Raw genomic sequence first — 72089 nt, 5'->3', positions numbered from 1 at the left:
TCCAGACGGACCACACAACGACAGCTTAATTAGCCAATGTAAAAGTGCAACACAGATATCCACCAAATGTTAAGTGTAACTTGATTAGGTTAATTTCATACACAAGAGATCCATCTGTAGGTTGGGAGGTCTGAATGAGATGTTGACGCACCAACACACAACTAATCAGGCTCCCTAAACCTTCCATTCAGATTGTAGCCTTGTATCCACCCTCATGCTTTCTTTGTCTTGTTGCTCCATTCACCGCCCCCTCCCCTCGCAAAGTGTGTTTGTTGTTGTTTAAATGCACGGTACGTCTGCATTTGTGTGGGTGTGTATGAGAGACTGCACATGCTTTACCACGCATGTGTGACTTTACTATGCATCCAAGTGCGTGCGTGCGTGCGTGTGTTTGACTGTGCGTTTGGTTCCTGGCACTGCTCCAGGCCCATTGGAAGCTTAGCTCTCACCAGGATGTCCCCACAGGCCCCAGTCTTGGTAGGGTGCCTGGTCTTAGCCCTGCATGTGTCTTGGCTGAGTGCTGTCAGATTATACCCCACACTTGGAAGGCTGCCTGGAGGTGGAGCTATCCTCCCTTCACCCTGAACCTTCCCCTCCCATCCCCCACACTCCCCAAGGCCCCCACGCTCCACAGTCTTCTTGACCGACTAAGCCAGAGATCACCCCAAATTCTACCAGCATAACAGCGATATACAGTAACTCCTACTTTTACTTCCTGCACCTAATGTGTCCGACACTAACTGGTTTAGGCATGCACTCATCATGCATCGCATACCCAGAATCTGCACTGACATCCAAATCTATCTTTCATCATGGTGATAGCCATAGTAAAAGAAAAATCTACCTACAAACACTTGACACTGCTAAACACTGCTAAAACAATTATATGTATCTTGTATTCTTGACTATGCTACTTTTTGACACATGTAGCTGTAGAATATAGACACTGCAATATGAATATTCTGTTAAAACAACAATGAGCCTGCCTGATTTTACTGACTTGTTCAGAATTTGTTAATTCGTCCTTGATTTTTGTGCTTCTAACATGGTTAAGTAGGCTACATTAAATTGTTTCTTTTTTTGTCTGTTTTAATTGTTGACATACAATTGTGAGTCTGCACAGGGTGTTTTATTTTGAAAATTCTAAGGATTCTCTACGCTGTTCTGTGTCTGACTTCCTGCCCAGTTCATCTGCTCTGTGCTGCTTGACGCGGCCTCCATCAAGAATAGAGTTGCCGGCTATTCTCTCTTATAACACAGTGGGCCGTTCCCTGTGTTGAGTCTGTGGTTAGGATTAAGGGTTAACGATTATTTTAATTATTGAATAATCTGATCATTTTTATGGTTAATCAACTAATCAATTTCCCAGAGCCCAGGGTGACATCTTCATATATCTTGTTTTGTCCGACCAACTGTCCAAAACCCAAAGATATTCAATTCACAGTAATATAAAACAGAGAAAAACAACAAAACCTCACATTGGAGAAATCAAACCCAGAGAATGGTTAGCATCATCCCTGATTATAAAGTTGTAAACTGTCCCGCAACAAAACTAACAGGAGAGCCCAGGCGAAAGTCTGGATTTTTTTAAATCTTGTTGTGCACGATAAATATTCCATCCATCCATTGTCAACCGCTTATCCTGCGTACAGGGTCGCGGGGGGGCTGGAGCCAATCCCAGCTGACATCGGGCGCAAGGCGGGGTACACCCTGGACAGGTCGCCAGTCCATCGCAGGGACTGTGCTTAATAAAAGCATAAAATATTATTTTCCAGGACCTTGATGCCAACATAATACTCATAATAATGAAATATGAAGGCACATTAATGTTGTTTCCTGTTCCTATCACATTTCAAACTTTTCAAATTCCAGAGGAATGTAACAAACACACCTCTCACTATGAACAACAGAAAGACAGCACTATAAAAAAAATGCTGACTTTGTTTTTTTTAAGTCTGTTTTAACTTAACACGGTTGGGACTTGGTCTTGACTCAACTGCAAAATTGCTCGCAGGGCTGCAACGAACGATTATTTTCATTATCAATTAACATGCCTATTTTCTCAATCATTTTGTCTATAAAAAGTTAAAGAAAATAGCGATCAAATGCTCTTTGTAAAGTCTCAAAGCCCAAGGGGACGTCTTCAAATTTCATGTTTTGTGTGAACATTCAAATAATCTAACGCTATTCAGTTTACTGTCATGTATGACAAAGAAAGAAAAATGTGAAATTCTCACATTTAAGAAGCATGAAGCCAGCAAATGTTTGGCTTTTTTCCTAAAAATGACTAAAACAATTATTTTATTATCAAAACAGCTACCAATCAATGTTCTTTCTACTGAATAATCAATTAATTGACTACTTGTTCCCACTTTAATTACTCTGACTTGTCTGAAGTATTCCTGACTACAGCCCTAAAACAAACGATTTTGAAGACATCACCTTGGGGTCCGGGAAACTGAAAAATCAACAGTTCAAGTAATTATGAAAGTAATGACAAGCCCAGCTACTACAGAGTTTGATTCACGAATTCTTTTCACACCTGAACTTTGAGTCTACTGACCTCCACATTTTTCACCCAACTGTCAAACAATGAGAAATCTACCATCTCAGAGACAGAAGAGGCACTCATCTCTATCTTCAGCAACGTAACCTCTGCATCTGAGTAAGGGGCACAACTTTGACTTGTTTTGCTGGAAAAACTATGCTTGAAATCACAATAGGTTTCTCACTTCACTCAAACTTATCCTATCCTACTATTTTGTATATATTGAACACCACTGAATGATCATCAACTTAACACTTCCTCTTGTGAGTTAACCAAAGCTACAGCAGTAATTCAGAAAGTGTGTAGAGTGTAATTTCTGTAACAGCTTCTGGCAACCACAGACACATATTCACTACAAAACATCGCTACCAGACGGGGAGAGATCGTCATATCATGCCTGTCTACTCTTCACCCTGTAACAGCTTGTTACTAGACTCCACTGCCACTGTGACATCTTCATCCTGCTGCTGAATATCAAACAGGCCAACTTGAAATTGAGCGGCACTGAGACAGAAAATGAAGACACGATATCTTTCTAAAACACAAGGGGAGGCAGCAGGCTGGAGGTCAGAGGTCAGAGAAAATGTCTTGGGACTACTTCTGAATACCAGACCGGCTGTGAAACTGTGCGTTGAGAAAGTGAGTGAGTCTCTGAACCATTAGTGAAGAACCACATCCCTTCAGCAACCAGCTTGATTAGAGCTAAAACAAGTTGTTGATCTTTGGGTTTTAGACAACTGGTCTTAGAAAAGAAATTGTGATTGTAGACATCACCTTAGGCTTGAATACATAACCTTGAAAAATTATGATTTAACAAATATATGAAACAGAAAAAAAAAGCAACTTATCACATGTTGTTTGGCCTTTTTGCTTGATAAACTAATCGCCTTCATTGTTTCACCACTAACGTGAACACATCACTGTTATAGATTTAACTATGCCTGGTAAAACGAAATAATTCCCTGGACACATGAAAAAGGTAAATAAAACTGTCAATGTTACTAAAAACACTGATCAAAAACTTGTTTCATGCTCAAAACAGCGAACCGTAGAAATGTTGACGTTTAATTGCGGCCTTCAACGTTTGCCAGCTCTGAGGGACCATCAACAGAGACCCAAAATGCGTCATGACCATTTCAAAATGAAGCAGAGCCACATGTCGAGCCTTCAGTTTTGGTGTGGGGTTGTGTGTGAATCGCTGCCACACAGTAAGACACTTTCTTTTTTTGGAGTGGTTGGTGGCGGCACACTTCTCCCAGTACATTTAGAGTCACTGTGAAGGTGGGATATTGGGCAAAACTTGCCATCTTCCTCCTTTCCTGGCTCGGGAACTTAAGTTACCAAGAATGGAATCAGTTTTAAGTTCAACCCGTGTCCCCCTCCTGCCGCCCTCCAGAAAGACAAACCGAACATGGGAAGAAAACGGTTAGGAGTGGGTTGTTTGAGTGTTGCACCATGTGAGGAGCTGAAGCCTGGTAGAGCTGGAGGGGAACTCAAAATGAGAGCAACAGAGACAGAGAGACAGAGACACAGAGACAGAGAGAGAGAGACTGTAGGCATTGAGCAGCGTCACTCAGTCTCTCCATTTCCCATCAGCCCTCCTGCCTCCTCAATCCCGCGCACCCCACCCCCACCCCACTTGCAGTGTCAGCCAATCAACAGGCTCCGGCGCTGGTGATGTCACGGTGAAGTCGAATTTTGTGTGAGCCAATCAAGGCATGTTACTGAGCCCCAAAACAGACAGTCTGTTGGGCTGATTCAAAGCAGGCCAGAGAGACAGACAGAGGCTATGATGATGAGAGAGGGAAACATGACAAAAGTGATGGAGAGAGATACAAGGACAGAAAGAGACACTGGAGACACCTGAGACAGGCAAAGAAGAGCACAGCCCAGCAGAAATGTTAAATATGTGAATAAGTTAGTGAGACAATGAAAAAGCTTTGTTAAATGACACTGAGGTGGACGACTGAGGTGGTTAAGCACACACATCTTATTTGTAAAAACAGATCCAGTTTCTACGTTGGTTAGTTTGACATGATGTTATCTTGAATTGTAAACATAAAACGGCCATAAAACGGCAAAGAGAATAATTAACGATTTAGAAGTTGCTTTCAAAAAACTGACCGGCATAAATCCAGTATGCCAATTACTTGAAAACATCATTCAACATCAACACATCGTTTTTATGGTTTGGCATCTGAATGGAGAAGTATTATACTTTCTATGTCAACACTTCAAAGTTAAATTTTGATGGTCTGAATGATTGTTCTGTCGTTTAATAAGTTAAAAAGGTTGTCCCCGATATTTTTACAATTAAACTACAACCTAGTGCAATGATCAGGGCTGTTCCCCCCCCTTAAATTTCTGAAATCTCACCTTTTTTATAAATACTGCAGTTTTATCCCTTCAGGAATCTAAAAACTATTAAACGCCACTCCTTGTTTTAACTGCAGAGATTTGCAATAGACAGGTTGCGAGTAGACATTGCTTGTCTGTAAATGGTCACTAGCCAAAAATATTGGATACCAGTATTTTTTTTTTAAATTATATCTCTTATTGGTTGCTTCACTATCTACCAACATTTCGTGATCACCTGATAAGAGAATCAAGACAGTTCCTGTCCTGGAACTCCGTTTTAGCAGTATTCCCCGCCCTTGCTGTCACGCAATATACAGCATGCCAGCAGCAAAGCCTACTGGGAGTGAACCAGTTCTAGCAGGCATAAACACAAACTGGCAGCATCACTAGCAGAGTCCAACCAACTCACAAAGTACTAGAAATGTGTATGATCTGTTTGAAGTTTGAAGTTTTCCATGCGAGTGCCAATACAATAGCTGAGTTGTGTTACACAGATACAAAAAACTCTTGGCGATGGCTTATTTTGGTGATATAGGAACTTGTAACAAAAACCTCAACAAACTTCTCAGACGCTTCACTGTTTAAAGTCATCTTGATACAATCAAGCTGTACGGGAACTAAAAAACAATTCAAATCAGGTAAATGTGATCAAAGAAAAAAAGTACAGCATCAATCATCTAGTGCCAACATTATGTGCTCTAAAGTTTTTTGATACTCGATGCACGGACACAATTCATTTGGGAACCTCCATTCGCAGCCATAGAAAATACACTAGTGGTGCCTTTGTACAGTACACTACATACGACATTAATTCAAAGGGCTGGGCTAGCACTTGAAAGGGAGATTGGAGAAACAGGAAACGGAGAAACCAATCATCCTCCCACGTTTGTCTATGCACACATACCCCCACAACCCATCCAAGGCTTGCTTTCTCTCTCTCTCTCTCTCTCTCTCTCTCTCTCTCTCTCTCTCACACACACGTGTCGTTATGAGCAGCAACCATGGAAGAGATCATGGCTCATACTGTCATAGTATAGATGGAGGTTTCTATGGTAATGGCAGGTAATTTAATCTTCTGAATCAATCTCACACCTGGTTTTCACACTTCAATATCACTCATCACTAACTGGTATGATCAGCCTAGACACAGCTGCACACATCTTTTCAGTGGTAGGCCTAAGTAACCATGAATCCATCTATCCAACCAGGTCGTCTAGTCATTCATAGCTGAAGAAGATTAACTAATTTCAGACAATTGATAAACATCTTTTACTTACTCTTTTCACCTTGGAAATGTTTAACACCAGAGTGTTTAAAATATGAGGGATTTTGATCTCATGAACAGCGGCAGCAACTCAACTAGCATCACGTATCTGTGTTGCACTTTTGTTGCAGCCACCACTGCAGCTTGTTCTTATCCAATTGTGATTAATCAGCAAACGTGAGTAGATTTTACACAAAAAGGCTCTCTCTATTATTTTCGGGCTGATTAGATGACCAGAACTCGAATTCCAAATACCTGAGGTGCCGCAAAGTAGGGATAGTCACCGGGGGAGCAAACAGTTTTTTGACCATAGTGGAAAATGTTGATTTTGAAAGGCTAAATAAATGCTAACAAATATGGATTGAAGACTGTATAAAAACATGTTCTGAATTTTGGAAAATTATTACTGCCATCTTTTTACAATACATTTTTCCTTTTGGCGGAAAATAGACTAGGAGTTGTTGCAAAGTGAACGGCGACATGCACAGTAGCCTACACGTGTAGGCAGATAGGCCCTAAGTGTTATTTGCACGGTACAGAATATGTTAATAAAAATACCAAAACTAAAACTCTGTCAGTAGCATTGTGTTTCGGCTTTGCATGACTTATAAGACCCAATCAATCAGAGAGCCAAGCGTGAGCGTCTGCGTCATCGTTTCTAAAGTCCTCCATTTTGGCCCGTCTTCACTAAAACACCCTCCAGAGTTTCGAAACGCAAAACGGGTTCGGCAGCGTTTTCAAAATTCTCTGTTTTAGATCTTTGTTTTCGCCGTTTTAGTCTGGACGGGAGGTGCAAATGTAGCAAAAGGTCTCCATTTTAATTCGAAAACGCAGTAGTGTGGATGGGGCCCTAGTTTATTGTGAAGGATGTATGTGCAGTCTGGCCTCTACAGAAATGTGACGATGGGGACACTTTGTTGAATGAATCTAATAGCTGTCACGCATATCTCCAACTGACCGTGTTGAATTTGGCAGGATGGCAGCGAGCAAACCACAGAACTTTGATCTGCAAGTACACCCACCAGACCTGCCAGAGAGGCAACTGCCAGCATAGGAAATTAACACCAGCCAAACAAAGTGTGGGCACTGTTAACGTTAGTCACTTTGTAAATTAGTAAACAATACAATGCCTTTAAGCAGGTTCTGAATCATAACTGGCAGCAAGGAGAAAATCCTTAGCAGCCACCAGTCAAAAGAAACGTGGGCATCGACAACCAAGTTTGTCACTTTCTAAGTTAGTAAACACTACAACACATTTAGCACATTTTGTACAAGAGTTGTCACACTCCAACAACCTCAGTGTGAGTATTTATTTAAAAGGATAGCTTCACAAATTTTCAAGCCTGTCAAAAAACAATAGTCAGGTGCCCACATGAAGATTGAAACAGGTTGTGCTTGTGTGCTTGCTGTAATCCTTCCTTCTGTTCATACTGGTCATTAAGGGATCCTTTCCTAATGTGCTTCCAATGTAAATGATGTGGAACAAAACCCTGAGTCCTCCTAGAATGTTTATCTGAAGTTAATATTAGGTTTCAGCAGTTATACAAATCAAGTGTGTCTTTCTTTTTAGTACAAAAGTTCCTCTTTGTGTTACTGTTCCTCCAATGCAGCTCAGCACAGAAACACTGTTTGAGGAAACCGAGTTCTGGAAGATACTAAGAACACGTTCAGACAGACTTTAGCTCTGTTTGTTTGTGTGTGGGGGGGGGACCTGCTGTCCGGTGATGCAACAGAGGTGCCACCCATAAGTGCCACCAGAGAGGGCTCCAGCAAAAATGAAACAATAAAAAACACAAAGCAGTGTGGCATAGTCCAATAAGGTGCTGCATTGCCCAATAAAATACATGGAAGCACACATTCCTGCTGGATTACTTTATACTTGTAGAAACCTTTCTCAAAGTACTATAAAAGTCTGTGCTTTGGAGTCTGAGAAGCCTTAAATTTCACAGATCTGTTACTCAAACTGGACTTCCTGGATCATATGCGTATGCCCCCACCAATGCAGACCCCTGCATTGTTTTAATGCAGGGCTGATTTCGGTCAAAATAACAGCCAAGACTGTTAAAGCCTCAGATAAATTTAGGAATACATTTTAGCACAGACCGAGGACTGCGGCTTTTGTCCCCCATCACTTCCACTGGAAGTGGATTAGGGAAGGATGTTTTAATGGCCAGTGTGAACAGAATGAATGCTTGCAATAAATAAAACCTGTTTCACTGGTTATATGGGCACCTTCCTAATGTTAAGGCAGATTTGAAAAATTGTGAAGACATCCTTTAAAGCATTCAAATCAAAATTTGAACAAAACTTTTTATTTTCTCACTGTCTCATTAGAGAGTCATTTCTGAGCAGTATGTCTGCAGCAAGTCGTGTCGATTATTTTAAACTTCTGTGGCCAGTGCACAAAACCTAGCTTCTATCCCCTTCCCACCATTAAGATAAGACTTATGATATAGCCTATACTTAGTCACCAACACTTTCCTGCGTATGGGGGAAGCAAGACGCACTGCAGGGACAGGAAAAGTGGCGTGTGGCCTGCATGATAAAAAAAAGACGTCAGCCGGCTTTTGTCCACAGTTCATTCACAAGGGAAGTGATTGCTTTTCCAAGAAGATCCTGCATTGTCTTGCAAAGTAGCAGCCATCTTTCGTTCTGCTTTGTTCTGATGTTGGGTTAAATTGGTCTCAGGAGTAGCTCCAATCAATTATGAGGCTAGTTTTTGGCCTAAATTGTGCTTGTTTTTGATCTAAATTATTACGGTGACTGTGGAGGAATAATTTAATGTTATGCTTATTCAGTTATTAGATCTTTATGCTTTGTGGTTTGGTCAAACAACATTTATAGTTAAAATTATCAAAATGAACAACTTTATGGTATTAGTAAAGTCTTATTAGTTCAGGAACTTTCACTCAATACAACCATTACACACACACACACACACACACACTCTAATAAAAACAAATCACAAATTATGTTAGAAATATAAGGTAGTAAAGCTCTAAAGTCTCTCAGAGGAGTAAGTGTCTAACTTCGAGCTGTGTTGCAGCAGGTACACTGATGGCGTTGAGATGCCAGTGATGACCATCCAACCTTTTCATATAACTCACAGTGGTGGGTGTGATAACTATCTTGTGTGAGGGATTGAATGGCACTCTGGTAGACAGCTTCCAGTGGTTTAAGGGTAGTAGCAGAAGCATGAGCGTACAGAGTATCGCCATAATCCAATGTAGACAGCATGGTGGATTGTATAATTTTGCGCGGTCTTCAAAAGGAGAAACAAGCTCTGTTTCAGAATAAAAATCCAATTTCAATATTTAATATTTCAGCAACATGAGTTTTGAAGGACAATCTGCTGTCTAATTGTATTCGAAATGCTGTACTGGATCATTGAGATTTAGAGCATGCTTAGGATTGGCAATATCAATGGTTTACACTGGTCTTGTGAAATGCATGCATTTTGTCATTTGTGCCGAGTTAGAAAAAATGTATTTATGTACAGAGTAAATAGCAGTGGGACTAATATCCATCTTTGAGGGACACCTTTATCAGTACTTTGGGGACTTGAATTGAAAACAAAAGGTAACAGTTTGAACTCTAGGAGAGCGATATGATTCCAGCAAGTTGTAAGCAGAAACATTAAAATACACAGAAAGGAGAGTTAAAAAGCAGCACAGCATTGCTTTTTATCAAGTGAGCTAACAATGTCAACAATAACAGCAGTTGCAGCAGGTATTGCGCTATGACAAGGACCTGTTGTGAGGTGACTTTCTAGGATTTTGGACAGACGGGTCAGCTTGGATATAGGTCGATAGCTGTTTAGGTATTAATGTGAATAGATCAAGTGATTTTGATTCATTTAATTTCATTTTAAACTGTAGTGTGCTACAGTATAGGGGCTAAAATACAACATCTTAAGGCTACAAGGTAGGCAGACAGGCAGGCAAATAGTGTAAATCACTTCTTTTTTTAATTTAACCACATTTGGCTCATTAAGTGTCAGCTCTCCTCCCTACTATGGACATAATCCTGCTCTCTCTCTCTCTCTCTCAGGTAGGCCTTCTTTCATTTGACTATATAACAGGGCCATGACGTTCACTACAAGCTATTTTTGACACAGGTACCATGCCAAGGAGAGTCACAGCGTTCCTGTTTCACTAGACAATTGTCAGTAATTGTGTATAAACATATTTTCAGACAGTTATCACTCTCGCTTTGACATACACATGTTTGCATACAGTTAAAACAGAAGTATGCAATTTGGCTACCCAACCATAACAGGGAAAACATCAGACTACAATCAGAAACATGACTGAAAATATCTGCTTGATGGAAGTACAGACTGACTAGCTCACAATGGATATGGGAGCTGACATCTGAATAGCTACACCTTCCAACTACAATATACCCGTTAAGACACTTTTTTTCGAACATCTTACCAGCAACCTAATAAAATCTCATGTTAAGTCAAAATTCTGCACTAATAATATTTTTTAAAGCATCTGATTGTTGTTCTATCCTGTCCTTTCTTTTCTGATCCAGCCACTGATCCAAACAACCACTGCCTTATTTTTAACTATGGTATAGCTGCAGTAACTTGCATGTGCTTATTTCTACACAGTACCTACAGGAGGTGAATTACAGCAACATAGGCAGAAAATGAGTGGGAGGGGAAAACAGGAATCTTAATTAGGTATTAACTGGAGTTGGCTGTGCAAATTGAGAAAAAAATAACCCTGGTTAAATATGTGAAAATATATATTTAAGCATGTGATGAGATTTTTTATTCCAATTTTCCCAGATTAGCTTTTGTAATGAAGAGGTAACGTTATCCTTTAACTTTTTTTTAAATCCCAGTTCCTTTCTCTACACTTTTTTTCCCTGTAAAAGCATCTAGTTGCTGCTTCCTTGCTAGTCTTAAGGTGTTTCTGAAGGTCTGTGAATAACAAATCCTGTTAGTTATCATTATGAAAGTGTGGCCGCGCGATAGTTGAATGGCACGCAAAACTTTTACAATATGTTACCTTAAATGTATGGAAACACAATGTATGTTACTTTAGGTGCATCGGCACACTGGAGTAGTTGTTTGGGATCACCGCAAGTTACAACAAACACAAAAGAAACGAGGGAATCCAGCAGCAGTTCTGTAAGCGAACCACTACTCTTCATCACCATCCTCCTCTTCACACAGTCACCATCATCATCTGTGAAGCACACGGCTCTTTAGCTTTAGGGAAATAATACAAGGGAAGGGAAGACGGACCGCGTTCTGTACATACATAAAGATACCCGCGGCGAATCATGGCGAGTCCGCCATAAAAAAAAAAACATTATGGGGAAGGTTCTAAAATGTTCTCCCCCCACCTTACCTCCAACCCGGTACATGTTCGCTGCCATGACTGCCCCCGGTCCCTGGCTTCCTCTCCAGGTAGAGGGGTGGCTCTCTTCTCTCTCGCGCTGCCGGAGCTGTGTTAGCACTGCCGCCGCTGTGTGTTGGAAAATGGTGGATTGATCAATACGAAACAGACTAGCTGAGAGACCTTAAAGAGACAGTACACTTTATTTCGAAAACCCAAGTTTGGCGACAGTATTTAGCGACGAGTAGTGTAACTGATTACTGATTTAGGTACAAGTTTAAAATGTCTTACCGTTAGCTACTGGCATTTTCAAAATACAGCTAGGCAAGCTTTGCTGTTGCTCCACAAGTGAACGTCTACGTGACGTCACTGGCTCATCCAAGACCAACTGTTATCCGACTCCCTTTTAGTTACTTTAACGTTACCTGGGTAGTTAATTAGTTGGTTTTTCATGTAATTGCAAGTTTAGATGATAATTTGAGTACATATACCTGTTTCCGTGTGGAAAGTTGTCCGATTTCTAATAAACTGTCTTGATCTAGCACAGAAACTAGCTTAAAAGCAAGAGTAGTGTCATTACCATTAACTGTGTCCTTACCCTAGTTTTAACAATAAAATATCGCGATATTTCAAGGTGACACCCCAGTTCCCACCCCACTTGCAGAGAGTTAGCTAATAAAACAGTTGGTTTTAGCCACTACATCTCACACAGTGAATGAGACAGGAACATAACATTAACCTTATTATAATGTCGAAAATAAGCATCCCTGTCCCATCCTTAAAGCCAATGCTGTGATCTCAAATCCCTTATCTTAGAAATGTCAAAGGAGGTCCATGAACCAGTGGGGGGTCCCATTGGGTTACTGGCATAGACTACATTTAATTAATGTATGTAAGAATTAAAAACTAAACCCAAAGGTTTATCTTATCTGTGAGAGTTACATAACTACATAAATTATGTCTATGAAGATTCTCAGTCATCCAGGTCATAGTTATCCAACGAAGCTTAAAATCAAGGGCAACTGGACAATCTTCAACCAAGTCCAGTTGCCCTTGATTTTAACCTTCATTGGATACATAAATGATAAAGATTACACATAATGTCGGGTACCTGCCTTATTGTTAGGGTGGCACACTTTTGTGTAAATGTTTATGTAGTTAGTACCAAATGTATGTAAGATGGCTTATGTTATTGTATTATGTTTTTCATAGTATTTGCTTCTAGGCTATCTAGATCAGTGCTTATCAAACATTTCCACATCGAGGACCTCTAAACTGTCACAAATTAGACCACAGACCCCTATTTGATATGATTTATGCCTTTTGATTTTTTTATTACAGAAAGTGTATTAAACTAAAAGCACAAGTGTCATACGTCCTGTCATTTTGTTAATTTTGAACGGAATTATAGTGATAATGAATGATTCCCCTTTTTGCTGGGAATTCCCCTCAAGGACGACTGGGGTCCCCAGAACCACTGATCTAGAAATAATTTCATGTGGGATATTGATGTCCAATCAATGCATCATGATCTAATTATCCTGTCTTATCATTTCCTTTTGTTCACATGCAATGAATGGTATGGGAGATATCGAAGTTTCCAATCAGTTCATTATAATAATCAAGATGAGAAATATTCATTAACACTGTGTTCTATATAGAGCATATTTACACATATTTTAGCTCATATTTTGTCAGAATATGAAGCAAATAGTTGCACAACATTATACGCATGTGTCGTATTAAACGTATGGACCTGCATGCATGTGGGCAATAGAAAGTGGGCAGGATTTTATAGTTTGGTATAATCTGTCATAAAAAAATGGGATGTTTTGTGCTGCAACAAAGACTGGCAGCACTTTTTTCCTCTTAAACACCTACCACAAGCACAGTTATTATCCTTGGATTTATTAAGATTATATTGCAGTATATGATGATCAAAACATAATTGCTTCTAAAAAAAACCCAACATAGTAGGAGTACAGCTTTTGTTTTCAGTAAAAAGGGTGGAAGTGTCCAAATAAGTGAGACATGGTATGACACGAGAGATAATATACAGTATGGTCTTTTTGGAGATAGTTCTTTGATTAGCTCAGTTTTCATTGTGGATACAAGCGTAGAGACTCTGTGCTGGAGGAATGCTGTGGTGAAGGCTACATCTGATCTATACCATATGGAAGCCTCAATTACTGTTTTCTAACACAGGGGACTATGGTCTGAAGTCACATGATCACTATAAGCCAATCGGGTGTGCTTACAGTACGCACTCCTGCTCAAGTGTGCCGCCTCAATGTTGGAGCTGTGCTGCATTGCAAGGATCTTGTATTGTGTCCTGGGGCTCTTTCATGAAAGAAAAAGAATGAGAGACTGACAGTGTGTGTTTGTGTGTGTGTGTTTATGCATGAGTGTGTCATTCAGACTGAAATATAGAGAATTTGAGAATGATTTTCAATGACAACATGCATAGTGGGGTCATTACATTGGGTACATTATTTAGCAATTGATATGTTTGAATATTATATATTTATTGCCCACTATATTGTATTCTGCTCACTGAATGTGCAACATTGTGCCTCTATGTGATTGAATGTTGCTGCATGCTGTTTAGAACAGCTTACTATATTGCACTTAATTTCATATGCTTACCTTTAGCAATTGACTTTCCCTTGGAGCAATAAAAATGTAGCTTAGCGGCATATCCCTGAAAACTGTGTGTGTTATTTTTCATACAGTAACTGACACAACTGAGCTGTTTTTAAGCTGTTAACTAAACTGAGAAGAAAACGGTGCCAATGCTTAATATGGTCTTAATGAGGAAAATAGGTGGACAACAATGTAGCCTTGTATTTGGGAACTGTGACTACTTTCATTAGGAGTGTTTGCTTAGTTGGCTGCTTGCTGCTGTGCAGATGTTCTTTTTGAATCCACTTGCTCCTTCGGCAGATGTTCGAGCAGTCAGGAAGACATGCAGGCGGGCATGCAGGCAGAACACTGTACAGTACAGAGCAGTGCAGGTGTTCTCCCTGATGAGTCCCAGTCTGTAGAGATGGATTAGCTCAAGGCACAGCGCGTCTGCATAAACTCCCCTCGGTGTGGTTGCAGTCCCCGAGGATGACCTGTGATGGCCTGTCTTTCTTTCTGCTACTTTCTTGTCCTCTTTCTTTCCTCCATGTAGCAGATAAATTCACTGGAGAGACAAAGACACAGAGGAAATCAATTAGGCCTGTTTGCCTGCAGAAAGCAATACATATCTTTGATTGTGCTTCCTTATTTGTTCTCTCACTGGGGGTTGTGCTTTGATCCAGAGACGCAATGGGAGGTACAGCAATAAAGGGACTATTGTTAGAGTACTTTCTCCTCTACACCTAATTGTGCATAAGTGTCTAAACTGTCTATCTGTATTATTTGTGTGAAAACACTGGGATTATCATTTTTATTAATAACAACAATACTTGTGACCGTGTTCCCTTATGAAAGCTTGAACATTTTAAAGGGGTGGTGCCTCCACCCTACATAGTCACTGTCATCCAGCTTACCACAGTCTTTGTTTGGCAACGACAAGCCATACACGTCCCTCTGTGACTCATGCTGTAGGTATAAGGCATAGTGACGGTTAAATAAACATTACTCTTGCTTTTAGCTACAGTATACCAACATAAATTCAAAGACACCCCATATTCTTGGATCTACCAACTGCTCATCTGCACCTCTACCTGAAGAAGCATCACAACCACCTGGCAATTTCAAGAAAATACTAATAAAGGTATAGTCTATCAAGTCATGTAATTTCTTGAAAGTATATTTCTTGATTGTATACAAGTCCTGAACATGACAGTTCTCTGTTGCAGACTTCATTAGTGACTAACCATGATTTCACTGCTCTGGAAGCTTTGGCACAAGGCAGCGTTGACTCTCTCAATTGGGAATCTCTGCTGCAGGGGATCTGTCAGACAGATTTCACAGCTAGAAATATGTGAGGCGCTGAATAGATACAGTACCTCACAAGGAATCTTGCAAAGAACATACAGGTTGTATTTTCTAATATCTCACAACAGGGGGAGCAATTGCCTTGCTTTTGACAAAACGGCCAGTTGGAACAAAGGGTAACTGCTTTAAGGTCATGCCTAGTTAGGTATAATGCTATCCATAATCTTTTGCTCATGTAAAAAAAAAAATTCATTTAAGCTCCAAGACCATTAAGAAAACATCAAAGTTGCTTAGTGCTTAGGTCTCAGTGAAAAACAAGATGCTCCAAGTTGCATGTACCTCAGTCCATCCAGCAGGGGTCATCACTCACACTGCCTTTTCTACTTTCCTTGGTTGCTCTAAGCATTGATGTAGTGGGGGGGGGGAAGGTCACCGGTGAAGTCACCCCTAAAAGCGGAAATTACACTTGAATGAGTTATCATTAATTCTGGGACAACGTCAGAGAGCAGCACTAGGGTGACACACAAAAATTTCAAAACGTTGTCATTATGTCCTCGTTATTGTCTCTCTGGCAGAGTGCAGGAAAGCTGGTTTACAGTGTGGGATGTGTGTGTTGCTTTTGGAAATCATCTTTCAGTCTGTCATCTGTTACTGCAGACATGGCTAGGTTGGAAACACTCAGCCATACTTTCAAGGCCTCATAAGAAATCTTGGCCCTAATCCAAAGAGATTAACCATACTGCACTTGTGGGTTATTGATACCGTGACCTTCACAGAATGAAAGCAGAATAACTATGACACTGAGAAGAAAGACTGTTTCAGACACGGATGCAGACAGTTGAATATTTGGCACCCGAAAAGACGCCCTTTGTAGGTCCCTGACCCCACCTTGCAAGGGAATCCTGCCGCTAAGTGCCCACCCTCCACCACAGGATCATGTGCCAAAGTGCCAGGAGCAGCTAGACGAGAGCAACACATTTTTTTGTGAAACAGCTGGTGAACCGCCAAATGTGTCTCCATCTTCAGAGAGAGACGTACTGGCAGTCGGTGAGAGGATTGTGCCATGTGGGGAAAAACCCACCACATTCAAGACATGAAAAATGAATCACTGGAATGGCAAATGGCATCAGAAAGTCATGTATTGAATTTCTTTCCAGCAAGAATGCCTGTCATTTTATTGGTCGAGGCCAATAGCACCAGCTGATGTTAAGATACTTGAAGAACAAAGATTCAGCAACTTGTGATACATATGTCTTTATGTCTAACCAACAAAAATACACACATGCAGAAACACACACATACATGTTTATACAACCTAAACACAACCTTTTATGCACCAATGAGATCACTGAATGCTCAATTTTGGAGACAGGTGTGCCGCTTTATGTAACTAATAATTCAAGATACTAGGTGATACATTATCTTGATTTTAAAATGTGTTGTCTGTGAAATAAATTATGCATATCGTTAATGCTTTATGGTCTTCATCTGTGTGCAGGAAATAACCAGTTGTATATACCTCTTCTGTCTTACACAACACTCAAGACTGCTCTCAAGTGATGTATCTCTGTCGTTTTCAATCATGTATCATGTGCTTCTTTTGTCCAATGAAACACAAATTTTTCTGATCTCATTCTAATGAGCTAATTAGATATTTCACCTTATTTGGTTCCTGGTTTCGATGGAAACCCAATCTCTCTGGAGCCTCCACCATACTTGATTAGTGTGATTAGAGAGATAACTGAGTACAGTTGTTTACACTTCTGGTCGCATGTCAGTTTGAACAATGCTGGATAGACATGTACAGATAATTGCATGGCAATTGACTTGTAGGCTGTTTAAACTGAATATGGGCTGTTTACTATTAGTGTTTTGTCTTTTCAGACATCTGACAAAATCAACAATAAGTTGATTATTAGTATCTAATTAGTACTAATGCTTTGCTTAATTAGAGTCATCGTTAGCTCACTAAAAAGTCTAATAACTCTTTCTTCAGAATGTATGAGCAGCTTTGAATGTAGGAGCATGCTAACGTAGGCGCCAACAAGATCATTATTTCTTCATCAAGTCAGGTTGTTAATTATTGCTATAAATTAACATTTCTTCAGTGGATCCCCTGATGGCACAGTAAGATGTGACATAACTGGAAATTCTCTTCATCTATAATGTGCACATGCCTGGGAGATTGACAGATCCTGTAGTATGGTTGATTGATGTGAAAATCCATTAAACATGGGATATGCTTGTACCTTTTAATGAAGCCCTGTGCTCCATGCAGGACAAGAGAGGTGTTTCCAACCTATTTAATGTGACAGAAAATTGTGGGAGGTAAAAAAAAATCAAGGTTTATCTCTTAAAAGGCCCCTACAGGTGTCTTAAACAGGGTAAGATCTGGTAGAGCATGCTTTGTTTTCCATTGCAGCACCACCCATGCTCAGAGGGTCTAATTATACACCACAAGTGCTCACCTCAGTGTGCACAGCATGTTTCTTTACATCAACTGGAACAAAATGTTAGTTTGACTTGGACCAAAGCTGCGCAGGACAGCTACATCTGAAATGTCCCTGCCCGAGTAGAAGAAACAGACAGGCTTTGTTTAATGCTGAGGTAAAGAACATTTTCCAGTGGTGTTTTATATATATATATATATATATATATATATATATATATATATATATATATATATATTATGAAATTTGGGCTCAAGAGGGCCAAACTGGCAAGACCTTGTCACAGTGACTGACATTGTTTGCGGACAGACTTTGCAAGGCAGCAACTGTCAGTATGAGGACATGTGAAAGAGGAACTTAGACAGTTTCTCTTTGGTATTTTCCAGCCTTATTTCAAATACTTAGTAACTTAATAGCCTATAGCCTTGAAAGGGTAATGTCTGAAAAAATTAGCCCGAAATTATTGTCATTAGACTACCAAGAATAAATCTGATTTACCAGAAGTTGATGCAAAAAAATTATTCAGCATGAGTAACATTAGTGCCTTTCTTTTTGCCAAATGCGGTACCTAATTTTGAAGTCTAACGCTTCATGCAGCTCTGGCAGCACATTTCAAAAACACTGCATAAACGTTCGATGTTTAAAATCTTTTGTACTAAAATCTAAATGTATAGATAACAACTGTGTTGTTATGACCTTGGACTAAATAGAACCAAGCCAGCTGTTTCACCCTGTTTCCCGTCTTTAGGCTAATCAAAGCTAATTGTTTGTTAGCTGTATGTAGACATGACATGAGAGTGGTATCGTTCTTCTGATCTAACTCTCTGCAAGAAATGGTTGTCATTACTAAGAATCAAAATCGAATTCTTTAAACTAACAGCACATGTTAGAAGTTGATTCCAAAGCTATTATTTTGTACAAGCAGGTGCCATGTTTTTGCCAAATACTAATACTGTAGCTAATTTTAAAGCTTTGTGTGCATCTCTTCCTGAAAAATTCCAAAACAAAATTAAATACTTATTTGCTTTCTTACCATGAGCTAGATGAGAAGATGGATCACTATAATGCTAATGCATCTTAGCTTGTTCAAAGTCTGCTGGTTGTAGCTTCAAATTTAGTTTATAGACATATAGATAAATAGAGTGGTATTGATCTTTACATCTAATTCTTGTCAAGAAAGCCATTAAGTGTAATTTTCAAAAATGTCAAACTATTCCTGTAATGTCAAACGCTAACATGTTATACATCCAAACTACACGAGTGATACAATTGTCTTTGGCTGTTCTCAACAAATCCTCTGCTGATTGATGAAGGAAGCACATGCAGCACATTCGCCACTGATACAGAAGCTGAGTGAGATGGAGTTTTCAAGAGTAATGAATCACTGATCAGACGTATTGGTCATTGATCAGTTGCACTTCAAGAACATGCTGCTGCACAAACAGAAAAGCCCTGTTGAAAGCAAAATGTACCAGTAACATAATTATTGGTTTAAATAGCTTAGTCATAGTGGTTTCATCACCTTCAAATCACTTTCAAGTAGGTATTTGATCTGTTATTTAGCCTCCTAATGATAATATTTTAATGAAAAACTCAGAAGAACATAAGGACATGCAGGTTGTCTGTTTTTAAAGTCTAACTCCCACGCGCGTCACTTGAGAGATTCCCTCAGAAATCATTGGGAGCTCATTGAGAGGGAAGATCACAGGGCATGTAGATAGAGAGATCAAAACCTCCAAAAACTTCTGCCAGCTGCCTCTACCACACCCTCCCCTCCCAGGGGCCCTCATTTGGATTCAACATGAGTGCCACGCCTCTATTACAGCCTCTGAAAAAGCACAGCATGTATCCCCCAAACCCTTATTTTATGTTGTAAACAAACACACGGAAAATGAAATGAAAGATTTATAGAATATACAGTATGCACCGGCTAAAAATAGGTTTTTGGATTAGACAAGGGAACAGTGAAAGTGCATGCTTTGGAACCTCGACCAACAGTGTCCAGTGAAGATGGTTGCCAAGTAAAACAATACACCCACATCACTAAAAATGGCATTCAGTGGAATCTAAACCCCTCACAGTCCCAGTGGGAGGAAAATACTGTCCACGACTAAAGAAACCACTAAGAAATACAGTGATGGAGCCACAATCAGACTCTTGTTCTAACTGTAAAAGCTACCCAGTGCTGGGTCAAATGTCCAAGCGACTATATGATCAGAGTTAAAGAGGTTACTGAGACTGTGACTCAGAGGTCATAATGTGTAGGGAATAATTTACAAACAGGAGCACCCATTTAGTTGAATAGATGAGGAAAATCAAGGTAAATCATGTTGAAACAAAGGGGCCAATTTTGCTCCAAATGTATGCATCTTACCTAATTTTAATATGTGCAAGTAGCACTGGAGCACCGAAATGCTATTTGCTTGGCAGTGTAGTTAGTGGTGGATTTCATCTTTGTGCTTTGAGAATTACTCTTTTACTTTTGGTCTCATTTGTGCAGGTTCGGTGGCCGCAAAAGCGCAATCACTTTGTAAAATTCCCTTTAACTTTTGATACCCATTTGCATTGCTTACTGCTTAAGCTTCATATCAGCATGTGGTTTTTACACAGAATGAGGACTGTGGATTTTGTCACCCGTTACACACATTGAAATTGCTTTAGGAAGTTAAATCTCTTTGTGGCCAGTATGCACCAAAGGAATAATTACTGCGACCAAAAACAATTTAAAAATTTGAGCCTATCCCTTAATGAGAACTCAGTAATGATAGCACATGTACACAGTACACAGAGGGCAGTAGGTGCGGGGTCAGCAGGGGTCCAATAGCAAATATTTGTCCATAGTTCCCAAAGAGGTTAATGCAACCATAGTCTTAATGACAGATGCGTGACATCCGACAATCATTTTAATGTCTAGACTTATCAATACTGTTTTTACTAATTTTACAATTTTGAAAATGCATGCCTGATTTGTATTGTTTTTAGTGACATTATATACTTGAATTTTGGCTTGAAAGTGGCTTCTTCCTATGTTATTTGTAGTTGGTTTACAACCGTAGAAGCTTATTAGTGCTAAGTACATACATGTAGAATATGTTACCGGTGCCATCTAACACCTAAATCTTACTTGATGGAACTGAAAAACTATGACTATATACATGTAACTGACCAGCAGTGGGTGGGAATGCTGATTTATATTTGAATTATTTTTAATATGTAAGAGAATTAAAAGTTTATTGTCATTGTTGTGTGTCTTACACTGGTTATATGGTTATTATGTGTGTATTTTCTAGTAACTTGTTTGTATTATTGCCCAACAACAGGACAGCATCATATAAGGAGGCAAGTTACATCACATTTTGAGACCAAGAGAAAGGGCAGATAACACGGACCCTGTTGTCCTCTCAGTCTTATCCAAAAGATAGAGTATCTGTCTACTAAAATCTTGAACACTCAGTCTCCTAGAGTGTGTCTGTCACCCAACATATAGCTTATCATCTTTTGAGAATGTTTAATCTTATTCACTTGCAGTGCTAAACATAGGCTACTGTTTCTAAAATAATCGCCACTCTAGAGCGTCTGCTGTGGGAACATATCAATAATTAATTCAGTTTTTCTCTCTCTTCCTCAAAGATAAGCACATGTTCACTGAACAGATCACGTGTTGTCCATACAAACAGTCTCTTCTTGCATTTTCAGAAATTCCACAACTGCGGTCTTTTAAATGATGTGCTTGTCCACTCTAAATAGAGAACCCCTCAATCTGACCCAAATGATCTGGTTGACTCTTTCTTGCACTTGCACCCACTTGCTGGAAGAAGCAGCCTGCTGTGGTCTTGGGCTGGGCTCAGACTGGCCATTCTGCGGGCTCCTCAAAGTAAACTGCCGTGTCACATGTCTCATGTGGATTATGCCTGCAATTTGCATCTGTGGAGCATGAATGTGTTGGTTTGTGTGTGTGTGTTGGGAGGGGGGAATGAACAGGAATCAAAAAGGAAGGCAGACACTAGATTGTCACTGACTGAGGTCAAAGGCAGCTTTGGCACCTGTTTGGCCTTGAGGCACGGGGCTTGTATAATGTTTGTTGGGGTGAGTGGTGTTTAGGACAGGTGTGCGGCTACAATTCATAAACACCCTTCTGCTGCTGGAGTCACTGCTCAGAGCCCCCGTGGCCCTGTGTAGGGCAAAGGGTTGAGCACTTATACTGCAAGGGTGAGGGGTCTGTTTCCATAGGAGAAAACTCATAGAGTAACACTTCATCCCTCAGTTTATCAGAAAAAACTCAAATTCACCAAATCACCAAATTTGGAGATACATTTTTTCAGTGGACAGAGACGGTATGAAAAATTATAATCTAAAAAGTAACTAGTTACTAAAGCTGATAGAGAAATGTAGTGGAGTAAAAAGTTGCCACAACCGTTGCCTCTGAGATGTAATGGAGTACAAGGTTAAAGTTGCATGAAATGGAAATACTCTACCTCAAATTTGTACTTAAGTACAGTATTTGAGTAAATGCACTTTCATTGCACCACTGTTGCATGCATGCTATAGATAGTGTAATTAAAACCTTTTGTTTTTTAATGAGCTTTTTACCATGTCACTCGCCGGCTCAAAAACCCTGACATGAATAATCAAAATGCCACAACCCGCTGCAGCAAAGGTACCATTACTTTTATTTTACAATAACTCAAATGTCTAATTAACAAAACAAAACTAATTAAATAATGCAGTGGAGTATGGTAATCAGTGAATCAGTAGTGTCAGCATGTATGCATGGATGGAATGATGAGTGCGATGTAGTGTTAAGAAAGAAAGCAAAAAGAATAGGGAGCGAGGAGTAAAGTTAACTGCGTGCCTCTCCTCTCCATCTCCTAAGTGCCACAGATAGGATCTGCTTTTATATGGAGAACACCAGGCCCCAGGTGGCTCCACTACATGATGATGATGACCCCGCCTACTGACACTTACAACAGAACACATACATGAATATCCAACAGCCAAACAGAGATGAAGATCACCCTATTCGAGTGGTGGTTTTGATATTTTAAAATATGTAATTCTTCTTACACAAAGAAGCATTGTATTCAGCTGTTCTTACTTACGCTTTTTTGAATGATTTTGAATGAATGAGTGAATTTTTTAAGAAATTCAAATTCATATTACATTTATGTAACAGGTTTTCCTTTGTATGGGAATATTTAAAGTGGTACTCAAGCTGCTCACCCCCAGTTCATAAATTTAAAGACTCATGGTGAATTGAAAGATTCTGATGACATGATTGGGATTATTTTCTCAGACTTTTCCTCCACTGCCACATACATTATAAAGTGGAGTGTGCCTTTGACTAGTACAGTGGTACCTCTACCACCTATTTGCCCCTCTGTGCATCTACAAAAGTAAAATACTAACATGCTTTTAAGCCCTTAGGACCACCTCACCCTTCTCTCTCTGTCTATTCCTGTCTTTTCCCGTGGAGCTGGATGCTTGATCTGCTCTGCAGAAACAAACTGGAGTGTGGGTCTGAACCAAGCACCACATCAGAAACAAGTTAGAAGTATAGTGGCCTGGATATGTCCACTTCAGTCTCCCCAGGGTTACCCGCTCCTCAGAAGCATCAAATCACGCTGCCCCAGAGAACATGTCAGGAGCATCTGTTCCTTCACTTATCATTCATTTTTGCTCCATATCTCAGCCTTGAAAATTAAAAAAACATTATTTTTCTAAGGAATTTTGCTGATTGTTTATTCACTTTTTCAGCCTCACATAGATGTCTTATAGAACAGATAGTGGGAATAACATACCACTCCTTTAATCTTTTATTGCATGTGTTCAGTGAGCCCAGGATTTCAGACAACATTGGCACTTCAGTTTCAGTCTCCTGCCTCCTCTTTGTCTCCGTTTTGCTTTGTGGTATGTTTGACCTCCTCTAACCCTCAGCAGGTTTGAGTCTGATTATGCGCCGCAGCTGAACTGGCAACAAACCTGCAACCGCAGCAAACAACTGGAGGTGAACGGTAATGAACTCATGTCCACTGTGAAACACACACTTTGAGCGCTGAGGCAGGAAGACTCACTACTTCAACTCTGCACCCGGTAGGAAATGCTGTGAAACATCTGTTTTGGAATTTCTGCTGACCAGGATTGCCCAAAAGTTCCAGTGTGTACAGTTTTGCTGCCTTTAAGAGGCTGTTGATTCTCCACCTGACTTAATTTATTCTTTTTTTTTTAAAACAGTGAGCTCAGAGATAAGGAGGAACTGGTAACAGGCATGCTGACGGGTGCTAATCAGCCGGGACACAGATGTGGGAAATATCAGTCTGTTCCTGGACCAGGACCTGCACTGTGTCACTAGATAGACACACCAGACAGCACCGATGTGTGAAAGAGATGACCTCAGTCACTCTCAAGAGGCCCTGTGGAAAGATGGAGACACACTGCCGGAGGAACTGATAATGTTTTGTCAAAGAGTCCTTTAATTGGCCATCAGAAATGAATGCAACAATGACTTGTCATTCTTTAATTCAGAAGCTGTTTTTCTGCTCTGCCTGTCTGCCTCAGTAGGCCTAATTTGTCATGAAGCCAGCAGCTCTACTAAGAGAAAGCTGATTCACCCGAGCCACATTTCAGTGTCTTCCTTTGCCCCAAAAAATGTTCCTACAAGTCACTCACTCTTAATGAGAGCATTGTGTTTCAACCAAACACTACTCCTGCTCCTCTTGTGTGGTAAAGGGGGAAAAAGGAAATGGGTCTGAATGTAGCCTACCCCAGTGGACTGCCCCACCACTTGCCCAAAAGCTTTCCCACCTGGCCTGGGCTGGCTGCGACAAACCACTGCCTGGCCCATAGAGAAAGAAACGCTGCCTTCAAGTGCTGCTTGTAAAACCTACAACTTCAAATACAGCTGGAACCGGAGTATGCTAGAAACGATTCAATCACGTCTAAAGTTTAAAGTGTTTATAGTTGGTCCAAATGACCACACTTGAACACTACACAAATTAACACTTTTTTAACTCCATCCACCTGTCCAATCGCTCTGTAAAGCCGGATTGTCAGTTTCTGAAAGTTATAAAAGGTTTTGGATGCAGGCTCCCAATTCCAACGATGGAAAGGTTGGGGGAGGTGGTGTGGTTTCACACTGTTCAGTGACCTCCCAAAGACTTCAATTGTAGCTAATTTGACATGGCCCTGTTTTTAAGTGTGCATTAAACACAAACCCCAAAAGTTAAATAATATTTTTTGTGGCAATAAAGACTACCATTTGATGTTTCAGTCGCGGTGTGCTTGTTTTGGCCAACAGATTGGTCTGTTCGCTCTAGCAGCTTCATATCACTCATCTTGTTCTGTTACATAACTACTTGCTCGCACTAGTTTTAGTGAAAACTGCTGCTGAAAACTTGGCAAGGTCAAGGCAAGTGAATCAACAGCATCACCACAAACATCCTTTCAAGCCTGGTAGAGTGGAAAGGAAGGAGATGAGTAACATTAGTATTAAAATAGTGTAATAGTGTATTATTTGATTATGAATTGCAGCTGAGGTCCTGGTGGTCATCCCAAAATGCAACCAGGAAAACAAAGTCATGGCATTATCTGCCGTACCACAAATACCAAATTTGGAGGACTGAAAAGGCGGGAAGTGATTGGCTTAGGCTGTCCTGCCCGCATCATTCATAACACAGCCAGAACAGCTTTGATAGAGGAGATGGAGCAATGTCTAAAGAGAGTTTTCTGAAAACATCTCAATCATTCTTCACTTTGGCTGTGAACTAGTTGCAATCATGGGGAAAGCACAAGCATAATCTAAAAGATTTGCATTGTTTCCTTTTTAAAAAGCAACCTCAGAGTGAACCCAGAAGGCAGCAGCAACACTGCAGGCAAAATGCCCCAATGTGACCATCGATGAGGACGCATTGTTTGACGAGGTTACTGGCCTGCAAAAGTTCCTAAAGAGGGGGGGAACGCTTGAAGAATGGAAAACATCTGAGATACCTGTTAGTCAGAGATGGAGCATGATAGTTACCCACTTCAAAAAGAACGACAGGAGTTCATAGAAAAGATGGCCAAAGACAAAGCAATCCTGAAGACATGTATAAGAAATATACAGATTAGGTTGGTACATTATGTAGTTACCAGTCTCATCATCATCATATTTCCCTATCATGTTGTTTATTATGTACTTTACATATCCTTGGTTTTTATTTCAGAAATCTGTTATCTTATGTATCTTATGACTTGTAACTCATGTTGAAATAAAAGCAAAATAGACCCTGTCGTTGTTTTTTCATGGCACATGCTTATATACAAAAAGTTGCACCAAAGATTCAGAAAAGTGAGTTGTAGCTAAATATTTACTTTACTAATGTTTGCTACAGGGCTACTTTAACTTGGGTAGTTGCTACATTAAGGAAAAAGAATGAGAATGGAGATTTTTTATTTATTTTGCATTTCGAGAATAAAGTTGAAATGTTGAGAATAAAGTTGAAATGATAAGAATAAAGTCAAAATGACGAGAATTAAACTGAAGTACCAACATCATAGACACAGCTTTTGCTTTCAGTTGAGAATACAGTAGCACCTCTTCATAAACTCATCTTTACACTCCAGGGATATAGCCAGAGAGGTTTTATAGTCTAGGACTTTGATGTAGCCTAACCCATATGTCTGTGATGTAGCCTACATGGCAGCTGGCATGGCGGACAGTCACTCTAACGTTTTTTGATAAGGAGTTGACTATATTCTCGTCTTTTCAAGTTTAATCTCAACATTTCAACTTTATTCTCCTCGTTTCGACTTTATTCTCGAAATGGTACTCCAACTTTATTGTCATTATGCTCACTTTATTCAGGACATTTTGACTTAATTCTCAACATTTCTACTTTTATTCTGGAAATGCAAAACAAATATAAAATCTTCATCCTCAAGTTTTCCCCCCTAATACTCCATTTACTCCGTAGTTTACTAATAAAATGTGGTTTGGAGGCAGAATGAAGAGAAAATGGTGAAACAGGCATTCAACTGACGTTACATTATGGAAAGTCACCAAATTTCAGTCTTTCTTTTCTTTCTTCTTTTTGGTCTTCAAACAAGGCGTCAAGTTGTGAAATTTCCCACAACCCGTAAAGAAGGCACGAGGACTGTTGTGTTGGGGGGCGGGGCTATGCAAATGAGCAGCCGTTGACTGAATAGATGCTCCCAGCTTCTGTGTGCGGAGCGGGACACTTGCTGTGGAGAGAAGAGCAAGAGGACGAAGAGAAAGTGGACTTCAGACTTCGAACAAACAAAACAGATCACTTTCACTCGACCCCACAACAACCCGCAACATGTCTTCAAAGTGCCCCAAGTGTGACAAGACGGTGTACTTCGGTAAGCCCGCTTTATTTGATCCCACCTTTTTAAAAATTACTTAATAGGTCGTGATGGTGCTCTCGCTCGGTAGCCAAAACTACAGCGACAGGGGATCGATATTTTTGGGACATCTTGTTCCACAGTTTTGTTATGCTATAGTTCCTTAATTTACAAATGCCATTAAATCAGATGCAAAACAGTGAATGCTCATTCATTAAAAAAAATTATACGTGTCACAACTAGAATTAATCTATGTTGAGCTAACGTTACAGAACTGACCTTTCTAAAATGCCTACTTTTCAAATGAAGTTCTGAATGTAAACATACGATGTGGCTACTTATCTGGGTTTAGAGCTATATCTCAACATACAGTAAGGTATTAAAAGTATTTTTGTGGTGTATGTTTGACAGGGGACTAATATTTGTTCCACGAAGCTCAACATTGCTTTAGGCTTTTAGTTCAGTGGTGGGAAAAATGTAAACCCTTACTACACTTCCCAAAGGAATTTCTCACTTAAATTAAGTTCATAGCTATCCTTAGATTAGGCATTTTTTAGGGAAAGAGTTGGTGCCAATGTAAATGATTCACAGACAACTGGGAAAACAAAAAGCTGGTGCAATGTAAACAAAAGCACCAAAGTACAAATATTTTAACAAATTTATACTTTTCTAACATATACAATGCTTTTAACTTACAAGAGAGAGAAAAAATGCCCCGTCTGCGCTATATCTCCACAAATATGAATAAGTGATTTGTCTTATTTTGACTCTGATCTGTGCCATTTTTAATTTGTTGTGTTTGGTAAACATCCAAGCGTGGCAGTTGGCTTTGCAGCATTGCTGATGGAAGCCCATGCCAAGAGTGCAGAAATGCCATATGCTGAGATTGCCCACTCATGAAAGCCTGCAAACATGCATCTTTTGCATCCTTGTAAACAAAGATGGGGGTGACACAAAACACCCACTTGGACGAAGGGCTTTGAGCCACATCATCTTATATTTACTATAACAGATGTTTACAGGGAAAGAAATGCACACAGGCAAGACCAAAGCAGGGGATTAAAGGAGCTCAGGTCGTGAAGATAAATACAAATTTACATCGCTGCTTTGAATCTGGAGGCTGCACATAATATGCACCCTGCTCAGTTTATTTTCAGGGAACATGCTGCTGTCCTGTTGAACCCTGAGTAATGCTGTGTTTATCTTTGGCCGCATGCTGGGCACAAAAAAATTGTTCTTCGGTGCTGATCTTTTTTTGCACTTCGCAGCACACATCAGAGCTGCCACAGGGGTCAGAATCAATTATGTGAGTGGATGGAAGTCCTCTTACGTAACAGGAGTGGCAGCAAACATTTCAGCTGCTGCTCATGCTCAGCTACGGTTCCAGAGAATCTCTGGCATGGCATAATATGTGCGCAAAAATATGTATTTTCCTCAAATACAAAAGATTTAATGCACGTCTGAGCACTCATTTGTGTCGTAGCCTTAATTCGCTGAAGTGAGTGAGTCACAGCTTCTCTGTGAGATATGTTATTTTTTATGTAACATACTGAGATCCATCCTGACTTGAGTTATTTTTGGTTGGGGTGTGTCTTAATGGGCAGTGAGCGCCCCGGGCTGAGTCAACTGTAAGGATGGTGAGGATGATGAACGGCTACTAGGAACCTGGGTGGAATCGGCAGCACACGTCAAACAAGGGAGGATGGAGAAAGTGAGGAGGAGGGGAGGGGTGTTGATAACAAAATTAAAGTTTCAGTCATTGCAAAGGAGGCTATTAAACCTATGACAAGGCATGGGAAAGGTCAGGGTAGGGAAAAAGGTTTGGCCTGTGCTGCTGCCCACAGCCTGAGGAATTAACATTATGTCAGTGATGGATTTCAGATACTCTAGAATGAGCTCAGCAGCAGCTCCACCTACATATGTCCTCCTCTCAGGAAATTAACTCTCCAGAGACGCAAGAAATCCTTCAGGTCGGCTGAAGAGTTCAAGGAAACATGCATGAATGAGGGTGTAAAGCGGGGAAAAAATCCACTGCTTCTGATCTACACCAGGACACTTGTTATTGATAGAGAAAATTGTCTATTTCCCGTTCCTTTTTTTGTGGTGGTGGTTTGTGGTGTTCTATATAGAGCAATGATTGGCCCACCCTGCAGTTACCCACCTGGCTCTCCAGCTGGTGTTGCCCAATATTGGATTTAGCAGGCAAAGGCTTTTTTAACCCTTGACTCTCATCCTCTTTACTTCTGTAAAAGAAACGTCATTTCACATGTTTGCGGTGAGCCACAGTCTGGGATTTAAATTATTTTCATGGAAATGTTTTTTATTATTTTCCATTCGTTACTTTAATGGACAGCTGTTTCACAGCGGCGATGGTTCAATTTCACCGCCGCTAACTGCAGATTTTGACTGTTGCTGCCGTTCTCTTCACTTGTGAAGTTTCAACAAGGCCAAATGCAGGAAACTGCAGCTTGTTGCTGGTGTTAAAAGAATGTGAACGTCTTACTTTGTAATTGCAGGGTTGTTTGATTTCAAATTCTCTGCGTCCACATTGTGGCCTCACATCTGTTAGTTCCTGTGGTACAGAGATGCTTAGAATACGCCAGGGAGTATTGGCTGACATGTGACCGGTCCCAGTGGAAATACACTGTTAGCGTGTGATAGAGCCCATTCAGGACACAACACAGCATGGCTCGCTAAGTCTCCCGGCTCCAGACCCAAATTCCACTCTTGTACACAACAGATTGGAGCAATGCATCTTTGTGCAGATAAGTGAATAAACAAGAACTTAATGGGAACTAATGGAGCTCGGCTGTGAGTTTCTCTTTCTCTCTCTTTCATTCACCAACTCCTCTAACTCTGGCTCTTTTTCCTGTTCTTCAATCACTTGCCCTTGCCTCAGGCCGTGAATTCCTCTTCCCCTGATTTTTTTTTTTTAACCATGAGGGCTGGGGGAAATGGGGTTGAGATGTCTCGCCTTTATTTAAACGGAGACTCTCAAAGTGCCTCATGCATTATAATGAGAAACGACATCTCTATTCACACAAAGCTCTTTCTGTCTCTGCGCACGTTTTCCTTCCAACGAGGCAACATACCTCTGTCCTCTCAGCCTAACGATACATTTCCCACACACCTCCCTTTTTATCCAGCTTTTTACCCCAAACATCCACACAATACCCTTACCCCCCCCCCCCCCCCCCCCCCCCCCCCCCCCTTTTCTGTCAACGCTAGAGTACCCTGTTTTCCACTTGGCTGCCCAGCGGGTTGTGTGAATGCGCCTTGTCAGTTATGTAACATCATTTCTTGAGTTGTTGCCTCCTGCTCATTGCCATTGCATAACCTGCCAGCTTCTGTGCCCCAGTCAAAAGAGGTCCTTTTTCTTTGCCTTTTTGAGGAGCAAATATGATCCCCTAATGGAGATGGCATTAAGCTTGGTGCTGAAACAGTGACCTGTTGCATAACTGCAGAGGAATAGAGGAACATTGTCTATAGTTCCTCCAAATGACTCAGAGTTTAAAGGTATAATCCTAAAATTCACATCTTATATTTGATATTATTTATGGGAGGCATTTTTCCGCAGTAAACAGTCAATGTATTTGCATTCTGTTTTGCTGGTATAGTCTACTAAAGCCTCGAATATACTCGCATGTGTGGAACGTATCCGCCAAGCTGACTGCAGAAAATAGTATAAAAAGAAGTAGTCCGCGGGGTCCATAGCTGTCCGTGTCCGCATCCACTCCCGAATATATATGAGGCTTACTTCTGTTTATACTACTTTCTGCAGTCAGCTTGGCGGACACATTCCACACATGCGCAGTAGATTGGTTGGTGCCCTGGTAGCACTTGTCAACCTGGTGCAGACAGGTCACAAAAAACGGGAGGCACGTGGACGTGCGCACAGACCCTACGCGTACCCCCTCTGTTGGCGATTTTTTTCATCACCCGGACCCTAGCGGACCCGCGCGTACTCGCGGAGGCGGAAAGTATAATCCTTGCCTGAGCCTGTCCTCATACCAAATAGGCCGTTTGTGCAGCATGTTATTACGACCCATATTTAAGTTTATTGTGGAAGTGACTTCTAGTGGCCGTATGATGGTACCACAGGAGTAAGTAGCAAATAAATAGTATAAATATCATATAAATAGCAACAAAGTCTGTGTAAGGAAACTGGATGGATGAGTCCAAGACTTTCAGTGCAAGAGAACGCCGTTTGAGTCCCATGTGGAAAAAAGTTAAGGGTTCGGGTTAGGATTACTGACTTCACTCATGTGATTAACATGAGTTCTGTCACATGTGAAGTAATGTGATATACATCACGTGACTTGCGTAATGGACCCAAACCATGATGTTTTCATAACTAAATAGATAGTTTTGTTGCCTAAACCTAACCAAACTGCGACTGTTTCATAATGTTAACCACGTGTTTAATGTCATATGACTTGCGTTACGTGACTTACATAGTAACGTATGAGAAACGCTCATGTGTGTCGTTTTGGGAGGCATAGATAAACAACCTATTTTCTCCTTTTTAGGTTAGAGTATTTTTTGACATTTATAGGTGCACAGCTTTTGCCCTTAAAAGGTTTTTACTGGAAGCATATTGGACACAACACAACAAATGCAATAACGGATTACAAATCATTTAAAAAAAAAAATAATCAAGACAACTGAATTCATAAAAGCATAGACTAGCGCGTTCACACCAAAGCGCAAGAGCCAACAGTATGTGAGGTAGAGCGTAGACAGAGGAGCAGCTTATAGTCCTTATGCAGCTAGCTAGGATTCTAAGTATTAATTTTCTAACCTGGTTTTTTGCCGGATAATTCTGGCTATTCAGATATCGCATGTTAAGTCAATGTGTTTCACGTCCACTGTCTCTGTTTTTTTTCTTCAGTGGGAAAGGGTACAATCGGCATTCATTCCCTGGTCAAATGACTCTGCAGCTGTGCTTGGGGCTGCAGGGCTCCGGATGAACTTTTTCCACTAGTACCACTGGTTCTCCTGACTGAAAGCTTTAGGAGCAACTGCACAGAATTTATTTAGGAGCACTATTTAAATCGACATGCAACTTGCTGGGGCCCTAAGCAACATTCTGCAAAGGGGCACTCGTACCTGACCCATGAGCCATGTATACCATTTGCCTTTAAAAAACAGTCACACCTACAACTGTACCTTCTGTTAAACTGCTCCATTTGTCGGTCTAAGAATATGTAGACCTATAGAGAACAGAATGAGGCATAAACGGGATTTAAATAAGTCAGTCGCCTATTTTTACCAGACTTACCCACGTTTAAAAACCTTGCACATACGTGCTAAATTTGGTATAAAATAGTATAATGTTTCAGCCTGGATACAAATTGTGACAAAGATGCTTCAATGCAAGGTGAAAATATTTAACTTGAACATGAAATTTGTACTTGACCTCTGGCTTCGTGACTCCGTACAGAGACGTACAGTACATACAGAGACGTACAGTACATACAGAGATGTGAGGAAAAAGGAGAAAGATTAGCTGTCATATTTAACACATTTGCTGCGTACATTGCTAGCTTGCTTACAGTTATCCAATCGGCACATTGTGGCAAAAGTGATTACACTTCTTAACCTAACACTTTTAGAGGAAAGTACTCCACTTGACCATGTGCTTGTGTAGACACGATAGATATTATTACGCCTCTTTACAAGACTCAGATGATTTCACTCAAAGTAGTCTAAGTACGTCCACATTTTATGCCTCTGTCATATGATGTCTAACCCGTCAAGGGCTGATTATCCAATTAACAAAGCCTAGATCTGAAGGTGCCTTTCTACTGATACAGTCCTGCTTCCTTGTTTGAAGACACGGCCCACTACTCTGTAAGTTAGTCATGCAGACTAGATCTTTTTGAAGTCCCTGTAGCTGGGACACAGTGTCCTGACCGGTTAGGGATGAGGTGCATTGTGTCCCAGGAGGTTCAGGGAGGGTGAGCAAGTCACCGAGGCACGGACTGTGGAGCAGCGCTTTGCCTGCGGCTTCTCTGACCAGCGCAGACAGGATGTGAGTTAACTGCAGCCCATTTACGTCAGCCAGCAGAATTCACGAGGTGGGGGGGTGGGCCGGGAAGCCCAGGGAGGAAACCTCGCCTTGGCTGAGGCGACAGACGACCTCCAGAGCTAAGTTTTGCCATGGGGTTGCATCAGCCGCAGGGAGAGTCGGATCCAAATATGTGTTTCCTAGTGGCTCTTTAGCATCGCTCCCTACCCGGGCACAGTCAGTGACCGCACCACAGAGAGCTGCACGCATACACTGACCCTGAACGAATCAATTCTAATGTTTAACACACCATTGCTGGGTCAGATCAGTGAGGGACGATCTTTTAAAACTCTTCACAATTTCTTTGCCATTTTTAGAAAAAACATTTTTAAAAAGTAGAGATGGATTATTATTTGTTAATTAATTGTGTTGAATGTTACAGTTTACACAATGAATGTCGCCTAGTGCTGATATTATTGTCATCTGACAAAAATACCAATACTATACGATAGTTTCTTGCTTTCCCAGTGTGAACATTTGCCCATTTTTTTTGTTTTAAATCATTGTAAGTACTGTGTCTTGGCCGGACAAAAGAAGACATCTGAGTAAGTCCCTTAGATTCTGGGAAATCATAATGTACATTTTATAGACAAAACAATTACGTGATGAATCGATTAAATAATTGGTAGATGAATCAATATTAACAAGAAGTAGTTGCAACCCTCAAGAAATTTATCAAATTAAATAAAATGGCATCTTTATTGTAGTTGGTTTTCTCTAATGTGAGAATTTCCTGTTCATACATTTCATGTATCATCATAAATAAAATCTTACTGGATTTTTCTAACTCTAACAATAACTAGTGAGAGGACACTGGATTCTCTGGGAACTTGCCTTCAGTATTTGTACTTATTTTATGACATTTTATAGACTAAACAGTTAATTAAGCCAAGAAATAATCAATGAAAACAAACAATTGTTTATAGTTTTGTTTCTATGTTAGCCTTACAATTTGACATATTTGCCTGTAGACATCTAAAGTCATTGATGATGCCTCTTAAACTTGAAACTAGTTTAGATGTTAAGATCACAATAGCTAGCAAAGTAATTTAGATTATTATGTCAAACTGTTACTCAGACATTGTAGTAAAGGTCATGACCGTGTGAATTGAGTATTTTGAAATTGAGCACACATTGTCCACATACTCAGTGAAAGACACTGTTATAGGTAGAGTATGTGAGGAATGAGTTTGTTTAATGCACAACCTGAAAACTCCAAAGCCCCTTCCCTTGGTGAGGTTGAATGCCCCTGTGTGCCTCGAATGAATGGTGATTGTCTCTAAGTAAAAAGGTCCTTGAGGGTGTTTGTACTCCAGAGAACAAAATAGTTGGAGGATGCAGAGAAGGAAACACAGGCTGAGTTGTTTTTTCCTTTCTTACAACTCTCTCTAGAGATATAACCCGGGGTTTTTCCCTTACCAAATGTACCTCCCATGCTTGGGTCCTGCTTTGGCTTTTGGGCCTCCAGTCAGTCAGTCAGTCAGGTGTATGGTGTTTATTAGAACGTGCAGTTATGAGATATCACACTGCTGTGACAGAAAAACACCCGCGTGGACTCAGCTGTCACTGAGGGAAGGGAATGAGAAAGAGGATGGAGGGAGAGGTGTGTGTGTGTGTGTGTGTGTGTGTGTGTGTGTGTGTGTTTGTTTATGAGTTTTGGATGGGTTTATTGTAGGAAGAGCTGAACAGATGGGTCCACATTACCAGAGGGTTCACCAGAACAGAATCAAGTCAACTGTGATTTAGAGATATTTACAATAATATTGGTTACATCATGAACATTACGAAGAGACTTGTTCATAAGCTCGTGATTTAACCTCAGCCTCATCTGTGACAAACTGAGAATATAGTTTTTTTTTATACAGCAGTGAGGTCTTTAATATTAAGCATTTACCCTCGTGCATCACTAAAGTGTGTTACATCTATGTACACTTCTTCTTCAAGTGCTTAAACAACCAAAAACTGCAGCTTTTACAGTTGTTGCTAATTTTATCTCCTTCTGCAACAAGCCAAGCAGCGGACTTGGCATCGTCCTTTTTGTCAACCGCATTAGATTTCCCCCTGATGCATCCTGATTGAATTATTGAGTGATAAAAGAGCACCCATATGACATTTCAGAGCCAAACTCCATGGTGGTCATTCCTCCCCCCGTTGCATGCTGGGAGTTCAGCTGTATAAATGTTGTCTTATACTTGTACTGTTTGTCTGTTGCAACTTTTTAGGCTTTAAGTAAGACTGAAGAATGTCCTGCCGACCCCGGGGGTTGAATCTCAGTCCATCGTCAGCTCTAGTGTTTGGGCACTGTTGACAATCAAACAACCGTAATTAAGTCATTTGGAGAAATGGGCCGTTAATGCTTTCCTTCTGAAGACCCCCTTGTTAAAGTTCTGTTGCTTAATGTTCTGTCTAATTACAGTATGTTTGTAGACAATTTGTTCCCATGCTGCTCCTCTTACTGGCTGTCGCTACACAGAGCATAATTGGTTTCACTCTTAATATGAAATAAAGTGTAACTTAATCATGTAACAGGACAAACAAATTAAATTGAGTTATAGCCTGCTTGAAGTTTTCTGATGTATCTCTATCTTTGCAAGCAGAACAGCTACTATTACATGCTGGAATATCACGAGTCACTAATTTTCAAATATGCTGAATCTATTTGATTGTTTTTACCATTTGCATTAGATGTCTTATGACTCCAATTTACCAAGAATAAAGTTAGGCCCAGTTCAGGCTTTCTCTTCAGCAAATATCAAGACTGCCCCTATCTAATGCTTTTGTGTTGGCTCCTAATACTTCTTTGAGTTATGGGTTTTTATTAGGGCTAAACAATTTTGGGAAAAAATATATTGGCGATTTTTCTGGGAAATATTGCAATTACGATTCGATTCGCGATTTTTAAAAAAAGTTTAGCTAAAGTTCAATAAACACTGTGTAATAGATAAAACATGTCATGGAGCATTACAACATGAGACACGATTGGCACAAATTTCAAAATAAAACACCCTGTGCAGACTCCCGGTCATATACCAACAATAAACACAGTTAAAACAGACAAAAAATCTGAACAAGTCAGCCGGATGTGTAGCCATGCGAAGAAAGAAACAAAACTGGCTCACAGACAGCTGTTATCAGTAGTAGAAGCACACAAAATTACAAATTAACAGTAGTGTGAGTTGATGCCGGGCAGAGGACAGAAAAAATGCCTGTGTCGGTTTGCCTGGCGCCATTATCCCACACGTTTTCCTCTAGTTTTGTTTGTTGTTGTAAAATTTATACACCCTGTACCCGCTCTGATTGGTGAGTAGGACCGTAACGGGAGACTCATAGCACTGATTGGCTCGCAAGTCTGTCACACAAGGATGACAACGGATTCAATTTGTAACTGCATGACTATAGAAAACGGGTCACATGAGCTGTATAATTAACCTACATTTTTACCTACATTTAGCCCTAGCTACTATCATGGATAATTTATCATTAGAACATCAGAAAAAGCCTAATTTTCAAAATAAAATACAAACATAAGAGGACAAACTGTGTTTTCACATTAGTTATGGTCTTTTACAGATGTTCAATTGATGTCTGTAATGCATTAAGTGTGAATATGTGTGACCTTATTAAATCAGAAAGCCAATTGAAAGGCTTTTTCCATTTAGTGAGGTAAATCATCACTTACTCATGCCTTGAGTTTTGAATGGCAAAAAGTAGAGTGTTTGGATGAGATGTTGCCGCTTAATTTCATGCCAGCGGAAAGTCAGTGGAAGCGCTAACACTGTTGTAATGCTGTTTCTTGTTGGGCGTCAGGTACATGTTTTTTTGCACTTGAGCTTGTTTGGTAATTTCCTGGCTCCAAATCAACTGTGTGTGTGAGGTGGGTGGAGTGCCACAGCTGAAGTCATGTTCATGCACATCAGGTGGTGTAGTGCAGTTTCGGCACCCATCTCTACGTGAAAATGTGCTCATGTTTCTACGCATCTGATCACAAAAACGCAAGCTCTAATGGCGTTTTTTAGCGGCTGAAGTTGACTGACGTGCAAACACACAGAGCTCTTCAGAATCACAAAAACTCTTTCAAGTATGTTGAGCTTTGCCTCTTCTAATTTGATTTAATGTTCACTAACGTCAGTGAAAACAAGCGTTTGTACACATTGAGGCAAAATCAGTGAGATGAGGAGTCTGCAGCAAGCTGTCTCAGTGATTTAAACCATATTGACTGCAATCAGAGAAGCCAACCATAGACGGAAGAGCTTAGACCAGGAATTTACAAATGAAGTTAAGCAGCTTACAGTGGTGCAGGTATCGTACGGTTATGGTGGTAACCTCTGACCAGCACACTGATTCAGTTTTCCTCATACTTTCGCCTGAAGCTCAGTGTTCCTGCATTACCACCATCTGTCTGTCAGTGCTTAATGTAAATAATGAACGGTTATTTTTATTTTACTGACACAACGGGATTTTAGTAATGACATCAATGTGAATTGTCAACACAGGCCGAAATAATTTAGAATGAATGGGGGGGAAAAAAATAATTAAATTGCAGTAAAAAAACATTATGTTTGGAAAACCTCCCAACCACCACAAATGAAAGCAACACATGTAATAATAGCTTTATAATAATAATACATTTTATATGTAACACACTTTATATTTAAACAAATCCCAAATTGCTACAGATAAAAACAGGAAAGTGTAAAAAATAAAACACACAGTGCACAAAAATAAAAACAATAGGACAAAGAAAAGGAGTCGACCAAAAACTTTCCTAAAAAGGTGGGTTTTAAGGCGTCACCATGGATGCACTTATGGGTGAGGAGGGTGGCCTTGTGCTCATTCCTGAGTGAGACAGGAAGCCAGTGCAGTGATTTGAGGATGGGAGTCATGTGGTCGTGTTTGCGCACCCTCAGCAGGATCCTAGCAGCGCTGTTTTGAATGTACTGCAGCTTCTGGAGGCTTTTGCCAGGGATCCTGGTGAGGAGCGCATTGCAGTAGTCCAGCTTTGATATACATGTTCCCAAAATCTGTACTATTTAAATCTATTCAAAAATTTTACAAACACAAGGTGTGTGTGTGTGTGTGTGTGTGTGTGTGTGTATATATGTATGTGTATGTATGTGTATATATATATATATATATATATATATATATATATATATACACATATATATATATACACACATATATACACATATGTATATATATATATACACATATATACACATATGTATATATATATATACACATATATACACATATGTATATATATATATACACATATACATATATATATGTGTATATATATATATAAAATCTACCTCAATAAAACAAGCACTTCAGCCTATCACAGTCATCTGTTGTGGTTGCTGCTTGTTCAGGCCTTCACGCCTTTAACCAAATTTGGACATATTTGGCTCCATTGACTGCCAAGATGAAGTCCACCCAATTTGCAAGCTTCATAGCTTTGACACATACTGACATTTCACCTGCTTTCATCTCTTACACTTTGATAGACAGTCCAACTACTTGCAGTGCTAAAACACACAGACTGACAAATCGACTGCCTGCAGTGCTCGAACTTTAAACAAAATGTTCAAAGCGATTGTAGACACTTCAACAGACACTTTGAACCATTTCAGTGCTTCAGCTTCAACTAACACTTCAATTATTAACAGTGGACACAATTCAGCTGCCTCCGCCGCATCAACTTCAACTCAAATTTCAATTGTTTCATAATTTACAGTACAACTGACATTTCAACTGCTCTCATCTCTCACACCTCAAGTGACAGTTCACCTGCTTTTATTGTTAACACTCATCCTACTGACCTTTCAGCTGCTTTTAATTGGTGCTCTTAAACTTCCCACTCTTGCTCTTCACATGTCTATTCAACTACTTCCAGTGTTTACATACAAACTGACAATTCAGCTTCCTACAGTTCTTGAAGTTGAAGCTAAATTGTCAAATGATATAAACAATTACAATTAAACTGACTTCAACTGCCTTTGACATTGAACATTTCCAACGTACATTTAGCTATTAACACTGTAAACCGTTCAGCTGACGCTTCAACTTAAAATTCAATTGTCAATTCTTTAGCACCTTGATATTTTGGTATGTTATATTAATAGTGTGCATTGCTATTACAGTGGGAAGCCACTCAGGTTCTGATGTATCTCTTCTCGTAATAAGTGTAGTTTGTATGTTACATCACACTCTCATTAAATATATGGCCTTTGCTGTTTGTGCCCCTGCTATTTTATCCTGAAGGTTAATGTTCTGTAGTATAATGTTTTGAAAACGTTAGAGGAGGAGAATTACTGAAATTACTTAATTCGTGGTATCTCTTTTACATACAGTGGAAGAGGCAAATTGCAGGCTGTTTTGAGAGAATTGGCTAAAAGGATTTGGCACATCCTCACCGATGTTGACAAAGTAAATGTGACTATTCGGAGAGACTTTCCTGTGAACAGGAGCTTGTTTGTTTACACAAGTGGGTGCATTTACCCTCAAGTTGTTGCCATAATGAGGTAGTGGAAGACTTGGTGGCATTTCAGTCTCCTCATTTGTGCCTACGCATTTATTATTTTGGAAGATAAAGAACACACATTGATGCAGTCATTTTTATTCTTCAGTTTTTTTGTTTTATTTAGTTTTTTTTCTTTGCATGCATGTAAAATGTCAGCCAACATGCATATTTTATGACTTTATTTCAGTGGTTGGGGCTATACTATATGAAGGGTAATAAGGATAGAGGCTCGCTTAGAGCTGGAGGTATAAACATCTGGGCCAGAAGCAGGTCCCCTCCACCTCCCCCACAACACATAATACAGACAGACAGGCTCACCCCTCTCTTACAATAACAACTGCCCTTTAAAACAGGGGGCTGTTAAACAGTGGACTTTGTTACTACACACAGACAGAGTCACATACAGTGGGGAATGAGGACATACATGCAAGGCTCTGACATCTGTTTCCATTCATACGCTGACTTTTCAGATCTGTCTGGAGATATGTGTGTTTACAAGCCAGTCAAAGACATGAACACACACACCGAATTCGCAACACTGGGCACATACTGGCAGTATTTTTCATACTGTAGAGGAAGGAGGTATATTATCCTCAGATTTAGGAGGAAATAAATCACTCACACCCAGAACACACAGGTTAAAGCTCTTCTGCTTCCATTTATACTCCAAACAAACATTTCTGAAGTTGTTTAAAGGTCTGTGATAAATTAATACTTTAATAGAAACTAGAAAAGGCACAATTTACTCAAGAAGCGTGCTCATTTACGCTGAATATTGCATGCGCACACACTGTTAACGGGTCTAAATGTCTTAATGTGAATTCTTCTCTTGGTTAAATATTTCATGAGAATTGTATTTGAGGTTGAAGCGTCTGTTGAAGTGTAGGAGCTGAAAACAGATGAACTATCAACTTAAGAGGATGCATGTAAGAGATGGTGATAGTAGATGTCCCACCTGTGAAAGCAGCTGAACTGTCGAGTAAGCAATAAAAGCTGTAAAACTGTCAGTTGAACTGTAAACAATGAAAGAAATGGAAATTTCAGTTGAATTTGAAGCATCGGGTGAACTGTTGTGAATCAGGTGAATGTTTTTAGAAGTGTTAGAGTTGAAAGTAGTTGAAGTTAATTTAATTGTAATTGCTTATAGTGATTAAAAATGTTGCTTATTTAGTCAGTTTGTAACTAAACACTGAAAGTAGTTGAACTGTTAAGCCTAGTTCACACTACACGATTTTTAGCCTGATTTGCCGCTCTGCAAGCTCAGTGACCATCAGGCTGTGATCAAAGGTAAATCAGCGGTCGATCGGCGGTCGCCAGTCTTTAAGTGTGTGAAATACACAAGGATGCATCAAAACGGCTCCTCGACACATTTCTGATATATCTATTATAAAGATGGCAATTATAAAAACAAAGAATATGGATGAAAGAATGGATTAGCACACACAGGTAGCAGGGATTGTCTGTGCTACAGAGAGAGCTGGAGGTGAGTAAAAAGTGTTTTGCAGTGCTCGCCGACCGGCAAATCGGGCTTAAAATCATGTAGTGTGAACTAGGCTTAAGCAGTGTCAGACAGACAGAAGCAACTGATCTCTGTCATATGTTTCCTTTTAACTCTAGTCGCGTCTGGAGGTTTTACAGCCATCCTCTGATTTAAGAGCAGATTGATTTAAAGAGGGATTTATTACAGCCTTTTTACTCCGAATAACTATCTTTAAACGTGATTTAACATTTCCGTCAGTTTATGTCCAAGTCAGCATTCCTCTGCTCTCAAGTGTTAATGGGAGGGGACTCCTTCGTCCCAGTGTTGTAATTGACAGGGAGAAGTGACAGTAAACAGAAACCTCTGCAGGGAGTAGTCTGATCTCCTAAAGCAGTCCCAAGAAGAATTTTCCACATGGCACCCAAATCAAATCTTACTTTATTATCAAAAGAAGGAACTTGATTAAGTCAAAGGTGAAGATAATACAAAAACATTACAACAATTGAGAAAAATAATACACACAATCCATAAAAAAAAAGTCCTGAGACTTTTGGATATGTTAGGTACTGCTCATGCAAGACTGGTTGTCTGTAATACTTGTTTCTTTTCTCAAGACGGGTGATTTTGAATCTAAAAGTGTACATTCGTTTTGAAAAGACTGTTATTGAATCTTAGCCAATATTATAATGAAATAAAAAAATGAATGCAAGAAGCAATCAATGTGCGTTATCCTTTTCATGATGTCCATATTTAGTTATAGTTTGACCTCTGTTTTTCTTTTTGTTATTTTTTTTAAATAGTTCATTGCATTCCATGTTGTTCAGAAACTGACTCTCACATCTCTGTTTGATTTCATTTGCTTCCTAACATTAACTGACTCAGGAATTTGACAGTTCTTTTACAGGTTATTGTACACATGGGAGAAGCAGCTAGAGAGAGGATGTCCAGGAGGAAGTAATCGTCCGTATGTCCACATACATGCTATATGTGTGTGCATATGGTTGTGTGTGTGTGTTTTTGACTGAGGGTATGTAGGAAACAGACTCCAGTATCCGGCTATTTGCGCCCTGCCTTGATAAGAGAAGGTGTTTCCTCTGCTGCCTGCATGACTCCTTAGGGCCCATTGTGTGGAAGCAGCAGATATTTATTATTGGAAAGGGTATAATTAGGGTCCCTTGCTTGTCTGGAGAGGCAGTCGGTCTGGGAGACTGGGGAAAAAAAAGGGACAGAATGATGATGAAGGGCTGTCTGCAGCAGGATGGGTGTACTGTAAAGTGGGGGATGGGGTGTATTTGGAGCGATAGCACAAAGGATCTGGGTTAGATCTGACCACCCCCTGCTGCTCCAGCTGGACTGGGACTCACGCCACTGTCTCTCTATCCCGCAATGACATCATCACAGCATCCTGTGTGGTACACTGGCATTCCCAGTATCCCCCACACCCGATCATCAAACAATCACTCAGTTGGCACGATGACAGGGTTTCCCCCCTGGGCACAGCAGCCCAGAGATACAGTACAGTCATTATTCTGGAGAGTGAAGCAATCAGGAACGTCATTCCTCTCTGTGATGTGTGATTGAAGGGCACATTATAACGCATACCAAGCCCGACACAATTGATTGGAGAAAATAAAGGCTGTTGTTCACAGTAATGTATATAAATGCAGCTTTATGTGAATGTTTGCACTCAGCCCCATCCCTCTGTCTTTTGTCTTTCATGTGCAGCTGAAAAGGTGTCATCTCTGGGGAAGGACTGGCACAAGTTGTGTCTCAAGTGTGACCGCTGCAACAAGCTCCTGAACGCTGGAGGCCACGCTGAGGTCAGTAACACACCACTAGTAACAGTACAATGCTGATAAAGTGTTCAGTTTTTATGTGCTTGCACTTTACCTAAGTAATTCAATTTTATGCCTTTGTACTTCTACCCCACTAATGTACATTTATTCTCATTCTGTTCTAATAATAATACATTTTACTCATGTTAAACTACCAAAAAGTGTATGATAAAAATAACAGTAAAGCACTTCAGCAGGTGCCCAAACACAAAACCTCTGGTTGACTGTCAGTTTACCAATTAATAATGTAAATAAATTGTGAAATTTTAAAGAAAGAATCACAAGATATGAGTTTTAACTCCATAATGGACAGTGATATGGACTCTTTATAACCTGTATAGCAGCGTGCATGGAGCAGGGCACTGACATTGCCTGGGGTAAAAGTTCACTTCCCACTGAGCCCATTCATGCTAACATTACATGCACTCTGAGTCCGTGTCCACCAAATGGCTTATGTTATGGTCCTCTAAATGGACTTTATGTTAATGCAAGTTCTGTTCTAGGTAGTGTTGTTTTCTTTATGAAATATCAGCACAGTAGTGTTTTTACAGTTCACTGACTTTTCATCGAATAACAAGAGGAAGTCAGTGCTTGGTCAAGTATTGACTTATTGACAGATTTCCTTCACAGTGGATGAAAAATGCTAACCATTTAGCATGTTTATTCCTTAAGGAAAAAATGTTTAACATTAGCTTGTTTTAGTGTTTTAAAACTATGAAAAATTATAGTTTTATTGAAAATATCTTGACATATGTGTAGTGCGCCAAGGCACTTAGGCTAAATATTTGTTTTTTGATACTTGGTGATGAAGGAACTACATGCAGGGCTGGTTTGTGAACTACTCTAGCTCGCAACCTAACGGCTAACACACTAGCCATCCAGGAAGATGGTAGTAGATGGAAAGTCAGTCAGAATTAGTCACAAGCACCTTTTTTAATTTTCTTTGTACTGTGTCTGTTCTCCTAACTTACATAATTTAATTTAATAAACATGTATTTATAAAAGGGGGGGGAGCTGACAAGCTTGCCAACCGTAAGTTAGCAAGGTCATTAGCTCTGTGTACCATTGAATCCTGTCTCATAACTGTCTTTTGCGGAACAAAAGAAGAATGTAAAAATGAATGGTGCAACTCAGCTATTAAGCAATGATGGCGTCCTCCATGTTGGACTCTGGCTGTTCTTGTTATTGGTCAACGGCGGCAATTAATGGATCAAACTTCACTGCTCTCTATTTTAAAAGCTGATGTGACCATTCTTTTAAACTGGCAGATGGTGTTTTCAGGTGCTTCTCATTGGGTATAGAGTATAGATATTATGTAGAACTTGTGTATTTTATACAGGAAACTGCTGAGAATATGCCTTTTTTCCTGCTTTGTGTTTCTGGTTGCATCTGTCAATATGAGTTGTCCTTGTGGGAATTGTAACCCCCTCATTCACAGGATGAGTTGCTTTGAGATCCTTTTTCCCCTCTGCGTTACATAATCACACTGCAGTATCACGTCTCAGCATAGATTCCCCCGACTGTGCTGCTCACTATCTGGCACCTTCGTCCTGGGGATTTTTTTATCATGCCCTTTTTCTTTTGCCTTTCATGACCCAGCCAACGATTCAATTCTCACCCTCTCGCTCTCTCTACACGTGGGTGAATATCACACACACGCACACACACACATCTCTGAGGATGTGATCTCAGCGTCTTTGTACACAAAAAATAATTTCCTGCAGACCTAAAAGGATGCTGCTCTGCTGTTTAATCTCTGCATGATTACAGTAACATAGTCACACAATGTCAATGAGGCCCGCGCTCTTTCGGCCCACCATCCTCTTCTCCCCCTCCATCCTCTCTCCCCATGGACTGCATCCAAATCCCGCCACAGGCTGCAGCGCCATGTCATGAGCCGGACTTTAGTAGGCGAAAACTCAATACCGGATCATCGTCATGGAAACAGAGTGAGGCTGGGAGACATTAAATATATAAAAAAAAGCATGTAAAGGGACTGTGGTTTTGTTAGGGAGGATGTTTGATGTCATCTCAGGCCTGGTATGCAAAAGGTACTGACCCTCAAGAGCAATACTGGCTGCTTCTTTAAAAGGAGATGGGGGCAAGATAGAGCTCACTGTGGCCTGTCGTCTGAGGGCCAAAGGAGGGCGGCAGCTTCCTGAGGATAGCGGCAGAGAGCCAGGCTTGAAAAGATACAAGTGACAAGTTCTTCAATGTTGACCCTAAAAGGTCAGGGTTGTTTTAACCTTTAGCACCTGATTAGAACAGTCTGTGTCAAAAACCTCATAACTCAGAACATGCAGAAATTGCTCTGAACCATAGACTGTATAAAAGAAGTGGACGTAGCCACCGTGATGTCACCTGTTGGTTTATGGACTACCGTTTTGAAGCCTTTGGTTTGGTTGTTGGTTTTTTGGTGACCATATTTGGACAAAAGGGTAGGGTATGGGAGAAGTGAGGGGTGACGTAGCAATGAATTTGATTCCCTCCAAACTCGGTTTACTAGTGAATTTACATTTCGTCCATGATTCTAGGTTGTCAACTAGCGCCAACTAGCTAGCTTGGATTTACTGTAACTGATATTAATTGGGAAGCTAATTTTGGTTAGCAAATACACACGCTTAAAACAAAATGTAATACTGGAAAAAATGAACAGCCGACTCCTTAGAGTGTCTTTCAGTAGAACCGAATGCTGAACAAGACATTTTTAGGTGACCAAAATGTACAATTAACCTTCATGAACTGAAAACAGATCGACAGCACTCAAAAACAAGGCTAGTTAAATGTACACATGTATACAGGTTATACACCTGTATAAGGGTGGTGATGGCGCAATGAATAATACACATGCCTTTGGTGTGAGAGACCCAGGCTCAATTCCCCTCTGTAACACATCCACCAATGTGTCCCCGAGCAAGACAGTTGCTCCAGGGGCGTGCGACCTCTGACATAAATAGCAGTTGTAAGTCGCTTTGGATAAAAGCGTCAGCTATATGAATAAATTTAATGTAATGTACACAGTGCAGTTGATACGATGCACCTCTATACTTACTGATCGGTCGCAGCGTTAGCGACTTGGCAATCCATGCCCTAAAGCATAACCTAGCGTATCATCTTTTTTACTCTAAATGGGACCGTAATTTACAAAATGAACGTTATGCTGTATTGAAGAAGACTTAAAACTAGTCATTGAGGCAATAAACTCATTAACAAAGTGTTTACTGAGGTAAAAAATCAAGTGAGAAGTAGGGTAATTTTCTCAGTCTTCTATATAGGATTAATTTGCAACCAGTGGAGTCGCCCCCTGCTGGCCATTATGCATTAATGCACTTCATTTATTTTAGACCAGGAGATTCTCGCTTGCACTGAACATATTGTCATAAATCACAATTGTCATGAAATTGTAAAAGCAAAGTGCTCAGAAAAAAAGGCAATTACTGCACTGGGCAAGGACTTTACTACAATTCCATGACAACTAGACAATCATTATCTGCTCATGAAGTAAATGTGATACGGCTGAAAGCTTGAGGTGAGATGTTTAGTGTCTCCAAGGTCAAGAATGAGCTTTGAAGCTCAATTTATAAATCCACTGTGAAATTATTTAAAAAGGTACTTCTGATCATGATCATTATATTTAGACTATTTCTTAGTAGTAATCCAATTGAAACAAGATATTTCAGTACATAACGGTGAAAACAGGAACTGCTAATATCTAATGCAGAATGACTTAACATGGTGTAGACTTGTAAAGAAGTAAATAATTAGGTGGAAAAGGTTTTACCTACAACCACAGTAACTCACTGTCTCCACAACGACATCACAGCTTCTGTTTTTATAAGTCAAGGCTTAAAGGGAACTAAAACACTAAAAAAAACACACACAAAATCTCTAAAAAACTCTAAATGGAAAATTGAACACTACTACTTCTACATCTACTGATATTGATGTTTTGAAAACCTTCACATACAACAATTCAAACAATGTGACATTAGGAATACATTTTGTTGCTATTGTTGATATGATAAGAGTGTAACATTGTCAGACTTATGATGAACAGTTTTTAAAGAAAGGGATCAAAGAACATTATTTTACGTTGTCAAAATATGATGCCTACATTAACTGCACCGACAACAGTTGTGTTTGAGATCCAGATGTGTTATGCTAGTAGTGGCTAAGGAAGCCTCGACTCACTGGCCACAGCAGAGATGAGGTTCGGTGAGCTCACTTCTTTCGAACTCCTCACCCTCAGACTTGTAAGATGATCAAATGTGTAGTCTTCCACCCCGTCCCACGCTGACTCAAGTGACATCAGGTGAGGGGAATTATCAGATTTCACACAGCTTTGATGTAATGTGGAAGGGTGGGAGGAGGAGGAGGAGGAGGAGGAGGAGGAGGAAGGGAGCAGGTCAAGAAAGAAAAGATGGAGAAGACAGATTTCAGTGTCACGGTGTGGGAAGGGAACTTTCTGGGAAGAGAGTGGGCTGTACAGTGAAGGATAATCCATTTTTAGGGTTCCTCTGCTGTTCCTCTTGACATTTCACAGCCAGAGCCACAGCGATACTGTACAGCAGACTGTTACCAGACCGCTCAGTTCACTTGACAATGAAGCCCTGTGTGTGTCTTGTCCTGAGAAAGTCATCAGTGCTCAGTCACTGCTTGGCATCAGCCTCCAGACCTTCACGGATCTCATAAATGTCAAACAGGAAGTGTGAAAGGAGTGCGTGACTACTTAAACAGTATCTGATCCTGTTAATGCATTATTAAAGGTGAGAGAACAATCCTGTTTTCTGCCACACCGTCTTTAAAGGAAAATGAGCTCATGTGGCCAAGGCAGAAAGGATTGTGGGTTGTATGCCTCGTTTTCCCTTACCACCCAGGGCCTGGCATCTTGCCCGTGGCATTGGCTTGGTTCTTCTCTTCTATGGGCATTGGGCTCTGGACCAGTGGCCACCCTGGCCCTCAGCCATGATCCCCTACCCAAGCTGATCACATGCTCCTTCAATGACCGCCACTTTCCCAGCATGCATCAGCAACAGGCCATCTATGTCTTAGACTGGCTTCTCTGCCTCATGAAGAGGCAGACCTTCATGGTTGTACAGACACGTAGGTTGCACTCAAGTGTGGCACTGAATTCATCAACAGAGTTGTTATGTGTTGAGATGGAAAGAAAAGCCTCGTCTCCGTTTTTGGACACAGTCTCTCCATCTCCTTATCCACCCATGGGGAAAAAAAAATATCAAAACCAAAATATATTATGTCAGAAAAATGCGTGAAAAATATGACTTCTCATCACGTGGTTGCATTTTCCCATTTGCGTCATCAGTTTTTTTTTTTAAAGCCTTACATTCCTGTTGAGTCAGTTTGTTTTATTTGTATGTGATGGTGTTTTTTCTGTCTCTCCCCGCAGCACGATGGAAGGCCCTACTGCCACAAACCATGCTATGCTGCCCTCTTTGGGCCAAAAGGTAAAGTACATGTTTCTTTTGTTCAACATGCAGTATGTTGGTACCTGTAAATTAAACTTTGTCCACACTCTCTTACTGCATCTTTACTGGATTTGTTGTATACTTGTTTGTAGTGTGTGACAATACTTAGTTTGTTCATGTTCTTTTTATTTATTGTTGTAATATTTTTATGTTGCCCTCTTGGCCAAATCTCTTTTACCTGGCTTAATAAAGGAAATAGAAACAAGTTGGAGTTTTTAGTGTGGAGGTCTATAAATTACTAGTTGGCCGTTAATCGGAAGGTCGGCAGTTCAATACCGGCTCCCGGTTGCATGTCGAAGTGTCCTTGGACAAGATACTGAACCCCGAATTGCCCCTGGCGGCTGTTCCGCCAGTGTATGACTGTGCATGAATGTTAGTTTCTGTTTGAGCACTTAGGCTCAGTGAATGAATGTGAGTGAATGGTGAATGCAGATGCAGTGTAAAAGCGCTTTGAGAGGTCGAAAAGACTAGAAAGGCGCTATACAGAGCATAAATTTAGTTCTAGTTTTTCAAAAAACCTCATTTATTTATGTGTCTGTATGTTAATTACCCAGTTTGTATTTATTTATTAATTTAATTATGTTTAAGAAAATATTTATGGATTCATTTAAGCTTTTTATTAGTAATTAAAATATCTATTTCTGTATTAATTTACTTCAGAATTTTTTGAAGTATTTTATATTTTACTAAATAAATTGTCAATCATCAGCAGAGTCAGTTATATTTTTGTTCACATCTCAGTGCCACATGTCATATGAACCAACCGTTGACAGTGTTTTTTTCACCTCCTCCCCTTTGACCTTTTCAGGAGTGAACATTGGAGGAGCCGGCTCTTATGTGTACGATACTCCAGCCAACAACAACCCGTCTCCAACTAGTGTGGATTCATCTTCCAAAACTGAGGAGAAGCGAGTATTCGCACCCAAGGCAGCATCAAAAGGTAAATGAGAAATGTGAGCGTGTATTCACACTGTATGTACTTTAAATGGTGGATCTATCTGCAAACATTGACTTTATTTTGATGTTTTAAAGAAGCTGTTGGTCTGCTGACTCAATGATAAGAATATCGATACAGTCTTTGGGGACTTGTGGAGGATTTTCTCAGACGTGTTAGATAGGGCGTGTCTTCTGGGAAATCCCTGTCAGCAGGAACAAAGTCACTTTATCTGGTGTTTTTTGTCCATTTATCTCTGCTGTGCAGTTTCCAGTTAGTGGCCGTTCTCCACCCACTTGGTTGGAAGAAAACTCAGCAATGATTTCAGGATCTTGCTGCCATTATGCATTTAAATCCTTTTAAATGTGTGTGGGCTAAAATTTGTAACAGAGGATTGAATGCTTTTATTTGTTTTTGGTGAATACGTGCGTGTGTGGAAATATGTGTACAGGTTGTTTTTATGACAGAATAAAACCAAACCAGTCTTTGCCTTTTGCTGCCCCCTGCAGTTCCCAGCACGGCACTACATGGAAGCTACATGTAACAGCAATGGGCCCCCATGATTGGCTGTTTCCAGAGGGAGCGAATGAAGTGTTTTAACTTGGCAACCAGAATATTTAAATTGGCAAAATACGCCTCTTTACTCAGCAATTCCCTCCTGTAACTTATAAAAGCTGTTTAGTACTTGGTTCAATATTATTTTTATACCCATACATTATTAGTACACTGGATTTCACACTTCAGTGGAAAGATTAGCAGTCATTTATTGAACTGTTTCCCTTGCAGCACATTTTGCCTTTCCAGTATTGTAATGTGTGTAATGACTCTGTAATGTGTCAGCAGCTGGCAGCATCACCACTTTTTCTGGAGAGGCCAACCTGTGTCCCAGATGCAGCAAGAAGGTGTATTTTGGTAAGTAGTTCCACACTTCCAGGAAACAAGGTGAGGCAAAAGGTGTGAACCTGCAAAGTGGTTGCCATGGTGTCTCACAGGTGTGTGTGTGTGTGTGTGTGTGTCACAATAGCTGAGAAGGTGACATCACTGGGCAAGGACTGGCATCGACCCTGCCTCCGCTGTGAGAGGTGCAGCAAGACTCTGGCTCCTGGGAGCCACGCAGAGGTGAGGGGGAGGAAAAAGATGTTGGAAATACTGAAAAGAAGAATAGACAAAACTCTGAAGGGAAAAAAAAAAGATCTGTAGAAATAAATCAAACGTCAAACTCAGAACAGAAATCCAAATGTTCTGCCATAAAGTCTACTTTTATGATGCCTGGAATGTTCAGTTTTTGTTTAAAATGTCATAGAGCTTTTAATTAAACTATATATTTTAGCACTGAGGTCATAGATGGTGGTGGTGCTGTACTGGACTGCATAATATTCAGAGGTGTTTCTAGTATTCTGCCCCTGTCATGTATACAAATATAGAGGACAAAATTTTTTAAACACCTCTTAATGTAATATAATCCAGCACTACACCACTTTTAACTACAGTATATACAGTATGTGTTATAATATATGATATAATAAACATATAATTGAGTTTACCCTGTTCCCAACAAACTGAACATTACAGGGCTTTTGTATGAGACAACATTATATTGTACTGGTGTACCTAATAAAGGGGCCACGGAGCGCTTAATGCTCGATTTAAAAACAAATGAGAAAGTGCTTCTTCTGACAGCGATGTGACACAAAACAAGTGATGCTGATGCACAGGGGAAATGAGGGAAATGAATTCCAAAAAAGCACATCTGTTTCATCAAGGTACAGAAGTTTAAAAGTCTTTATGGCTGCGTGATTAACAACAAGACCAACGCGGAAGGACAAGTACAAGCTTCATGACACACTGACACAATTTTTTCAGTTCCCTCATGGCACTTGAGTGAATGAACAATATGTCACATGTAATAGTAAATAAAGCATGTATACAAGTAAATTCTCTTGAAACACATATCACCAAGACCAGCAGGTGAAAACATTAGTTGGGGTGGAGAAATCAACACCTAAATGTTTTGAAAAAGGTCATAAATCTTTATCGTCATTGAGATCCAGATATACTAAAGTTTCCATTTTTGTAATAGTCTTTTCAACCTGTCACCTCTCCTTACAGAATGAGGGGGTGACTTCAGGAACCATCATGTAGCCACTATAATAAACCCTTTTCCACTTTTGTACCTTGACTTCTTTGGAGACAGAAAAAGAATGCTTTTATTGTGTTAATGTTGTTTATTTAATTTATTTTTTATATTCCAGCATGATGGCCAGCCCTACTGCCACAAACCGTGCTATGCTGTTCTCTTCGGGCCCAAAGGTAACCGCTAGGGGGTGCTGTCAACCCACCGATTATCAGATAGACTTGAAACAGAATGTCGTATGTCTGAGCACTTGCTGCACACGTTGCGCACAAATAAGTCTTACTCAATAGTCATTTCATCATAACACCATTGTCTACAACATGGCAGATTCTTGAGGCTGTATAGGAAATGTTTTGCAACCTCTCCTGCTCATTCTCTACCTTCTCTTGCCCTCTCCATTAACCCCTGACAACCCACTGCTGTCCCTGTGGTTTTTCCAGGCGTGAACACTGGCGGTGTGGGCAGCTACATCTATGACAAGGAGCCCAGTGCAGTGGCTGAGCCTTGAACCTTTGTCCCCTCAGCCTCATCCCTCTTCTCTACACAACACTGACCGTCAACCACAGTATTATTTGTAGCCTTTTTCTCCTCCCCACCTGTGCGTTCATACCTGAGACAACCAGCCTTCTGCTCCAGATCCTTTTCTCCTTCATTCTGACCCACTCCTGGCAGATTTAGCACCATGAGGAATGATTTCAAATTGCCTAGACATGTGTTATATGTATTTGCTCCAGGAGAGCCCTCGGCACAACCACATCCAGCATTCCCACATGATGTCTGTAGGTTATTACACACTATTCAAATCGTTTCAGCTATTTTGTTTACACAATTATAAATGTAAGTGGATACATTAAATGTCAACACAGAAAGAATATGAAGGTGTTCTATTTCAATTTTGTACCCTGACAATGGTGTGATTGAGGAAGAGATGACATATGATTTAAAAAATATATATATATATTGGATGGAAAGTGATTCTCAGGTGTGGAAAGGTGCTTTGTGGGTGGAGGTGCAGAGCGTTGACTGTGACGTGTTGACAGCCGGAGAAATTTTGCTTCGGAGGCTGCTGCACGCACAGGTGGTGTTCAGGAGCGCGGTGCCAATAAATCTGTATGTTTTTAAATGCCATATTTACAGTTTGACTTCCTGACAACATTCCTTATATGGAAAAAAAAAAGTCTGTTTTTTAAGAAAAATCCCAACATATTGTAAATGGTTGGAAAGTGGATCTCTCAGGCGACTGTTACATGATTTTAAGAATCTTTGAGGCTGTATTGAGTCAACATGAGTTTATTTTACTTTTGAGCATACGTTAACCTGTTTCATGTAACACAGACATCTTTTCCCAATTGTTATACTTTAATTTTTTTTAGTGAGGCAGAATGTGGGTGAGGTTATGGGAAGGGAGGGTTATGATTTGCCAGGGGAGAAACATGTATTTATTATTTTAATTCATGGCCTTTACATTTCATTAGACATTGTACTGCTGCCCTTTATGGGACTGACTATGAAGGAGGTAAAACAAGGCAATGTAAGCTGTATAAATCTCTACGATCAAGATTTCTATTGTTGTTTTCAGCTAAATAGCCCTGCTGTTAGTTTCCAAGAGATGATGCGCTATTCAAAGTATTGTAATTTTTGCCATTAGCAGAAACAGTAGCTTAGCTTGTAGAAACAAAGACGAGACACTGCAGACAAGTCATTCTGTAAGAATGTGCATCCTAGTATTACTGTACGACTGTTACTGTGTTTGTTTTATTACCTGTTGTACATTGTAGGGCTTTATAGACACGGCAGGGCTTACTGTATGTAGAACTGAAGCACAGCTCTTCAGCCCTGCTGCATTTGTCTTTTTAATCCCTTGAATAAATATTTCAGAAACTGTCCATCTGTGTTATTACAATTATTGTTTGGCAGATTTTAAATTTGTTCATGAATTTCAATAAAACAAACACTACATGTGGTGAAAGTTTGTGATTTTGTCATCAGTTATTTGTTTAGATTTGACTGGATGGAAAATAAAAATTCTAAAGAAGCATTAACGGAGCTACACTGAGGTTCATGGATCTCTTTGTACATGTACATGTACTCAATTCACCCCCAGTTAGACTATGAATACTATAAACTACTTCAGAATTTAGTCTTGTGATTGAGAGGCCGTCAGCAAAAGCACTCTCTCTGTACAAAATAATACAGGGAGTAGTTTTGTGGTTGATCTAGTCAACTGTGCACAGCAATGAATGTGAAATGTCATTACAAAAGCAGAGCAGGCGCACTTGGCAAGCTTTCCCTGAATGAATCACTTGGCTCATTCATCTCAGGTCAGTCTTCACTGTCCTAACTGTAATGCAGCATGTTTTATGAGGCAGAAAAGCACTGTTATATAATCTGAACTGCATGTGGGAAAGCTTTAAAGTTATATGAGGTGTTCTTTACTATTGTAGTCAGGTGTAAACTGCTTTTTCATAGCTGAATGTAATGTATTTATTATTGTTGTCATATCAAACTACATGTGATGGCATTGATTGGTTGGACAAAATAATGGGACTTACCCTACAATATAATGTAAAACCACCACATTAGTTAATGCATTCAGAAACCTAAAGGTAGAATTAATTGTGTGAATGCAACGACTGGAGAATGTCAGCTCCGCTAAGTTAGTACACTGAGGCAACACTCAGCTAACCGTGTGTCACTTCACAACACATATCCAAACATAATGATTGACAGCAGGAAGAATGGCTTCGCCCCACTGCACGGTTTCAGTCTTACATCACTTTTTTAAAATGTGTTAAGTTTCGGTGTGATACCAGTTTTGTAGCATTGCTCGTGCGTACATAGACTCCAAGGTTGCACACCATGTCATCATTTTAGTCATAAAATCAAAATATGAACCACCATCTTTCCCACATTGGGTCACTTTTAATTTCTCTTTGAAAAACATCTTTTTAACGTTGAACTGGACCACACCCAGGAAACTGTATAGTTGCCTGGATACCAAACAGATGTCAGTATACATGGCCGCCTACATGTGAACTCTTTGTTTTCACATCAGTCACAACAGACCCACACACACACACCTTGGACTGGCTTTGTGATGGAGTCTGCCAAATGAAACCATCTGTTGCAGGCAAAATTAGACACACTGGACTTAGAGAAAATACAGTTGTCACCACCTGCAGGATGTATTGGTCAGTCAACAACTTCCACTTAGTTTTCAGCTTCCATACTGAATGTGGAAAGATTGTAGCCGACATTGTATGTCAATTCTGTAATTTATGTTGTTTGTTTGTCAGTTTTGTATGTTTTGCATTCTTTATAAATAGCTTGGACTAGTACCATTAAGATATCTGCCTCAGCCCTTCTCCTAGCTAGCCTTTAGCTTCTGTAACACAGGTGGTTTTCTCATACATTTGTCATTTGTCTTTGTGAAAACCTGAAACATATTTGTTAAATTTTCTGTCCACCTTTTGTGCAAACTAAATGGTTATCTACTCACAGAATGGCTAGAAAATTTAAGCACCTAGTTTTTCAACTAAGGAAAAAAACAATTGTTCTGTTAGCATGCAACACCTAGCACGACAATGGCTAAGAATGTTAACATTCTTGATAAATATGACAAGGTGTTTAAATTGCAGCCATAATGTTTAATTTTGTTGAAGATGAAGAGGATTGGAGATGAGTAATAGAAGCTACTTAACAAACTTGGTTGGTTACTGTAATGGGCTAATATGATAGTTCAATGTTCAGTTCTCGCTAACTTTTTAAAAATCGAAGCGAAAAAACTACTAACATCTTTTTAAAATTTTTAGTCTTGTTTGCATGTAGAATACTTTTATTGTTTTTTTGGGGAAAAAATCCTAAATCCCTGCTCCAAAATCATGTCCACAATTAGAGTCATCACAAGAGATTGCTTCATAGGGGCTGAAGCTAATAAACTTGAGAAACACTGCCCTAAGAAAGCAACCCTCTTTAAGCTCCCTTGAAAAACACAATCTGGCTTTATGATGAGGAGAGACTCTATGGCACTCAGCAAATAATGGGATTCTGCATTGGAGGTGTCAGATACAGAAATATCTGCCATTTATGTAATGGCTTTCATAACTACTTTTCCAATAACGGGATATCAATTCCTCCCTGTGTATTTCTTTTCCTCTGGACCATTTCTTCTTCATACAGGGGAGCAAGACTTTGTCTCACATCATAAAACAATATTTCCACCATCTACAGTTATTCCCTAAATAGAACTTGCATACATGGGCTATGAATGTTCAGTGGACTCAACCCATCTACCAGATGTCCGAAAGTTTTAGTGAAGTGACCAAAGCAACCATATTGGAAGAGAGGAAGTGCAAGGGTCGCTTTAATGGAACCAGGACAAGTCTCTGGGGATCTCTTCATCACTTTCTTCGGAAGACAAACATACACAGCAGCAACTTCCCATGTCCAAAATGGTTTGCTTTGAAGTTTGGCTTTGTTGCGAAAATATATAGACCAATAGACCAGAATAGCAAAATTACAATATGGAAAATCAGGATGACAATTTTATCGATTGTAACATGTATGAAGTATGGATTCGGGCAGACCTTGGGCAATGCCTGAGTCGTCACCGATATGACATGAACTCAGCTCACAAAATCTCATGACTTTGTGGGTGCAGTTTGACTTAAAGTAGCCTGGCAACATGAGAAAACAACACACCTACTGTCAAAAACATTTTGATTCAAGTAATGCTGAATCCTGATTGGTGCACAGACATTTTATGCCAAATGACTCCTGCCCACTTTAACCCAGTTAAAGGAGCTCAGACATCTCTCAGTGGAGACAAACAGGTCTAAAGTTGGCAGAAAACTGTTTGTTCATATAAGATCCCATCTCTCATAGCAAGAAGCTGATTGAAAAAATTGGTTATCAGGACCTTTAAATAAACTGTGTCACTGTGCAGCATACAAAATTTACATATTGGCCAAGTCATGTGTCAGTCTGACTCTGACACTGTAAAGCAGCTGTACAGAGCTCTCTGTACTCTGGATCTCACCCATGTTAGCTTAACTTCTGCCCCAGTCAGGTGGGACAGACAGACTGCCAGGGAATCACAGTTTTGTTTCCCATTCAAGTTAACAAGGCTGAATGAATTATTGAGGCGTCTCACAGTTTATTAGATTAAACATTTTTGGAATGCCCATCAATCTGCAGTGATTATAAGGACCAGCTGATCATAAGAAATTTACATTGCAGTTTTGATTATGATTTTTCCAATACCCATCGTTCCAGTCACTAATTCAGCAAAACATCTGATGGGAGGTGCCCACTTAACATAAATCACACATGTGCCGTCAGAAGCCTGGTTTTTGCATAACGACTCAGTTTGGTTTAACAGTACAGTTACATCAGATCCTGTGTATTAATAAAAGGCGTCAGGGGCTTTATAAGCATTGTCCTCCTTGTTATAGGAACAATGCCATCTGTATCCACATCCTTCCACCGTCCTTGATGGTTTTCCAAATCTACAGCCTGATGTCTCACCACAAAAAACTCCAGCACACTCCTTTTCTACATGTCTTATGTTGCAGTTTTCTGCAACCAGAGTATGTGATGTTATTGGAGCATATGTGAGGGTTTAATCACAGAACAGCCTCTCCCTCCTTCTGCTCACAACATCCTCCCTGAGGCTGCAACAGCTCAGGCGCATCTGAACACAGAACCAGATGCACTCACATTTAAAATGTGATGAAAAGATAATGTTGCGGCGATTTTAAAAAAGGTAGAAAAGCTGAACCCCAGAACTTCCTTGCTACCCCGACAGCCCAAACTTAAACATGAGCAATCACTCAGCACAGGTGGGCCGTCTGCTGTTTCATACTGACGAACCAGCAGCGGAGAGATATGAAACCATGGCAAGCTGCCACTGTCTGGGCCGGAAGCCAAGACCTTCCCTCTCTCTTTTCTCTTACACTCTGAATCCTCTGGATCCAACTCTCCCACTGGTCCCTCAGGGCCTGCCCAGCCCACGATGAAGGGATTTTTATCATGCTTTTGGTAAAGGGAGCTTTTTTTTTGCACAGATCTCGATAACTCAAAGAGAACAGCTGCCTTTCCAGGTTATCGCACACCTACAGTATCTGTGTCAGAGCTGTGATTTTACACTGTGGGGTAATTGGGTGCCACTGGCCGGTGACAGTAGGGATAAGCTTTGTTTTGGCTCACCCCTGGTTGAGGCAGCCAAAACATAGCATAGATAAGTTAACAAGGTATACAAAGACTGTCCCTTTGATTTCAAATCCAAGAGTGACAGCAGGGTTTTGTCATTTATCTGGTCTGCTGAAAAGGGCTTGATCAGGAAAAACAGAACAAATACAATGTGAGCTTATAAAAACATTGCTGCGGCAGAATCTGGAGATGAAGTTAGTTCTGCTATTCAAAGGATGCTTTTGAAGCCCCAGCTGAACTTATGCTTGCCTGGAACATCTTTGCTTGATTTCACCATGTTACATGATGTCCTTTCTGCAGTATCTGAGGCAAATGGAAGCACTAAAGCGAGGTTTCACATCTGACAATGTGCTTTTGCGTGTTTACTGATGTCAGATCAGTTACATAATGTCCAGCCACGCCCTTCATATTGGCAGGAAGCAGCTGTTAAACCGATCACATGGAGCGGCATGCTCCTCAGCATCATGTCTATCACGTAAATCTTTTCCTGTTTTTCTGGTCTTTACCGCAGGTTTCCACTGTGCATTTGTAATTCAGTGCATACCTACAGGATTTAAAGAAGGGTTGCGTCAGGGCCAAAGTTAAATGATGGAAAGAATGAAAGATTCATTTGGAAAATGTACTGACCTCCATTGCCATGTTTTTAAAAAGGAAAGTTTGCAATCCATTCACCATTTTACATTTTGTCTAATTCTGTAAAGCCAGTTGGAAAGCTGAGAGGGTGCTGAAGCAGGGAAGAGACAGGACATATAGTTCTGGAGGGATTCAATCCCAGGGTTGTAGATGGGGTGCTGCACTTAGATCTGTCATCCTTGTATCCTCGTAAAAGAAAGGGTTTGAGCAATGGGGAGGAAATAGCTCTGAGACATGTAAAATGTTTTGGCTCTCAACGTTGGTAGGAAGTCCATTCATATCTTAGCAGATCATTTTTGTGAATAACATTTTTAGCCTTTCAGTATGTTAAAAATTTGCCTTTTTAATAATAGACAACAAAGACACTTAGGATACAAACAAATAAGTGATGATAATGATCAGCTAAGTTTCATGTGTGTATCCTGGGGATGGTGGTGGGGGAAGTAGTACAGTAAATGTTTGCCTCTAAACTGTGGTGGAATAGAAGTCTAAAGTTGCAGAAAAACCAAAAAGTTACATTATTATATGTATTGTGAAATATGTCACTTGGAGTGTCGACCCCACAGAGAATTTTCACAAGTTCTGCAGCTTTTCTCAGTTCCACGAAGATTTTTAGCCACTTTTAGCTCATTGTTTTTGTTTTATGGCAGCTTAATGTTTTCGTTCACTCTTACTGTTCTCTTTAAAGCAAACAACCCACTGCAGAAGACAGACAAAGTTAGCAAGGTAGATAGCTGGTAAACATAGTGAAACATTTAGCAACTAAAGCCAGATATTTCCTTCAGGAGTTGATGAAGACCAAACAGAGCCAAATGGTAGTGGAAATTGAACTTACAGCTTGTTAAGACCTAATGCAGTTACTGTAGCCATGAAAACACCGTTGAATCAAGTAGCCAACATGTGAATCTGTTCAACAACTTCATATGAATATGATGTGATTGCAATAAACTGCCTGACCCTTGATCCACAAAACACCTTATGAGATAGAAGGCAATTTCTAATCCACAAATACAGATGGAAATTGTCCACTGAGTGAAAAACTAGTCCATTAAGTAATCCTTAAGTATGCATGCCTGAATGTCTGAATGTAGCAGCAGTCATGACTAACTCCACCTAATTCTTATCTTTAATTGAGCTCAGATATAAAAACACTGACCTAATAATGGGCCTGAGGCCAATGTGCACATAAACATGCTTAGAAAATGGTTGCACAAGAGGAACATTTAGCTGCTAATGTGTTCAATTTCCTTCTGGTTCGCCCGGTATCTTTAAAACATACTGCTGTTACGTCCCAAGGTCTAGGGGTGTCCTGGATGTAACAAATGCGTGGCCTCCCACTCTTCCCATTCCCAAACAAGGCCAGCACACAATAAATACAATTTAGCAGTTTTTATTATACATCGGAGATGAGCAGTGCCCAAAACAACAACCAAAAACACTAAGAAAACCTAAATCTTTCCTAAACCCAAAAGGTAAAGAAAAGACAAAGCTCTAAAACTAGGCTTCTAAGTCCAAAAACAGGAGAAAACGGTGCAAAAAAAAAAAAAAGGGCTTCTCACTCCTACTCACTGCTAGTAGCTGACACAATATAGCTACGACAAAGGAAATTGCTTCATAGCAACCAAAAATGGCAAAGACAACAAAACCAGGTTGTCATAAGACAATCAGAAGGACTACGATAAACTACTTACAATCTAAGTTGAATATAGTCTCAACCGTTCACTATGTACAATAAACACAGACATAACAGTCCTCAGGCAGGTTGGGAATGGCAGAGAGAGGGGGAGAGTTCCTGTCAGTGGGGCTTAAGATGGCTGCTGTCATCCAGGTGCCCAATCAGGAGGCTCCAATCAGCTCAACCGGACCAATCCAGTGTGTCCACCTGTTCTCCAGTACCTGCATACACTCACACACACACTCTAATGGAGGAGAACAGCTGACAGTGCCAGGAGAGATAAACAAACAACAAAATATGACCCCAGGGTCATAACACTGTACATTTCGATATTTTCAATTAATGTCTTAAATAAAAAACATTGGGACTCCTGCATATCAGACAGAGAAGGTGTCTGTCTGCATTCCAAGGCCACACCCGCAGACGTCACAGCAGCTTCCTTCATTGTTGACTATCCTATAATATTGCAAAGAAGCCTCTGTGTGTACAATAGACCCAGTGTTCACGCTGGCCATAGTGAAATGGAAAACAAATGAGGAGGGGCGCTGAGCTAAAGTGCTGCAAGCCATTTTGTGGAGGAGCGATGATGAGAATGTCAATGAGAGGGCATCATAGGCAGGGAGACAACAATGAGAGAGAGGACAAGAAAGAAATGTAACAACTGTTGACACACTCTTTTCTTGACATCGGATGTTCAAAAAGCTTAACTTTACTAAAAAGAGATCAGCATATACTGTGTATAAAATAAATAAGCAGAGATTGACAGTAAATGTCCTAGAAAAGCCAGCCCTCAAATGTCAGTCAAACATTATATGGGAAATGCCCATTCAGAGGTTTGAAGTTTAGACAGTTTCCACAAAAATGTCCAAAGAAAAGTTTGATCATTTTTTTACAATTTTATTTTAGATAATATTTCTCTACATAAAAAAGTGTGGAGAACTAAAATTTTTATTTCAGTTTCTGATATTTTTACCTGTATTTTAAAATAGAGGTCTACTGTTTTACATCTGCACTTTATGCCATTCTAACTGCAAATACACAAGACACCAGATGGGACATAAACCAGAGCAAAACTTAAAAAAATAAAAAGAAGTGGGCAATGTAAGGACCTCAATTCTGCACACTTACCCTGCAGAGACCCCAGCTGTTGCACTGATATTATTTCACAGACTTCTTCAGTGGTCACAGAGCGTTCCCACATAATGAAAGCCCACCACAGGGACCCTCCAGAGCCTATCACTTGCGAAAACATTTTCTCTGCTTTTGCCTTTTATATGCCTGGCGAGGAAATCGAGGCCTGTTTGTGTTATGGGGAGGCGGTTGCCAAGGACACCCGGGTTTCTCAGACAAGCAGCATTCCAAGTTATTTCAAACATCTCTCACTTTTTGTAAGATTTGAAGAGCCTCTTTTACTGTTAAAACCTATTGTCGAGCGTAAAATAAAAAATTTATTCCATTATATTCTCAGTGGTGAAGGTGAGACACATGTATCCTATTCCAGATGCAATCATGTCTCAAGATTCATGCTTTTTATAGGAATAACATGTTACTAGTGCTTGATTATTCACTGGTCTGTGGTTGGACAGGACTGGTAGCGTTGCCAGAAATGTGGCTCAAAAAATCCCCCTACCACAAGAACCTTTATTTAATTTGGTCTAAGAAGAAATTGATCAATGGAAACCACAAGATTTTTATGGTTCCCAGGAAAGAGTGGTTTTCCCTAAAAATGTTTAGGAAAATGTATTTTAGAGAGTGTGTGACAAGCGTAGCTGATCAGTTCCTCCATAACTGTCATGTGTTATTTATATTTTAAATGCTGTTTTACTGTGTGTTGTAGCTAGGAAGCAGCATGACATTTTCAAGACGGCCTAGCTATGGATTTTCCTATATGCTGAAGCATGGGGTTGTAGTAAAATAGTCAAATAAAACTCAGTATATAAAAGCTTTAGATTGTGGTGTCTTTATTTTTAACCTTTCCAAAAACCAAAAATGCACTGCAAAAGGGTCTCATCAGGGAAAACAACCAACTGGCCTACAGAGAGGAGATGAAACACCTGGTGGACTGATGTGACACAAACAATCTAATCCTGAATGTCAACAAACAAAAGAGATTCTCATTGACTTCAGGAATAATAAGCCAAGTTACGCCTCTCCTCATCAACAACGCCGCAGTGGAGCGGGTCAGCAGCATCAAATTCCTGGGGGTGCAGACAGACACTTTGACCTGGTCCCTCCACACCTCTGCTCTTGTGAAGAGAGCACAGCAGCGTCTGCACTTTCTGCATCGGATGAGAAGAGCAAACCTTCCCCCTCCCATCCTCACCGCTTTCTACAGAGGGACAATAGAGAGCATACTGACCAGCTGCATCTCTGTCTGGTTTGGGGCCTGTAACACCTCAGACTGGAAATGTGTAGAGAGAGTGGTGAGGACAGCAGAGAGAATCAGGACAGCACTTCCTTCCATCCATGACACTGCTCTCAGACACTGCCTGATCAGGGCTCAGACAGTCACAAATCCCCTCCCATCGCCACCATGGACTGTTCTCCTTGCTGCCCTCTGGGAAGAGGTTCAGCAGCTTCAAATGCAGAACAACCAAATTCCACAGCAGCTTCATCCCCTACGTCATAATACTGCAAAACTCCCAATAATCCCCCCTCTCATATGACACTAGTCACTTTACATGGACTCTTGCACTGAGTAACTGTACTATCTGCACTATAATATTGTCCGTTTCAATGTTACAATACATCCTGTTGCTACAGATATTTGCACTATTCATATTGTCTTACATATCATTTTTCTGTACATATCATTTTTCTGTTTGCTGCTACATTTCTGACAAAAGTCACAATATTTTTATTCGGTTTCTTTTATATATTTTTATTTTATTTTATATTGCATCTAGGCTACTTATAATGTTTTTCTTTTACTTGTCTGCTGTTTCTTATTCAGAGCCTTGCAACGAAATCTCGCTCAAATGTACATAATGAATATGCAGTTGAATAACAGTAAAGTCTGTCTAAGTCTAAAATAGTAAGAAATTAAAAAACAGTGTGTTTATCTGCTCTAAATTAGCTGCAAATGTTGCTATGGCGTTATGTCAAAAGCCAATGAGCATATCATAAATTATTAGTTTTCTGGGTTTACAGATTAGTTTAAAAAAGACCCCTTGATGACCAGCATAGCCAATGTGTAGTATTTCCCCTTCCTGTGTGGAAGCCATATATGCTATCAATGTTAGCAGCTCTGTTCTGCTCTTTATTGGATTTGGGGAAGTCAACATTCCAACATTCTTGAAAGTAAAAACACACTGAAATGAATGTACATGTAAGATAGCTAAGTGGCCAAAAAGGATTATATTAGATGATACTATATTAATGTTAACAGTCTGATCCATGGATCATCCACTGGTGAGGATGGTGACTTTTTCCCTGGGACGTGTAGCAATAGCCTCAGTCTTAGCAGGATATCATCTTTGTAGCCATCAAGTTCGTTCTTACGACCCATTTTATAATGTAAAAATAGAAGTTAGCTGGAAACATGCTATCAGACAGCGTTTTCAACTCATGGAACTAATAAAGTCTACTAGAGACATTTGTCTTTTCAGCCAGCAAAATTGACAGCTACTGGCTAGAAATAATATGTCTGCTTTTGTCCACATCTGGCTGACATCAGGGACCTATTCAAAAATTACTAAGAATTTAGAGTGGAAAGAACCTTTTCTAATAAGCTATTTTACTGTGTGTTGTAACAAGGACAAAATCTGCCATTTACAAGGCTGACAGTGGAAACTGGACAGGAAAGTAACACTTTCCTATAGCAAGTCGTTTATTAGCTAGACTGGATATTCATTACTGATATCTGCAACATAATTGTGCCAAGTCAAAGCTCTAATTATAGATATCTGTGATTACGTTTTGACTTGTAAGATTCAAACTACTTTTATGTGTATGGGATTTGTCATTACACATATCTACAATTCAACTGACTTATTATAATTGTAAAAGCTCTCATTCGCCACAAATTCCAAGATGATAAGCTGTTTCAATTTCATGGCATTTTTTTATCTATTCATAATTTCGTTTGACTTACCTTAAACTATTATTGGAGTAGTCAAAATTGAATTAAAGATATCTGCAATTGGCAATTAGGATGTGTGCGTCATTTTTAGTGACATCACTGCTGCTATTTCTGTTGCTTTATCAGAATAACGTTAAAGACATCTTGAATAAAAATTCAGACTGGTCATAATGTGATGATGACCAGTGAAAAGGAATTTTCTGTTCCAGATAGTCAAACTTAGCTAATAAATGTTAAAATGGCTTGCCATACTTTTCTCAGCACTAGTTAACTATGTGCATCGGATCCCAAAGTACACCAGTGCTGCAGCTCAAATAGAAAACGGTGGTTGAAAAAGATAAAAACAGCTCCCAGATGTAAGTTTGTATGATTATGTCACCATTGAAAAACCAGGCACAGTCAAACTTTCCTGGACAATTAAAGACCGAAAACACACCACCATGGATCCATTTGCATGTTAGGCTTTGTCAGAATCCATTTACATATAGGCCCACTTCAAAACACATCTTAGTGTCTGATGCTCTGTTCAATGCAACATCCAGACCCCTCGGTGAGATACAGCTCACACAGGGGTCTCGCATAACTGCCAGAAGTGGACCACATCACACATGGCAATTACAAAAATCTACAGCACCGATTTGGAAATGGGGCTATCTTTATCCAGATGGAGCTGAATGAATGGGTGGGAAATGGTTTTCTGGAGGTGCAGCTTACTGGCCTGTGTACTGTTAGACTGACTAAAAAGCTTGAGCCATGACAACTGAGTAAACACACTGTGGGACTCACAGACAGTTTTTGTTGTGCAATATTTAATGCAAAACTATGATCCTCATGTGTATTTTTCAAATAAATACATTAAATCACACAGTTCATACCCTCCCTTGATTTACTGGTCTTTGCCGCCATATGTAATGGCTCAGCCGAGCAGGAACCTCTGGGACTGAAAGGTGAAATGCGCAAGTGCTTTAAGCCTGCATTCTTTCTAGCAGCCAGCAGGGGGCGACTGCATTGGTTGCAAAAAGAAGTCTGATCGCGTCTATGACAAAATGACCCTACGTCCCACTCATTACTCATTACACATTGAGTCAGTAAACATTTTCCTAATAAGTTTCTGGTCTCAATCGTTATTTTCAATACAGTTATGTATTGTTAATGTTATGTTAATTTTGTAAATTATGGTCATCAGACAATAAAGGATTTGTTATTTTGTGATTGAGGTGATTGAGGTGATTTGTGATGGAGGTAAGAGGTGAGGTGACATGTTTCACCGGCTGCCCCTGAGTATGGTATATGGTATACTGTATGGTTCGAAGTCGAACCGGCGACCTCGGGTGCGGGAGGCTGACGAGGAGGCTAAAACCCCTGGGTCCTGTCATCGGTCGCCAGTCTATTAATTATGTCAGGGAGTAATGTAAACACTGTACTTGTATAGCCACTCAAAGCGCTTTTACACTACATCTGCATTCACCAGTCATACACTGAGCCTAAGTGCTCAAACGGACATTCACACTCACTCAGGCAATTCGGGGTTCAGTATCGGGGATTGAACCACCGACCTTCCGAATAACGACCAACCCGCTCTATCTCCTGAGCCACAGCCACACCCAGTAAGGTTTACTCACTGCACAGCCGTGTTGGCTTCCGTCACACATGTATCCACTGCACTGTGAAAATTTGACCAGCGCCACTGAAAAAGCATGTTAGGAGTCGGCTGTTTTTCTGGTAAGTACATTTTGTTTTTCACTTGCCAAAATTAGCATCCCAGTTAATATCACAGTTAACGTAAATTGGGATGCGCCTTGCTAACCAGGCAAGCTAGCGCCAACCCTTTGTCTAGTCGAGTCTGGTTCCAAAATAGCAAGATGGCGACCGCCAAAATGTCAAACTCGAGGCTTCAAAACAGAAATCCACGACCCAGTGGTTGGCGTCACAGTGACAACGTCCACTTCTTTTACACCGTTTGTGAGCTCAGAGTAAGTTCAACCAGGAAGAATATCTTTATGCTTCATTCATTCACAACTCTGTCTCTCATACACTTTTTCTCTTCCCCTTCCTCCAGTCAGCTGACTATGGGCATTCACGCTTTAGTTAAACCAACCAGATTTTGCCATGATCTCCATCAGCCAATCATGTAGTCGCTGTCAAACTTTAAATCTGTTCTCATCTCTGCTGCTGTCAGCTGTCATTTTAGGGCGATATTGCCACGGTCCTCCTCCACCCCATTCACAAGCTCGAGGTTGAGCTCATCACTTTTCATCACATTCAGCATTTTCTTCATCTTATCACCACCACCACTGTCTAGACTCCATCGGGGGGGGGGGGTTCTATACCACTTAACTGCTTTAGCACCCGCTTTAAACATCATGATGTCACAATGAGGTCTAGATGCCAAAAGCACATTGCACATGTCAATAAATTATTCGTTCACTCAGATGAAGTCTCTCCTGATTGAACTGCAACCATAAACAGAAGACCGCAAAAGATGGCCACTCGCCATACTTGTGGAAATAAATATGGAAGCAGCAACAGCAAACAAAATAAACAGTCAGAGTCAAGTATCAAATTTCCATTAATCAACTGTGTGTTTCATTAGGATTACAGTTACATAAAAACCACCATGTTAGGATCATTGTTTACGGATTTTAAATTAGATGGCACACATGGGACAATGAAACAAACTCTCTAAATAAAATTCCCGGTTTTTCCATTATCTTAATGCTGTCTTTATATATAATGCAACCTTTAACTTTCATTTGGGCTCTTGCACTCCTCCAACTCTGGAAAGTACATGACAGTATAATATTTCTCAGTTCTTGAACCAACCTTATGAGAGTATATGGAAACAAACAGACATGCACACTGTGTGATTAATGATTCTTTGACTGTGTTTTGACATTCACTGGCATTCGCACATTCGGTCCGAAGGAAAGACCAATTGGTTTTTCGGCAGTGTTTAGGTATAAATATCATGAGATCAATTTTTTTCCATTCACTCAGTGAACTCTCCATTTGCACAGAGCATACTGTACAGTGGCTAGTTCCCAAATACCACCATTCAGTCATTTCAACCCAATAATATTCTAACAAAAAGGCATGTGTGGAAAGTGTGAGAAAGCGGATAATTAGACTGTTAGATATGTCAAACAAAGAGAATACCTTGTAGATGTAAGAATTCCTTCAGGGTTAAATGTGATTGAGTTAAGTACCATTAATGGCTGTTACTGCATACACAGCTGGTTCATTAGGTTGAGAATACATCCATACTGCTTCAGTTGTGCTCACTGATGATCAGAACAAAATTCATGTGTTTATCTGAAGAGTTATAAATAGAGACATCCTGCTGAATAGTTTCTGTGATGTTATGAGCTTAATGAACCAATGCTTTCACTTTTAACTGACCTTGAAGCGAGTAAAATCAGTCTGCCACTGGTCACTGTTCCTTAACATGATTTATGAGGAGTAGGGGAGCACAAGCATGTCATTTTGTGCACTTTGTGAATCATTAGTCTGGTGATTGAACTGGAGTGGGATTTATATGGCATTTACAGGATAAAAATGTAAGTACTCAGAGCTTTTTGGTCAATGATTGCTCACTGTTCAGGATTTACATGCAGTTTCAGCGAGATTGAAACCAACCCTGGCGCTTTTAAAAGAATCAAAAGAAAACCGCTGTGTGATGAAAATTGCCTGTTAGGGAGCGGTGGATGAGGCACGCCGCTCGGATTGGTGGGTTTCCGCATGTGTATTTTCCAGTCTTGCTCCAAAGATCTCCCTAAAGTGGAGTAAAGATAACAGCCTAGGAAAAACAGCAACTTGAACGTGAAATGGGAGACAAGTGAGCGGGGAAGGTCAGGTGATGGTGGGAAAGGAGTAAGACAGGGAATAACAGAGCAGACAACAGAATAAGTTAACTTTAAACTGGTGGAAGTTGTGACATTAAACCTAAAATTACCTGTCTTTGAAGAAGCCTCAACTACAATAGTTTGACCAACACATTTATTCACTTTCTTCCTGAGTGTTAGATGAAGAAGATTGATATCCCATGTCCATTATTGTAACTATGGAAATGTGGCCATGAGTTAAGTAGCTTAGCTTGGTATAAAGACTGGAAGCAGGGAGAAACAGCTATAGCCTAGCCAAAGGTAAAAGAAAAAGAAGAAAAAACGCACACATTGTATCTCATTTATTTCATCTGTGTACAAACATAAATATAAAAAAATACAAGCTGTGGTTTTTCATGGAGCAACGTGATGGAATTTTCAATTCCGTGGAGAACAGCAACGTCCTGGGTCTTGTTGTCACATTCTCATTTGTTTTTGCCTACTTAAACAGTAAGCTGTTAAGCTAAGTTAATTTCCATGCGACTCCAACTCCCATAGTTAGTGCAGAGACATTAGAGTGCGGTATCAATTTTTTCATCTAATCCTTGACTAGACAGCAAATCATTTAGAAAATTAATTTTCCGAAAATATTCGAACTTTTCTGTCAAAAGCAGAGATTTGTTGTAACAAAAATCTTCCATTAGCAGAACATTAAACCAATAGGGATAAACGAGTATCCTGTTATCTATGTCTGTATCTGTTTAACCAGCTAAATTATCTGCATCCGGATCTATACTTGGAATGGGCTGTAATTAAACCGGATGTGGGCGAGACAAACCCAGAAGTTAATAGTGGTTTATAAGAAGTTATTAGAAAACTATTTAAAAAACAGACTCTTACTTGATCAATGTTCACATTACTAAGATAACTATGTACAGAACAAGTTTTCTTCATAAATGTTCCTATATTTTTAGAAACAAGCATTGATGAATTTTACTCTGATGATACTTGTTTCAGCCGAGTACTCACTTAACCCTTATACTGACACACAGTTTTTACTCAAACAAGAGGGAAATACCAGAAAAACAGAAGACCAATGTCCTCTTACAAATAGTACTTGGTCACCATGGCAGATATATGCAAAAAAAAAAATTTTAAACAAAAAGATTAAAAAACGATTCTGAAGTACAGCCTCAAAGCCCAACTTGACACCTTAAACAGAACTTGGACATAGAAATTGTTGCCAAGCGTTGCACAAGACGGATTTATGGGCCATCGTTTGTCCAAGTCAGAGCCTGGTGAAGCAGTCCACCATCTGTCCACCTACTGTAAACTTTAAAAAGGCCAAGAAATAGAAAAGAAAGAAGGCTTGTTGCCGCTCAGTGGGAAACGCTTTTAGACTGATTGTTCTGACTGCGTGCCAAGTCTAAAATGAGGTGAGACGAGACTCACTGAGTTCCTAAAATCTAACAAATGAGTCCTGATCTAGCAACTGCAAATCTCCAGTGTGCATTAATGCGCATTTATGTTCCAAAAAATATAAAAATCTCTCTGCGGACCTTCTCTTACTTTAATAGGCCCAGTGGCACTGAAATAAAGCAGCGTGAGTTTGGCATCACAGCCAAAATTAGGCTCTAATGAGCAGAAATCTTAACACATTCAGCATTTTGGAGGTAACAGAGGGAAAGATCATGAATAACTGAGAGACTGTCAACAGGTGCTAAATTATAGGGCCGCGGTCAAGAGACATTTGACACCTTTCAGTGAAAAGTGGTTTGATCCATGGTGAGGATGGAGGTTTATTAAGTACAAGGCAGTTATGCTGGCTTCAGCGAATGGGAGTCGCCTATAAGGCTGTAGAGAGGAGAAGCTTGATTTACTGACTGCTCTCAGCAGAAGCTGTAGAGGCCAGGGAACAAATGGGGTATTGTGTCTTTTTTTCGTTGACTTAGTGAGGGTTGGGGAGGAAATCCATTCCAAGCTAAACAAAGTGTAAATATTGAACTAAAAGTGTTGGGCATATTTCTGTTGTCTATTTACAGTATGTTATTCACTGATACAAATGGAAAGCCGTAGCACTACAAGGTAATCAAGAAAGTAGGCAGAGGAAAACACTTTGTGGAAGGCAAGCATCTGGTGTTATTGGTGCAGTAGCAATAAAAATAAAAATAAAAGATAGTCTTGTAACTCTATTTATCTTTAAAACTTTTAACCAAGCAAGTCATTTAAGCTGCATTCATTGATTTCTTTGCTCGTTGGGTGTGTGTTGGGGTGCAGCATGATAATTACAGCACTGAGATACTATCAAGTTATAAATAAAGTTGTTAAGGTGATTGTGTTGGCAAACAGTTGCCTATTTGCACATTCAGCAGATACTGAGCAATGTTATCATGGGGCCATTCCTGTAGAAGAGTTATTTGCAAATGTAAGTGGAGAGTTGTGTATCTCTATCTCAATCCGATTTATAAATGTGTAAAATAATCTCTAAATGCAGACATATCTGCATTACATGCTTGCTGATTGATGGTAATGAATAATATTTGTCTCTGTTTTTTTATCTCCACCAACTCCTGAGGGAAATATCTGGCTCTTTTGCTGCCAAATGCTGCAATGTTTACCAGCTAGTTGCCAACTTTGTCTGTCTGCTGTTTGGTTCTGGGCAGGTAGCATACAGTGGGGATTTTCTCACTGAAAACAGCTGCCTGCTGTGGCTGAAAACAACATTATGAGAGACAAAACAATAAAGCTTCGGGTTAAAAAATCCAAACAATGAGTTAAAAAAATGCTGAAACGCTCCATAGTTGAGGGGAACTATGTCCAGTTTCTGTGGGTTCCTCTACATCCAATACCTTTCACATTACACATAGTATTTTGATCTACTGTTAAGATAAAAATACGGATTATGCAGCTTTAAGAGCAAATTATTATGTACAGTGACTCGCAACAGTTAGATATGTCTTGATGGGGAAATCCATCAGAGAAATGGAAAATAAAACAACATAGGAACAGAAAGGCAGGATAAGAAGCCAGTTTGTAGAATTCAGCAGAAAAACATGAATACCATTTTCATCATCATCAACCTCAACAACGTGTGGTATTGTTTCACTGTAACTCTGCTTAAAATATCTGCTGTGCTTTCATTCGAAACAATATCCCACCTTCAGCCCCACTGTTATTTATATAAAGCAGTTCTGATTGTGGAAATTGGAGTTGTGCTCTTTAAAATAAAACACCCCTACATTTGATCCAGATTTCTGTCTGCTGATTACCATTTAGCTAATGAGTTCCAGAAAAGCAACTTTTGACAGTACTTAAGGTGATATTGTAAAACTTTGGTTGTAAAAGGAGCCAAGAAACAAATCTAAAGTACACTGACAAGGAGAATAAAGGCAGCTTATCGACAGGCACTTTCTGTCAACAAGCAAAATATCAGACTGTGTGAGAGAGACCTGAACATGGAGCTGCTGCTGCGATCCTGAAAACAGACTTGCATAGTTAAGAGTGAAATATGAAGTATGTCTCTCAGTCAGAATACAAATTATGTGAAGCAATTTACAGTGCAATGAATAGCCAAATATGTGCAACAAATCTTAAGGCAAAAAACGGGGCTCGTGGGGAAACTGTGAGGCTAAATACTGCAGTGGCAAAACCAGATGTTGATGATATACAAGCACTCCTGGGTAAAATATATTATCTAAAGCATCCCAGCAGCAGGCTACTTGTTTTATTTGAGCACACGTCCAATTTATATGGTAGATAATATTTCCTAAAGCCAAGCTGAGACTACAAGAGTTTTAAAATCCTAAGCTATTTTAAAATTTGGGTTGCAGAAGGAGAACCTTTACAGATGTTTTTCCCTTTGTCTCAAACATGCGCGTACTAGTGCATGTTGAAAGCGGGTGTGCACTGTAAGACTTGAGCCCCTTTCTGATCTGATTTTTGAGCCACGCTACTCAATTTAGAG

At 40.0% G+C, this 72089-nt stretch overlaps 2 protein-coding genes across 5 annotated transcripts in view; one reads left to right on the top strand and one right to left on the bottom strand.

Moving 5' to 3' along the window:
- Positions 1-12109, bottom strand: part of mta1 (metastasis associated 1) — a 53033-nt gene extending 40924 nt beyond the window's left edge. The window contains exons 1-2 of one of the 3 annotated variants that reach the window (XM_046062803.1): positions 11816-12109; positions 11537-11653 (exon numbers count right to left, since the gene is read on the bottom strand). In XM_046062803.1, the coding sequence (XP_045918759.1) occupies positions 11537-11653; positions 11816-11831 (133 nt within the window). In that variant the 5' untranslated portion in view covers positions 11832-12109. The remainder of the gene's footprint in view (positions 1-11536; positions 11654-11815) is intronic. The other 2 variants (XM_046062804.1, XM_046062805.1) reach the window with 2 other exon arrangements.
- Positions 12110-27072: 14963 nt separating this feature from the next.
- crip2 (cysteine-rich protein 2) lies at positions 27073-53677 on the top strand. Of its 2 annotated transcripts, none has more exons than XM_046063122.1 (8): positions 27073-27258; positions 43042-43136; positions 48559-48616; positions 49446-49577; positions 50412-50483; positions 50596-50690; positions 51824-51881; positions 52146-53677. In XM_046063122.1, exons 1-8 carry the CDS (start codon positions 27216-27218, stop codon positions 52211-52213), a joined length of 621 nt encoding a protein of 206 aa, XP_045919078.1. In that variant the 5' UTR covers positions 27073-27215; the 3' UTR covers positions 52214-53677. The 2 variants fall into 2 exon arrangements, with proteins under 2 accessions (XP_045919078.1, XP_045919079.1); XM_046063123.1 differs by having other exon boundaries at positions 27076-27258; positions 50415-50483.
- The last annotated feature ends 18412 nt before the right edge of the window (positions 53678-72089 follow it).

The sequence above is a fragment of the Micropterus dolomieu genome, linkage group LG11 (assembly GCF_021292245.1).
Source record: "Micropterus dolomieu isolate WLL.071019.BEF.003 ecotype Adirondacks linkage group LG11, ASM2129224v1, whole genome shotgun sequence".
Classification (NCBI taxonomy): domain Eukaryota; kingdom Metazoa; phylum Chordata; class Actinopteri; order Centrarchiformes; family Centrarchidae; genus Micropterus; species Micropterus dolomieu.
This window is presented reverse-complemented; position numbering and strand designations above follow the sequence as displayed.

Bases quoted from the DNA above. Each gene is read 5' to 3' on its own strand.
- crip2 (XM_046063122.1), top strand. From the start codon at position 27,216: ATGTCTTCAAAGTGCCCCAAGTGTGACAAGACGGTGTACTTCG. The intron at 27,259-43,041 runs GTAAGCCCGCTT...TTTCATGTGCAG, and splicing joins TGACAAGACGGTGTACTTCG to CTGAAAAGGTGTCATCTCTG. The intron at 43,137-48,558 runs GTCAGTAACACA...CTCTCCCCGCAG, and splicing joins ACGCTGGAGGCCACGCTGAG to CACGATGGAAGGCCCTACTG.